General features: G+C 42.2%; 2 protein-coding genes across 2 annotated transcripts; both read left to right on the top strand.

Moving 5' to 3' along the window:
* The first annotated feature begins 6,293 nt into the window (after positions 1-6,293).
* LOC115332264 (cytochrome P450 4V2) lies at positions 6,294-21,913 on the top strand. Its single transcript, XM_042292568.1, has 6 exons — positions 6,294-6,428; positions 14,957-15,109; positions 17,012-17,185; positions 17,288-17,354; positions 18,444-18,617; positions 21,744-21,913. The coding sequence occupies exons 1-6, from the start codon at positions 6,294-6,296 to the stop codon at positions 21,911-21,913; spliced, it is 873 nt and encodes a 290-aa protein (XP_042148502.1).
* A 22,672-nt stretch (positions 21,914-44,585) lies between these two features.
* On the top strand, positions 44,586-58,847 carry LOC8038902 (cytochrome P450 4V2-like). Its single transcript, XM_042292567.1, has 8 exons — positions 44,586-44,672; positions 46,169-46,254; positions 53,527-53,653; positions 54,251-54,403; positions 55,218-55,391; positions 55,491-55,557; positions 56,854-57,027; positions 58,678-58,847. Exons 1-8 carry the CDS (start codon positions 44,586-44,588, stop codon positions 58,845-58,847), a joined length of 1,038 nt encoding a protein of 345 aa, XP_042148501.1.
* Positions 58,848-72,089: the final 13,242 nt, after the last annotated feature.

Genomic DNA, 72,089 nt, shown 5'->3' with positions numbered 1-72,089 from the left:
AATAATTACAAGTAATCCCGTTACTTGTACTGGATTACTTCCAAGTCTGGTGATTTGTACCTCGAGGGAACCCAACGGCCATAGCAGGCAGGCTTCCTTCTTCGGATGCCTCCTGTAAAACTACCGACGTGTTTTTTTTTAGTCTTTTATTTTCTTAAGGAGCTAGGTTGCCACAACCTTGAATATAAATGTCGAATCAAGCTAAGACGGCATGTATACTAGAGCTCAAGATAATTATTTGTTTTCCTCCTAAGGCAAGTGTGCGTCCTTTTCATCGCTCGGGGCCGCGAACCCTTAGCGTCACACAAGGTTGGCTGAAATGTTTTTTTAGTTAATGTTCACAGACCTCGACACCCCTTCTTCATATCACTCTCATTAAGACAATTGAAGAACTGCACAAAGTAAGCGCGGTTGGATGCTCGTTTTTTTAATTATTAAGATAATTAGGAATTACTACCTGTCATTTTTATGTTTAATAGTACATCTTATAGTAGCATTTGCAAAGTGAAACATAGAGATAAATTTGGCTTGCTTCTCTGTGACTGAAGACATGTGTGATTTGCCGCCATTTCTACCCCACGCCATTCAGTATCGTGACAGTCCTTGTCACGATAAAATTATGTGACTCAAGTAACTCATCCAAAGGACGCAATTTGAAACCTCGAAAATCAATTCACTCCATGGTCATTGACAACTTAAAAAACGCAAGACGTACACCGACCCTAGAGTCTTCTTATCACTACGCATCTAATGAAATTGCGTATTTAGCGGATAAAAATGTCGAAGATTGATTTACGAAGCAAGACGCATGAGCGTAATCAACAGCGCATCGCGTTTCATGAGCTTTCGGTGAGTGTAGCGCTGTGCGGCTGAAGTTTCGGCGCTTATTCGCCGCGCATACGCAGCGCCACTCCTCCCCCTGGCGAGGCGCTCCCATACTTGTTAGCAGTACGAGGATCCGACGACGCGGAATCCGTGTGCGCTTGTCGTGCTGGCCTCGCGCTTCGTAAACGAATGTACCGAATGCAGAACGGCAGGGCACCAGGTATTGTTGCGCACTCAAATGCCGCAGCATCGTATTAAACAGAAAGGTAAATATGCATCTCCTGAAAAACGTTTTGTTCGGTTCCTGGGAGGCAATTCAAGAAAGATGACTCGCCAGCAGTGCGGAGGACAGGGTCAATGATTGTTTCAATATCTTGTCGTGTGATTCAGTAGTGCAGCCACGCTTACTTTTCACGATGATAGGAACTTTTCTTAGATCATACGCAAGAGCATGCAAGAATTTTGCTTTGCTTGGGGGAGCCGTCACTTTGAGCGCGGACTGAGGTCTCGCCTCAGGGCCTGCTATCTGAAGCTGTGAAGCTGACGTTCTACGATAGATCACTGACGTAGTAGGTACGATGGTTTCTCGTGGCTCTCGACAAACGAAACCCGAATATGTACGAAAATAAGTTCAGAAAAAGGGGTACAAGGGGGTCAAAGGACAAACACAAACCTCCGAAACAGCTAAATGACTGGAGCACGCCCGAAAAAATCCGCCTGGTCCTGGTACCGAACCAGGGACCTCTCAAGTTCCAGTGAACCGCTCTACCAACTAAGCTAAAAAAGAGTTAGACGTCAGTCGAGAAAACATGTTTTATCAGCTGCCACCAATCTAAAACCAACAAGGGTAAATGTTTGTAGAGCGCTTCACTGGAAATGGAGAGGTCCCCGGTTCGATATAAGTACCAGGCGGATTTTTTCGGTCGCGTACCAGTACCCTAGCTGTGTTTGGAGATTTGAATTTGTCCTTTGTACCCCTTGTTCCTCTTATCCAGAAATTATTTTCGTCATTGTTGTCCAGCTTGCTTGCACCTTCGCATTAATTGCATTATTCGAAGATGCAGTCACCATTTTTTTAAACAACTTTAAATATGAGCACCAAGCTCACTTTGCTCGCCCGCCAATTTTGTTCTTCGATAGATGCTTACAAAAGAAAGCAAGTAAGCGGCAAAGTACTCCAGGTAAGATGAAGCAGAGAATCGCAGTTCCTAAGGCATTGACGGCTGTACTCTAGTGTTTTTATATATTATTAAAATTACGTAGGTATCCCCAAACACGTATAATTACCTTCCATGTAACTCTAAAATATAGACACTAGAACATTCTTGGGTCGACCAACAAGAGCGTGTTGGCAATGCTAGATCTCTAAAATGAAAGCAACATTTAGGGGACAAGGACAGGAGACCTCACAAAGGTAGAGCACTTAAAATGTATGGATGAAATCAATATTTAATTAATTTTTTCGCAGAAAGAAGAAAGTAATATCAACGATCCTTTTCTGGCGCAGGGTATTCTAGATATATAAATTATAGCTACGTCTAACCGGCAAACAAAAGACAAAAATCACGAAAAAAAAATGTATTTGTAGTCACCCGCAACTGTGTTCAAAACTATTATTCTGGCGTAACATAAGAAAGGTAAAAAAAAACCGACAATAACACTGGCGCGAATGTGAGTCGATTGGCGACCACTCTTTTTACTCAGAAAAGTAGGAGTGGGTTAGTTAAGCACGTGAAGTACGATTTTACCACTCTGACGGCAGCGTACTTGTGCGCAAGCACAACGAAGTGTCGCGGCGTGTATTAAAATATATAACGGTGTTGTTCGACCGGCTCAAAATGCCTGGAAACAGCACAGTTGAGCAGTGGCGCATTCACGTCCTTTTTCGGTTTTTCTATACAGCTTGACCCAGCGTTGCGTTCTGGCAGTGCATGCCTCGTCATTGACTTCATTCGCATAAATTCAAACAGCCGCGGCATGCCTCGAGCAGTCGGTAACTCCGACTTCCCAAGAGCACTTGCCCGAGTTCAAGCACTGTGTGCGACAGCGCTGCTGCGGCCAAAAGGCAAATTTAACAATTTAGCACCCTTATCTTTGTCCGAATAGCTCTGGCTTTCAAGAGCGAGCGAAGCCATAAAGAAAAAAACAACATTTATCTTGAGGCGGATCTTATGAGAAGAGTAAGTTCGTCTGCTTCTTGTTCAGGGGTTGCGATGATCTCAGAACACCGAGCTCTTATTGGCTGATTGAAAAATAGTGGGTAGACCTCAAGGCACCTAGCATTAAGGTCTACCCACTATCCTTTCAATTAAAGCCAATCGGGGCTCTGCGTCGTCCCGACGTCACCGGAACTTCTGCGCAAGCAGCAGACGGCTTGCCCTCTGCATAGGCGACGCTGTCTTGCACATGCGAGACGCACTTTGCTGTCGACAAATATTCTTATGGCAGGATTATTTCCTCCACCCCGAAGACCTGGCACACAGGCAACCTTTCTTTGCGGAGGTTCGACTACCTAAAAAAATAATCAGCTTTGTTTTTAAACAGACAGACACGATAATATTGCAACGCGGCCGCGGTAGAATTTGAAAGTGTTCATTGCCGTTGCCAACGGACCCGTACTGCTATGGAGGGCGGTTTTGCACCAGAGCGCGGCGCCACTAGTACTGCTCCGGCGCGCCCTCTGGGCAGCCGAACAGGACCATGGACGGGAAATGACGGGTAGCCCGCGTGGTCTACCTAAACCTGCAACAATTAAATGTGAAGGAAGTATCGCAACGTGTCGAAAGATGCATATGCATGGTACGGGAAGATAGGAGAAGCGACTTCTGCCGCCAGAGTGAGGCAAGTAAGTCGGCGAGCGGCGAGATCATCGGAAACCAGAGTTTGCTGCTCAGACAGAATTGCCCCTGGGTCGATGATCTCATATAGCCCCTTCCCCAGGCAAATGCCGAGCGCTCCGCGCTAGCGGTCGTCGAGCGGTCGGCCTCCGTGAGCGATCGGTCACGTGATCCTTCCCAGTGGCACGCGCTGCGGAGCAAATCCAGCGTAACGCTCCCAGCGCCACCGCTTCCAGAGCGTCTGCTCTCGCTTAGAACAGTTGCGGTTCCCATTGCTACCTTGCTGAAAGCATGAAGTTGTGATCGGAACTTTAGGCTTTGACAAAAAATTGATTGTTTACTACTTCATTAACGGTGACCCCGACGTTAAGACACAGTTTAGTTTTCCCTTACAGTTATATAAGCCCGATGAAGACAACTAGCAGTACTTGTGCGAGCCGTATGATTTAAGCAATACCAAACACGTATGCCGTAAAGCGATCGTCATCTCCGAAGGCGACTTTCATCTGCGGAGTATTTGGAGTGTTGTCTTCTAATTATTTCAATTACATTACAGAGACCGCAAGACGAATAAACAACATACCCAGCTCTTCATCCGAATAGGCGCGCACAGCGCCTTCGACGTAACGCGGTATCTTGGGCCTCTTTGCTGGTCAGCCAAACGACTCGGCAAACACTTCGCCGAGAACGGCTGCCTCGTCGTCACTCGAGCTGGAGCTAGGCTGGTATCTTCGTCGCTTTCACTGCGTTTTATTAGACCTCCTGAAATTAACTGCAACGATGTCATCGTCGCAGTATGCTCGGGCGAGTCGGTCGTGACGAGGGGAACGAAAACAAGCACACCAAGAGAGTCCACCCAGCAATCGAAACAAAAAAAGCCGCGAAACTCCTTCACACCCCCGCGGGAATGTCGATAACGAAACTGAAACGTTACGAGAGACGACTACAGATCGTACTCCTCTGAAAAAAGTATGCGCGGAGAACTACTCCGGACCGCTCGACGCGCTCCGCCACTTTTCCACGGAGCGGTTGGAGCTGCTCGGACGAGCGCCCCACTGGCTCCAGATCTACAAGCGGCACACGGAGATATTGCTCTCATCTCGCGAGGAAAACAAGAATCCGCTCGGCGAGCGCGCGCCGAGCGCTCGCTATTTGCCAGATGAAGGAGTTATAATACTTTCGTCGTCGAAGCGCACTGCCCTTCCTGAAGTCCCGGGAATATTCTCCTGTGGCCGCCTCAAAAGAGAGTGGAGGATGATGTATTGTCCGTTTTCATGTACCAATGTCTTTCCTCACTGTCCCTTAACCACAGTATGCGCGGATTTGCGAAACAGTTGCAAATTAATCGTAACAGTTTCATTACGATCGCTTGCCCTCGACGATTTACCATTTCTTCTGTTTGTACTCGACACGTTTTCCTGACTTGGCTGCCGCGACATCAGCCATCTTTAAGATCAGGATAAACTTATGAAATACTGAATGTGATCCTTAAAATGAAGGACATTTACACATCACCGAGGCCGCTTGCCGTCAGGGAACATAAGCCCGAATTCTAAAACGAGGGAGGGAAAAGGTGGTGAATACTTTCAATCGGTGGAAGCTCTGGGTATAGTCGAAACTTCGGCGAGTTAATTCTGCATTGTGAAATTAAAACCAGCGCAAAGACGGACGAAGGACGAATAGATGAACACAGACAAAGCGCTGACTTACACATGTTATTTTAAGAAAATAACAGTTGTAACACAGCGCTCTGTCTGTGTGCATCTACTCGTTCTTCGTCGGGGATGTTTTTAATTTCACCAGCTCTTGGTGGTTCTAATTACAGGTTCTACTGTTAGGGGAAAGTGTCCGGTTGTCGCTAAGTAAATGTTCTAACCATTACGCCCATGCCCTGTTAAGGGCGATCTTACTTCACCAGTTTACGCTCGAACTAAACATTTCATGGCCCAGTGCCTTTATTACTGTATGATAAGTATCTAAGCGTGTTGGATATTTCAATTTGCGATCACTCTTAGTGTAAGCGCTGTAGTCATATAGTTTTGAAGGATTAAAACAGAGCGAACAAGATGAAGGACAAGAGGTGACGTAGATAGACAGAACACTGACTCTCTACTGAACTTCACTGGAAAGCAACACAAAAAATCGCCGTGAATAAATAGGAGGCAATTTTATCATCTTGTCATGCACTCTGACTGTCATACACGTGCCCCCAAGAACGCGTTTTTTATCAAACGGGGAGATCGAGGGCACGCTTACGCACACGTCATTTCCGCGTTGAGATATGTGGTACGCCTCGGCAATTTCTTTGGTTGCTTGCTGTCTATAACTCCCCGGATGACAGTGCCTTCTAACATCGATTCGCACCCAGATCAGTCGCAATGAAATGAATAGCGAGATTGTCCGAGGGCGATGACCTCACCAAGAGCGCGTGTTCTGTTATCCTATCATTTATAGATCGGCCTGTCTGGCCGATGTATACTCTATTGCAGGACAAGGGTATCTGATAAACTAGAGGTAGCTAAAGAATTCAGAAATTGGCGTTACGTGGATTGGTATGGTATTCTCTAGAAAAATTTCAAGAATACCTAGAACCTATACGTCAGTCTTGAAATTTATTATAGTTTCAATAGGATGTCCCTGCTTATGCTTTCAGGATTCTTCAATTTTCTGAAGGCGTCTACGGCGACGTACAGAGAAAATGACCTGGTGGTTTTCTTCAATGGGCCCCAGGCTATAGTCGTAACGGTAACACCGGCAGCAGTCGAGGTAAGTAATAATATTCAACGCAAGTTTAATAGCAATAAGGTTAAAACTACCCCAGTCGTGATCGAGCTCAACAATAAAAATATTAACCACGCAGTGACATTGTGTGGACCAGCTGTAGCGCAGAAGTTTAATCACCAATCACTATTACGGCAGACATATACGCAATTTTCTAAATAACATTTCAGGTGTATTTTTGAGTTAGCGATACTGGCCCTTGAAGGAGCTGCCTACAATGGAAACTTCTATAGTTACTCACAAGGTAACGAACGGCAGGAAGGAGCTTCAGTTCGGCCATAGCCTCCTCTTTACTCACAAAGCCTGACAGTTCGACGACGGAGCCATAGAGTGCCCGGTCGCAGATTTGGAGAGTGAGGATCTGGTAGAGCAGGGCACCAAAGGGCCATTTCTCTAGGAACCCGGACGTCAGCGCGCAGCTTTTGCAGCGGCGAGGACCCGAAACACACTTGTTCGCTCGGGAGAAGTTTGTTTCGGCGTCTCACCGCAGCGAGGCGCCAGTCACGTGGCTCTCCTCTCATCCGTTGTCTTCCTCTCCTCCTTTTTCATTGCGGCGGCCGCTTCTCGTGGCGATCTGCCAGGCTTTTTCAGCATATAGGAGGCTATGGTTCGGCGCCTCGAGTGTCTCGAGGTGTCTGGGAGTGTCTCGAGGTGCACGATACTCTTCGGCGTCTCAGGGACCTCGACTGTGCGCGCGCAGCCGAACCACGGAGTAAGGCAGGGAGCGAGGGCTAAAAACCGGAAGTTTGAAAAACGCGCTCTGCACTTTTCTTGTTTCTCCAGTAATCCCAGTACTAAATTTGAAACACTTGCCAGACGAAGGGGTTGCATGACACGCGGCAATATTTAGGAGAAGTCAATTAACCAGGCAAATAAATAGCGAGGATACTCTACAGAACAGAGGCTCTCTCAAAATGCACACATCTACTGTAAAAAAAAACAAAAAACTTTTATTTTAGTAAAATAAAAAGTGTATCTGAGGGTGTCTGAGAAAACCAGGGTCAATCTAAAATCGGCCGTAAAAATCAGCGCATGCACGTAGAAATCTAAACTTTTTGTCGAAGGTGTATTTCAGAGGCCGGTTTTATAATGTAAAATTACGAAGCGTAGCTCCCTTTTTGTAAAAAATAGAGCCAGAGAACTTGCCGAAGTCAACGGCGGACAGCGACGCAGACGACCGAGTCGAGTGGCGAGGCCCGTTTGGCGCACGTATTGGTAGATGGCGCTACCTCCTTATCAATACTATCAAGACTGTTCGGAACGACCGTGGCCTATTAAAAAAAATATATTTTTGTAGTGTACCTTTGGTTAAAAAATAAACGAGGACAATGACAGCAAAACTTGAAGTTAAAAAAATAAAAGAAAACGCGGTTGCACAACGACGGCGCCGACAGCGCTCTTGTTGAGGACAAATTTCGTGAGCATGTCGTATGCTTTCTTTCGCTTGTCGGCTACACCTTCCGACGCTATTCTCGACGCCACCTATCAATACGTGCGCAAAACGCGCCCGTCACTCAACTCAGTCGCCTGTGTCGCCGTTGACCATGGCAAGTTGTTTGGCCCAATCGTTTTACAGAAAGGAAGCTACGCTTTGTAATTTCGCATGACAAAACTGACCTCTGCAATACACTTTTGACAAAACGTTTAGTATGCTAAGTGTAAGCGCCGATTTATACCGCCAATTCTAGATAGATCCTGGGTATGTTGGACACCCTAGCTAGCGTTGAAACCATAGCAGTAGTTCTTAAAGTGACCATGCAACAATTTTTTTTATTTTGGCTCATTAAATGGGGAGTTGACCTCTGTCTTTAATAGAATGAAGAAACACTATTTATAGTTACGTGCACAACAAAGTTTTATTTGAAAAAAAAAATAATGAAGCAAACGCTCCTAAGTAGTACCACGAACTACTGGACCTTGACCGTGGTCAGGGATATATAGACCCCCATGAATAATAATTCTGTGACATAAAAAGTTAAGAAGCAGTTATTTGAACATAACCCACATTACAAAAAAAAAATGTTGAGAATGGCTTAATGTTATTGAAAGCCACGGTTGTGCGCTCTTGATATGAATTTTGTCAAGACTTTCAGAAACGCAATATTACTATTTTTTTCTGAATAAACATTGTATCGTTTTAAACCTCCAGGCTCTGGTGAAAAGCAGCAACAACGTCAACAAGCCATTCATTTACCACTTCATGGAGCCTGCAATGGGGACGGGTTTGATAGTCAGGTAATAAACTCTTCCAGTATACCTCCAGTGAGATAGAATTAATGCGCGGTAAACTGACGCCATTCGATGTCATGTTTCTAAAGCTCATATACAAGAAATAATATATGTACACCTGACGACACGCACAGTGAAGGGAACTCTTAAGCTCAACGAGCACCCAGGACGTGCCAGAAAGCGTCGTACCACGTTCCATGTGGCGGCGTGTGCCTTCCAGAAGATCCTATATGCACACACACACACACACAGATATGTATATATATATATATATATATATATATATATACCCGTATAGAATACTCATATCTGGGGCATTTCTGGCCATGTCAAACATTTAATGATTACATACGGCCTATATACAGCCTTATCTGGCAAACCTACACCCTTGTCTGACGAATATAAAGCCTTATCTGGAATATACACAGCCTTATCTTAGGCATATACTTCGTTATCTGGTGTGTATACATCCTTTTATGTCGGCCGTTTTTCAATATATAGAAAAGTTAAAAAAACCAAGTTATAAAAAGTGCACTGTTAGCAAACTGCAAATGACTCATTGTTCAAGAGCTGAATATTAGGACAAATCATTCCAAAATTCAGTTTTGACAAACAGAGTTTATGATTATTTTACTTTTCACGAGGATTTCATTGTAGCCTAATTATTTTGAAGTGTTAACATTCGATCCTTTGCTAAATCCCCCAAGCGCACAGACCCGTATTCGAGGAATTATGGGAACTGTCATATCACCTGAATGAGCTGCAGGCATCCTTGTACAGCTTCAAACACGCTTATATTAAGTTAGAAACGCTAAAAATGCTAGAAACAGCCCCGTTGACTGCTAAATCCTGGTTTTTGTTATTGTGATTTTTCGGCTTTTTAAGCAATTTCTGCTAAAACAACAATTGCAACAATGATCATATTGTAAGAGATTTCTGCGGCTCCGTCAGGCTGAAAGGTGGATCGCATGCACAGTATCGTAAACGCTGGCATTGACGAGAAATTTTAAAAGTGATATGACAGGGCCTTGCGCTCTATAGGACGCTTGTTCAGGGTGACTACAAATTACGCTCATATCTTTGTAACCATGGAATTGGTTGCAACTGCCGATCACTAGGGAGCTGAAGGAACACCATTACACGATTCCTCGAATTCGGGTCGGGGCACGTGAGGGATTTAGCAAATGGTCTATTGTAGACAATAAAAAATATAAAGTGCTTATTTCAGGCGTGTGTGCTTGTTGTGACATGCCTGGCCAGATCTGGAATTTCCATACCGGTCCAGGGATGTCAGACTATATCTCGCAGATAAATCAAATCAGGTTATATCTGGCCAACTTTTGATATGTGCCCTATCTGAAATCTTCAGATCTGGCCAGATATACTTTTTTGGAAGGATATATATATATATATATATTGTAGCGGACAAGGAAAAGGAAGAAAAGGTCGAGTGGAGAACGGGGGATTGAATGCTGGGTTGCCCGTTTAGCCCATGAGCTGAGACTCCCGCAACAATATATATATATATATATATATAGAGAGAGAGAGAGAGAGAGAGAGACAGAGAGAGAGAGAGAGAAAAAGAAAGAGAGAGGGTGATGTTTTTTATGCGGAACACATTTAAAAAAAAGGTGGCTTTACTGCTACGTGAATGTCGTCCCCACTATATGCGTCTTAAACTCGGCGGACATTCGAGGGGCGAAATACCGTCACAGCTTGGTGATTAATTAAGTAAAAGTTGTTGTTGCAGGTAGAAGGCTAGAGGTTGCGTAACGCGGATGATTTCATTATCATGAAGTTCTGTAACCGCAAGCCTTGTACCTGCTCCACGAGTGGTAACTTCAGTGCACTACTACGCTTCTAACGCGCTCAAAGTCTTTCTGAAAATTTGTCATTTAGTGGTTTTAGATAACCTTCAGCAAGTTTATAATTGATACAATATGTCTATTTTTTATTTATTTGAAAGTTAATTAGCGAATTTTAATTAATTATCCGACGGATCGTTACGATTAGCCCTCTATATTATGTCAACCTGGCATATAACTCATCTGCACAAACCGCATAAGATTAACGTTAACGGCTTTTTTTAAACAAATTTCAAACCAACGTCAATTTCTGGTTTGAATTTTTTTACTCGCAAGTGCCTGTTTTCGCCCATGTCAGTTACTTTCTCACTCTCTCTCTCTCTCTATATATATATATATATCATTATAGACTTCATACTTATGTTGAATTGGACTGGTAAGTACGGTACTTTATGTGCCATCGGGAGTAAATGCCGGATTCTGTTTGAGGGACATTATCTGATAGAAAGAATTAAGCGCATGTTGCTGCTTTCTTGTTCTGACTCCAGCGAAAAGAATGTATGGAGACCAAGAAGAAAAACCATCAATCCAGCCTTCCATGCTCGCAACCTGGACTCTTATGTTCCCATTATGAGTCGAAGACTGGAACGTTTCACAAGAAAACTTGAAGTGATTAATGATTCTGCGTCGGGGTACTTCAATATTATGGCCCCGGTGAGGGCCGCAACATTTGGTGTCCTGATGGGTAAAACGCTTTTTCACGCATTCTAGAAAAACAATTTGAGAGCAATATGTTGCTAGCTCATTGAATTAATTTTTACTTTTAACGATGTCGAATTGAAACCTCTCAGCTGTCTTAAATCCTCACGCTAGAAAATAATAATGCTTAGGAGTAGTACCGACCAATCTCTTGCTTGGTCGGCACAAGTCAAACGCCTCAGAGCCAAAATCATTACTGTAGTTTTTATCACGATATTCAATCGTAGATCATACAGACGTTCCTCTGGTTCATTCTTTCGGAATATTATGCAATAAACGTTTTATAGGCCTTCTAGATTATAGCCACTGATCTATATGACAATATGATTGATCGCGTATAGGCGCGTGGTCGCTGCAGTGCGAATGCGGTCGCCAGAAGATACGCGTCGGCCATTTTATACACAACACAGAGTCGGCCGCGTGAAGCGTGTTAGAGACCGGGTGGCTGCGTGCTGAAGGGCGCGTTTCCAGTTTGATCGATGTTGCTCGTCGACAAAGTTTGTTTTCTGTTAATCATCTTAAGACGCATTTTGTTAAAACAATTTTTTATTATTTTCATTATCTGAGTGACCTTTTTATTTATATATTTATTAAATGTTCTGTTAATTTTTGTTTTATTCCCTCTGAGTACACTTTTTTTTCTATCCACTTTCCTCTTTCTTCAGCACGATGTACCCAACTAGCATTACTCAGTTCGGTTAACCTTTTCAATCAAACATGTTTTCTGTTATTAACACTTAAATTGGAGCCATAAAACGCGTGAATGTTAATAAACTTAACAATAAAGAGAAAGGCTGAGACAAAGGTGTAGGTACAGTTGGGGAGGTACAAGCAAGCTAAAAGGACCAGCTACAGCGGCAACACATACACAGAACATAAATACAACATTTATTGCGGGGCACAAGACATTATACATCATCCTATAGGAGAGCAGCATATTCAAAAGGAAAAATATATTGCATAAGCATAATTTCTTACGTAAAAATAAAGGATACATTTTTTATGATAAAGTAGTTTCATCTATGTTAAATAAATTAAAGCTATTAAGCAACCTTGAGAGATTAAATACGGTGAATTGGAGGGCCGTATATAAAACGAGGATTACCAACCAACTAAACCAACCCATGGGCAGTGTTTGTTTGCGTGAGGTGTACTTTTTACTCTCAGTGCAAGCAAAGAAATCACTCTCTGTATTTTCTCTACATTCTGCGACCATATTATAAGAATTCAGACTTACAGAGGTAGCCTTTCCGGAATACTTCAATTAGATTATCGCGAGAAAGGTCCCTATGGTGTTGGGTCTGATATTTTTTCATAAGTGAATATTCCACTATTAATCTGATGTTCCTTTTAGAGTTTTAACTTACCGTATCTCAACTAAAGAATGCATAGTAGTGCTTCGTAATATTTAATGACACAAATACCTTAATTCACAATAATGTTTTATATACGCGGATGAATGTATCATATGTGCACCATTGAGTATGCATAAGGGACGGTAAAAATTTAACCGACTTGTTTTCTTGTTAATCAGAAACGGTGTTTGGAATCTCTGACATAGAAGACGAGGAGTTTGAAAGTAAAGGGCACATAAAACGAATGCAAACGTAAGTAGTAGCAGCACCTTCCAATTTTTCGATTTCAAATTCACTACATGTACATCTATGCGTATAATTGGACGCATGCCTTTTTTTCTTTTTGTTTAGCTAATGTAGTGACTTTCCGTCATTTTACATTTGAATAAGTAAAATAACCGTATATGCCGTCTGATGAGCTCATTCCTACCGACGACTTTTTAAAGTGAGCTTATGTTTCACGGAAGATAATTATTTTGTCAACTGGATGGTAGTGGGGCATTGACGGCTTGTTCAGATTCCATAAACAAGTTAAGTTAAAGTAAAGGATCTACTGCGTTTACCCTTTTTTGTGTAATGCGTGTTCAGTAACAAGAAGCGTATGAACGCATTATGTATTATCTCTTCTAACAAACAATGTAATTGAATACACCGCAAGCCCCTTCCCTCCCCCCCCCCCCAAAAAAAAAACAAAGGAAAGAAGTTGTAAATTTTTCTTTCTGTTAATAAATATATGAATATGTCGGTTCTCTCGTAGACTGGCAATCATTATAAAATCACGAGGCCCACTGATGCTGTCAGGAATGCCACATGTCATGACATTTTTTTCCCAGTTTCTGCGACGGATTTATTTCCCGTATTTGTAACGTCGCTTACTGGTGGGACTTCATCTACGAATTCAGCAGCGAGGGCAAGAATCACCATAGAGTATCACGGATATTAAGAGACTATTGTCGCCAGGTACGTTTTGTATCTTTCGTGAACTCTTTCCTTCCATTTTCTTTGTTGATGACTACTCAGGACTTTGCTATGTAACACCCTTGCAACAGACTGGCTAACTAGAAAAGAAAGAAAGAAAACGGACAGACAAATCATATAAAAAAGACATAATGGGAAATATAAACTTCTACTGGTTTTCTTAAGGGCTTATCAAAAAGTCAGAACTTCTGCTTAAACAATTTTACATTTTAACAGCCACGCTCCCGATTATAAATACTTGCTGTGGTATATTGATATATTAGTGCAGGGGTGGCCAAACTACGGCTCGCGAGCCGCATGCCCCTCTTCGCGTGTTTAAGTGCGGCTCGCGGCTCCCTCCCCCTTCCCCCACCCCCCTCCCCCGCCTCCCTCCCGGTCACACGAGCACTGTCCCAAAAAGAGAAATAGAATGCGTCTTAAATCAGAAGACAGGTTGCGGTTTGGTAGTCTTCTGCTACTTCTACCTTACGCACAGTGGGACTGCTTTTGACTCGGATAGATGGAAAGTAGTTCCAGTTTCGTTTATTACTCTGGACAAAAGTTTGCACCCCCCCCCCCCCCCCCCAACTCGCGGCTTTTGGAAGCTTTGTGGTTTTGTTTGCAGCTCTTAGGCCGGACCAGCCTGGCCACCCCTGTCTTACTGTTTAAAGCAACTGAATCTTTTCCATCCCTATAACTAAAGAGTTTAAGCTGATCGAGGTATCCTTAAAAAAAATTATTATATAAGCCTTTTTTTATTACTTGTCGTGTTTGCAGGTGCTGCCTGGACATACACTGGACGTAGACTATTTTGTACCTGGTGTGCAGCTCTTGTACCTGTAAATACCAATGGAAGTTGCAATGTTAATTACCTAGCCGAATATCAAACCTCAATTGTTTTGGACCAGGTCAGTTCAAACAAGTCTTATAACCATAGATAGAAGAATCAGGGTGTACGTCTAGTATATGTCCATCTTGTTCCTTTTCTCCAGAAATTATTTTTGTCTTTTGTTGTCCAGCTCACTAGCACCTTTGCATTTAATTGCATCATTATCATAACCTTAAAATGCAAGCTTTCACCCTTGTTGGTGTTATCTGGTGGCAGCTGATAAAACCTGTTTGCTCTACCTCTACTGACGTCTAACCCCTGGTTAGCTCAGTTTTGTAGAGCGCTCCACTAGAAATGGAGAGGTCCCCGGTTCGATACCAGGGACAGGCGGTATGTTTCAGTCACGCAACAGTCACCTAGCTGTGTTTGGAGATTTGTGTTTGTCTTTTGTCCCTCTTGTTCCCCTTCTCCAGGGATTATATTCGTCGTTTTTGTCCAGCTCGCCTGCAGCTTTGCATTTAATTGCATTATTAACCGGGTGTACTTGTTTTTACATTTCATTTTTGCGTTGAAACCAAGATAATTACGGCGCGCAAAGAAGAACTGATGGACAAGAACCACGTGAGAAACTCCACGAGATCCTTCCTGGATATTCTTCTTCAAATGCACATGCAAGACGAAACGCTTACTGAGAGTGAAATCCTGGACGAAACCATCACAATACTCGGTGCTGTGAGTTTCCAATATCATCTATACACCATGGTTCAGCTTGATTAGCGTGACTCATTAAATTCTTAGATTATTGTCTCCCCTCCTTTAGCTTTGCATGATCTGCTATCTTTATGGCTAATACATCAAGGGGCCTGAGAAACAGACCATTCGACTATAAAGTGAAAGGGTCTGTTTAGCAGTTGAATATTTAGGTGTGTGTGTGTGTGTGGGTGGATTGTGACAAAAAATAAGTTTCAAGTTCTTTGAACCATGAACAATTGAATTACATTAATGCTTGTAAACGCAGCACTTAGGCATGGCGGAAAATACGCCTAAAAACATGGACAAAGAAAGAAGCAGACAGGACGAGGCGTAACTTGCAACTGAATTTTACTGAAGAAAACACATGAAAGAAGAATAAAACCCTACATGCGCAAAGATGATGGGCTTTCATTAACCCCATGAAAAGCCTGCCGTCACTGTCGAGTGACCAATAAAAACCCGCTCCTTATCGGATAAGGCAACAGAAGGAGCACTAATACACACATTCGTGCCATGGGCCCTTATCATAAATGCCTCGTGTATCTCACGTTCCAATTTGGATTTGAATTTTCCCATAATCTTGGTATTATTAAACTCAGCCTGACACTCACATCTATCACAATGTACAGCCAAGTGGCCAGAAGGGGATTTCCTGGTGGCGGCTGAGTGTTCTCTGATTCTATCACTAATGTTCCTCCCCGTCTGGCCAACATAAACTCTACCGCAAAGCAGGGGAACCTCATAAGTGACCCCTAAGGCACATTGTCGAAACTTGGTGGCATGATACTTTCAGCACGCCCCTTCCGCATCACCTGACACACCTGCATTATTTATTCTTTGGCAAAGCTTAGAAAGCTTGTTTGGGGCAGAAAAAACTACAGGAATGCGAAACTTATTTGCCACCTTTTTGAGGTTGTGAGACAGGATAACAGGTCTAACTTCAGACCTTGCCCTCTCAGCCTCCTCTCGCCCAGCTAGCCTCTACAGATCAGAAATAATGGGTTCTTCCATAAGCACATCATAACTCGTTCATCCAGCGTTTAAAATATTTCGAGCTTTTCTAGGTATAGCCTTGATAGGGAGTGATATTGTTTTCGTTAATCTTTAGTGCGCCGTCTTGTACTTAAATGGGCACTAAAGTCGATTCTGAGATCGTTCTTTTGTGGCGACAACTCAATTTAGACGCTCTAAGCGCCCCAACAAAACCCGAAATCACAATCGTGCGTAGCTTATTTTCTTGTCAAAAGCGTGTTCAAAATTGCGACACGCTCTTTTTCGAAAAGAATTTTCTTCCGAGTGAAGTGGTTGACGAAGGGCGCATGTCGGCGAGTTGCAAGTAATGGCTTCGCCCGCGGAGAAAAAGAGAAGTCTTATTTTAATGTGAACCTAGCAAACTCTCTACGAAACAAGTTATAATAAAGTCATTCGGAATCTGCGCGTATTCTAGCGCTTTCAGTGGTCTACACAATGTAGTCCGCAAGAAAAAAGAATCCACATGTTTTTCTATTGCCCTGAGATGAGTATGAGGTTTTGTAATATAGGTCTTCGTATAAGTGGGAACTAACACATTTTAAACAATATAAGATCAAAAACGACTTTTTTTCAAAAATGACTTAATTGCCCCCTTTAAGGTCTCACCAGCCTTATAATTTGTAACCTGTTTTATTGGAACGCTGACCTAGAAATCCTGACCTTAATATTTCGTCTTCCATTAGTTACTACTGGTGCAAATACTATTTTAAACGGAATAGACAAATAAATCAATTGTGTTTGGAGCAGAAATACATCAGTGCATATTATTTTACTTACTGTATATGCGCGCTTTATACCTTTACCGAATGGACTGCTGACTAGTCCACAACGTTTTGCTCTTCAATGCAGGGATTTGATACAACCGCTACGTCGGCGGCGTTTTGCTTGTACCTTCTCGGAAATCATTTGGAGGTCCAAAAAAAGTTACACGAAGAACTAGATAGGGTTTTTGGAGATGATGTTGACCGTCCAGTAACTTTGGATGACCTCAGGGATCTGCCGTACTTGGACTGCGTGATTAAGGTAATACATCGATGAACTTCGAATCACCTGATAAGCAGCTACACATCCAGATTTGGAAGAGTTTCAATCGCTTAATCTGTTACTCATCTGGATGCTTTATAGGAAACGTTGCGGCTTTATCCCTCTGTTCCGGTGGTGGCGCGGCACATTGACGAGGACATGAAAATAGGCAAGTGTCAAGTAAATGTGGAGCCTATACGGAGCGCAAGTTTGTCCGTTTTTATTGGTTTTATTGGCTAATGCCGAACTCGGATTCGCACCGGAGCCATTATGAGACGCTTGGAACTCGGCATGTCTGCTTTTCGTAAACTGTCACTGACTACGCGGAGCGCAAGTTCGTCTAATATTTTTGCAGGGGTTACGGTGACTTTAGAACACCGAGCTCTGATGGTGGAAGGATAGTGGGTACACATCAAGACAGCTTGCTTTGAGGTCTACTTACTGTGCTTCAACCAGAACCAATGAGAGCTCGGCGTTCTGACGTCACCCCAACCCCGGCAAAAAAAAGCAGACAAACTTGCGCTCCGAATAATCAGTGACAGCTAACGGAAAGCTGGCATGCCGAGTGCAAAGCATTTCATAATGGCTCTGGTGCAAATCCAACTCGGCATTAGCCAATTAGAGGGCTTTAGAACGAATCCCTAAGCAAGAAGCGTGAACATTATAAGTCCTGCCATGTGTTTCTCATCATGTCAGTGACTGGGGGCACCTCAGTAACCCATCGTTTATAATCTGCTACTATGGTACCTGGCGCGTGTCTCCCACTGGTGTGTTTAGCGTCCCATCTCGCCCATATATCGTAAAAGGTACTGTAGTGGCAACAAATGACGTCACAGAAGCCGGAGAGTCATCCTGTTGGATGTCGCGATCCTGGCGACTGATCGTAAAAGTGCTAGCAAAAATACCGAGCCAACGCGATTGCCGCTGTCGTCGCGGCGTCCCAACTTGTAGCTACCGAAGCTTCTGTGGACTGTCACAATGAGGAGCGACCTGCAGCAGAACAGACGTCTGCCACATCTACCACTGCTAGAGGGACACCGCCAGGATCGCGACCGGCGACAGCATGACACTCCTATGACGTTACTGGGTTGAAATCGAGAGACCATTTTTTTTTTTGGAGGCAGTAATCACAACGGTCGGAGACGCCTTCCAAGCAGCATACTAGTACCTTCCACCCTAATATGTGTGATGACATATGTATGTAATCATTATACTCCAGAAATAAAGAGCGCATAAGGATTCTACGTTGTGTTAACAGGTGAACAGCTTATTCCAAAGGGAACAGTAGTAGTGACGCTGATCTACTTCCTGCAAAGACACCAGAAGTTCTACGATGAGCCGAACACCTTCGTTCCTGAAAGATTCCAGGAAAACAATGGAAGACATCAATATGCCTTCATTCCTTTCTTCGGAGGGCAGAGGAACTGTATCGGTGAGTTGTGATGCGGTTATCATCCTCTACACTCTTTTCCAACTCAGATATATTTGAATTGATATCGCACGTTTTATGGCCTCTGTGTCTGAAATCGTTTTCACACGTGCCACCTGCCATAACATTTTCGGTACAACGTTGCACCTAGGAGTTTCTCAATATCATACTCAGTTTGTTAAATATTTTGTTGCAAGCAACTGCAAATCGGTAACGACACTCAGTAAAATCTATATAAGTTAATTTTCCTGGAGAGCATATTTAACGGCCACTCACTGCGAACAATGAATAATCGTTGTGAGTGAGATACGATTAGAAAACGAGCATGTTTCACTTTCTGCTAGTCCCTGCGCATATCACATTATCAAATCTAACCCTATCCTAAACTTCGTAATTGGTTTGATTATTTTCCTATTCCTCGTGATTGTCTATTTCCGTCTTCTGCAGGCAAATGAATTCAGACATTATTTTTAGAGTGTCGGTACTTTTTGTGAACCTACGGTACATACCAGTGTTGGAGGTAACGTGTTACTTGTAAAGACGTTACTTGTAACGCGTTACATTTTTCGTTAACGCAGTAACGTACTCGTTAGTTATCTGAATTACTAACGAGTAAAGTACTTTCGTTACTTTTTTACGGTATCGGCTATCAAATTACGTTACTCGTTACTTTTGACCAAAACGGGTGAAATACATTAGGTATTTGGGAAAAGGCCACGACGACTGATCTAACCTTTAGAATAGCAATCTTGTGCATAAAACTGGAGACGTTAGGGGAACTAAATTCAAGTCAGTAAGCTCAATGGAGGATCTAGCTTCTCTGCTCGAGGGGCAACTATTTGCGCTCGAGCACGCAATCCCCAGGCAATGCCGTATCTTGCTGCTAAGATTTCTGAACCTTCGATTTCCTAAAACGGTGGGTTTTCCACTTATCAGTTCATTTATTCAACCATCCATCTCAAAATCCTGACAAGCTTATCGCTGCAGGGAACCAGCATCCGTCCCAGTAAACATAAAAACACCGTTCGGATCAAGAAAGACATCCGTTAAAAGCCGACACTATCTCGATTCTCGAAGGCGAAAAAAACCTTCGGCAACAAGCTAATCCCGTTCGTCCTCCTTTTTTTTTTTTTTTTCATAGTGTCATTGCCCACGAGGTTTGAACGAACGACTGCGTTACAGCCACCCCCCCCTCTCCCTCCCTCCTCTTCCGCCTCTGCTTTGTGCAACAGAGGTGGACAGCGGGAAGGGGGGGGGGGGGGTGGAGACAACTAGTGGCGACTAGTGGCGAAGCGATTTGCTCGTTTCTAGCTACAAAAACAACGAAAAAAAAAAACGAAACACCCTTTGTGGAATGCTTTACCCTCGCTCTCCCTCTCGCTGCCTGGAAGTTCTTGACCCACTTTTGTACCCAGAAGAATCTTTCGCTTGGACCCTTGACCCCTAAGGTCATAATAAGAAAAACTAAAAAGTTTCAAACCTGGAGAGAAAACTAACAAACACGAAACCTTTTTTTTTTCTTTTCGCAAAAAAACTAAGAGTTACTGCTGGTAATAGGCAGCAAGTGATTATAACCAGTGGGCTGGTAACCGGTGTCCTGTTCCACATAGTGAAGTAAATCAGTCTCTGGTAATAGTATGAACCGGACTGTTACTAAAACCGGCGTAAAGGTGAGGGGTGTTGGTTTGCTGGTTGTGTTCCAGCAGTCCCCGTTCGCATGCTGCCAAACATATGTACTACAGTGCGCTGCAATATGAAAGACCCACGGTAGCGTAACGTAAAAGTAACGTAAAAGTAACGTTCGTTATTTTTGAAAAGTAACGGTAACGGTCTATCGTTACGTTTGTAAAAAAGAACGTAGTTACGTAACTTAACCTAACGCAATAATTTATACCAAACTAACGAGTAACGCTATTTCGTTACTTTTTTTCGGTAACGGGAACAACACTGGTACATACCTTGTTAGTTTTTTTTTTGTGGTAATTGTGAAATTCTAGATATAACTTGCTGTAAATATCTAACAACGAAAAGTTCATTTTCTTTCGAACTTTTCTGAATATCCAGTAAATGACGAAGAGCTCCGATCTAAACGAAAAAGAACTCTAGATGTTGAACTCAAACGACAGCCACAGTGGGCCAGACATATCCTAAAAAAGCGGTACATCCATTGCAAAGTGGAAAGTGTGAATGCAATTGTCTTTGGTATCGAATGTCTGGAACGATGCGTCTCATTGGAGAAGGCGCCACTAGCTATCAAATGAGAAATTTTAAAACATAAATAGTCCAGATTGCATTTTCTTATGTATAAATGAGTAGAGATGACAATTGTGGTTTTCATAGGTAAGAATACTAAGATTAAATTAAAACTGAATACATTACATCTTTAAATTAGTAAGCTGAAGACGGTATCTCACTTTACATTGTGATCGTCAATATGCGACAGTGCTTGCGGGTCCTTTAACATTGTGACGCGGTCATCTTCGTAGGGTAGAGCTTTTTCAGTTTCCATTTCTCAGGATTTTGAAGGCTGTGTTGCTCTGCCAGATAGTTGAAATGGAGAAACTTCTTTATTTTCCTACTACTCATCACCCCGCGTGAGTGAATGACTAGGCTTTCTTGCCTCCGTCTTTTGCTTGATTTGGTCAGAGAAGTTCTAGAGAACAAGTAACTAAACGAGATTATAACCATAAAGAAAAACAAGAAGGGGGACCTGTAACAAAAAAATATTTACACTTTTACAAGAAAAAACAATATATCAGGATCAATTAGACAGTCACTTTGTCTAACTCCACTAAATATGTTGAAGCAGCGATTTATTTAATCGGAATAATCTCGTTTGCCGGGTATGCTTGCCATGAATTCCATCATTTTCTAAATTATAATATTTGAATTGTTTTTTAACCTGCATTAATCTGAAAATGCATAAGTGTTAAAAGACAAAACAGGACAGTGAAACCTCGTTTGCATTGAATCTATTTACGGAGGTACTTTTAATATTTACTATTTTCAACTTCGTTCATTAAAGAATTCAGAGTTAGTATATCAAGCAATCAAAATACAATTTGCGTATCTTTTCAGTGTATGTAACAATGTAAAATGAAGCTTACGCGCATTTTATTTTGTTTACAGGTCAGCGGTTTGCGGTGCTAAAGGCCAAGGTGCTGGTCGCCCAGGTGATGAGGCGCTTTAAAATTGAATCGAAACTCCCGGAGAGTGAACTCCAGCTGGAGATAGGAATTGTTCTGAGGCCATCTCTGAATCTGGATGTGAAGCTCACTCGAAGGAACCGAACTTTGTGAAGAGAAGACGGACACAACAGTCTGATTTTCGTCAAACATGCAATCTTCTTCATTTTCCAATTCATCATATAAGAATAGAAAAATAACAGTGTTCTTTTCCAAGCATTCGTGGAAGGCCACTTTTCAAATGCAGACACTTTGCGTGTACGTCGAATATGTGCGGTGTAGTTCCCAGTGTAAGGTTATGTGTTCGGCGATTTCCGGACGTTATCTTTCAGTAAGTACCTGATCGCACTTAATGTAAATAATAACAAATAAAATGTGAAAATAAACCTTGAAGTACATGTTAAGTGTGTTTCATCAAGATTGTGTTTTCATCAGCTGTGCTTAGCAGCTGATACATATTAATTTATCATGTCAGTTAGAAAACCTATCAAACTTCCGTGTTAAAACAGCGCAAAGTATGGCCACACTAGTTTACGCTGAGGATGAGCAATATAGGTAGTGCGCCGTGACTGAATGCCTTCGGGTTTAAACCTGGGTCATGCGGTACTGATATACGACCGCTCGCCGGTAGCATGCTCACCCAGATCGTAACGGGCCGGGGTGAGGATTGAACTCAAGATTTCTGGGCAATGGGGTCACAAGGGGGGGGGGGGGGGGGGCGGGGCGAACAGCCTCGGGTGCAGCGCTAAGGGGGGTGTCGCGGCGGGCCACGAGAGCGAAGGGGGGGGGGGGGGGGAGGTCGCGGCGGGCTACCTCCCAGGGTGCCGCTGGCCCTCTTGACGCCGATGTTCCGGGCTTCTGCAGCTCAAACTTCCGCTCTACATTCTTGGAGTTGCGGTGCGTTAACGCTACAGCATTGAAGCCTGAATCTTGCACTTGCTTGGAAACTTATGCCGAAAGTTGTAACAAGATAACCAAACAACCACTAGTGAAGCTTAGTGAAGACCAAAAGTGACAGATGACAGCCAAACGATCAACAGTGGAGAAAAACTTTGGCACTTGTTTGGCGAATTAGGGTCAGGAAGATACCCAGTATCTGGCCAAATAAGTTCAATTTGGCTCGACCGTGGCTTTTCGGACTTTTGAGTCCCTAAATATTTTGATAAAAACCAAATCTCGACCAAAAGAACCATGCAACCGGGGTTCAACTTGCAAAAATAGCTTCTTTTAGTTGCTAGGTATGGCATACTTTTGTGAAATCATTTCTCTTCCGAAATTGTTCTAAAGACATTTGATGGCAAGAAAGTGCACAATTTTCTTTACACGTGCACTCCCCGAAAAACAAACGGAGAAGGGATTTAGCCTGTTGGAATTGACTTACATAAAAAGGTAATGCAGTGGTTAGGTGTTTACTGCGGAAAGCATCAAATAAGGTCTACAGGGCTGAAAGATTCAAGCATCAACGCAATGAACAATTATATATATATAACAATTATATATATATACATATATATATATATATATATATATAATATACAACGTGTTACCAAGGTTGAAAGTACCAAATTTATATTTATGGTTATCCCCGCAACCGCGGGACTACGCGCAGTCCCGCAGCTCCCCACACTTTTTGAATGAACCGGCTCCGAATTTCCGATGCGACATCTTCTTCCCTCGTACGGGCTCCGGTTAGGGTAAATTTACGTTGTGTGTGAGCTGCTGACTGTATGCAAAGGAACGCTGAGACATTTCAAACCCCCCCCCCCCCCCCAAAAAAAAAAAAGAAAAAAAAAAAAGAAAAGTCCAGTCATTGCCGCAGGAAGGGAGAGCACACGAGCAAGAGATGGGCAGACAATGTTAAACCTCTCGTCCCACACTGCTGCTGCTGCTCTCCTGTGTGTGTGTCTGTGTGGTTCTTTTGATCCTCCTACCCGTCGTTTTTTTTTGTCGTTACCGCAATCTCAGGTAGGTTTTTTTTTTTTTTTTTTTTTTTTTGCGTTCGTTTGATACTATGGCATTTATGTGGATTCGCGAAACAAGTCCTGTAGGGTTCGAGTGAGGTGTGTGGCTACCAGTCAACGATGACACTGGCCGATGACCTCTCCCTCGACAAAGAGAAACTTCTTGAAGTTCGCGTTCAAATGTTTCCGAGATGGATCTTGTCGGACGTATGGATACGATCGACAGGTGAGAAACAACTTATTTACGGGCTTTCTTGGTCATGTAAGACGCAACGAAATTGCTGCAGTCGATTTAATTTTTAAATATAGTGAAAGAATAGAATTTTCTTCATCGTCGTTATCCGTTTGCTATTGCGTCGACACATACGTGGTAATACTCTAGTTTTTACTGGAAGGTAAATAAAAAGTTTGTGTGATTATTGAAAGTGCGTTGTTTGTGCTTATGTGTTTATATATACTAATGTTATTTTGTTGCCTTTACCGCGTTTTTACTAGAATCTTAACTGTATTAAGGTAATGGTATTACTGTATACAAAATCGGCTATATTTTGTTCTTAGGCAGCTCGAGCCCATAGGGAGAAGCAAATTAGTTGACTGTAAATAGTAAGTTTAGTACCCCTGTCACACGGAAAAGTTAATATATTTTGATTAAATAATACGGGATTTCATCAGCTCGCTGTTTTGAGTGATTGTTCGAGCGTCTCAAGCTGATTTGTGGACCCCATATCGTCATTCGATCAAAATTACATTAATTTGAACTCAGTGAATGCACGCGATAACATCGCTTACAATTGACGCTTGTCGAGCCGTGTCAGCGTTGGCTACGTCTACCTAATATTTTACTGATCTGTATTGCTGCGTCCAATCACTGCGTGTCTTGCTATTTAGTCGAAGTATTTATGTATAAAATATGCAGTCCTACAGCAATAATTACGTGACTCAATATTTGCTACTTAAAACAATCACATTTTCCTATAGGCGCCTTCTACGCATACCTCGAGTCATTTCGTATCGATTATTTAGCGGTGTAATGTCTTGCCCGTGTAATAAAGTTTCTTAGACCCGTTGCAGTGTGCAGCTTTCATTTTAGCTAATAAGACACTCGTATATGACGAAAAGCACGTTACGACGGTCGATCTACGCGCGTTGCCTTCGCTTCGACGCGTGCCCCTGATGGCCTTCCTTTGCGACGTCACGGGAAGAGTGCTACGGCCTTATTTCTAGGAGGTGCTGAGAAGGAGGAGAATAAGGAAAGAAAGAGGAGGAGGAGGGGAGAAAAGGAGGGGTGGAAGGGGAGCAGAGAAGGACGGGAGGACGAGGGGAGGAGGAGAGGGTACGGAGGAGGAGGAGGGGCATTTCCTCCCCTCCTACTCCTGAAGAGCTGCGCTCTAATTTCGTGTTACAGAGACTTCTAAACGTCTTCAATTTTTTACTAGTTGATCTTTTTAAGTGCCTTGCGGCATGTTTACACTATAATAAACAAAACACCTGTGAATGTCTCATGATGGGTTTATATTCCTACCAACGACTTTTCTGAAGTCCGTGTAGATTATTAAATGGGCCAGTAGTAGTGCCCACTAGATATTCATATGGCATTCGCGGCTTGCGCAGACTATACGCGCATAAATATGTTAAACAGTAATAAAGGAGTCGCTGCTTTTTTCCGTCTTCTTCTTATACGGTCGGCGTTCAATACCCGGAAACGTATCAACAAAATATTCACTATGCTAGCAAAAAAAAAAAAAAAGTTCTAGCAAATAACTTGCGTGGCTACAACACGAAGAACGGTTGCAACTGTAGCTGTCCCTGGTCTGAAAAAAAACAAAAAAAAAACAGAAGAAAACAATAAGTATGTCAGTTTGAAAGTAACTCGTAAGGATTATAAAATAACGATACCTACGGATATTGTTAGAAATAACTACGTGTCTATGCGTTTCATTTCTCAGATTTTGCGACGGATTTATTTCATGGATTTGCAACGTCGTTTACTGATGGGACACTCCTACGAGTTCAGCTGCGAGAGCAAGAATTTCTACAATATTTCGCAGATAATGAGAGACTACTGACGCCAGGTACATACTGCATCTTCAGGAAGCTCGTTCCATCCCTCTACTGCTAACGATTATTTAATAGTGCTATGCTGCACTCTTGCAACAGATTGCTGCTAGCTAAGACAACTGATGTAAAATTGATTTAAAAATGGCGCAGTAAAAAAAAGCTGGCAATTTTCGTTTTTTTTCTCAAGGGCTTTTTAGACATCAGCAAATATCCACTGAAGCAATTTTGCATTTGAATAGTCTTACTCCCAGTGATAATTATAAGTGAATATGTCTAGATCTTGGTATTTCAAAGTAACTGGAATCCGTTCCATCGCTTAACTTACGCTCTAAAAAATGCCTGCGCATCTACTTGCCTGCAAAATATTCAAAAATTTAATCCCTGCTTTCTACAAAGTCAGCTCAGCGGATGCTAAGGCGGAACATCAGTTTAGACCTATAAATGAAGTCTGAGCTGTGTACTGCGCAATGCAAAGCGTCATGCTTGCATTGCGTGATCCCACAGCGCAAACTTAATTTTGAGGTCTAAACAGATGTTCCACCTCATCATTAGCTGAGCTGATTTTGTAGATCGCAGAGATTGGTTCTTCGGGTGTTTTACGGGTAAGTAGACGCTCAGCTATTTTTTAAGAGAGTAGGTACTATGGACGTTAGGCTCGGCGGTGTCCTCTCAACACAATCTCGTTCGCACGCAGTACCCGGCGGCTGTCAAATTTTACCGGCTTTTTACTCGCGAATTTATCAGTCCCACACAAACTGACATTGTTGACGTGTTTGTCGATGGGGTCACCGAGCGGGTCACAATACCACAGGTATAGTTTACCCATTATTCATGGTAAGAGTGCAACCAGACAATAGCCACACCTCGGTGTTGTCGTAATGCCTCACAATTCTTTTTACGAAGTTCGTAACTTTTGGGCGCTCCTTGCCACCGCAGCATTCACCGGTAATCGCCGAGATGGCAAGAAGCTCGTCGTCTTTGTTGTCAGAAGGGCTGGGAAATTCATGGAGTGCCGCTGTGAGGCGTGTTCGTTTTCATAAAGTCACCACCTACTATTACCGCCACCTCCTCGATTCCCGGTCCTGGCCGCAACGTCTGATAATGCTGCACCTCGGTGCACTGTCGATTATTTTTTTGGTGCGCTTTAAGGCAACGAAAACCCGCACCGGCAGGGTGCGCTCCGTTTATCGGCTATGTCTGATGCGCACGGGTGCACTTGATCGAAGACGACAAGGCGCAACTCAGCGCCCCCGTGCACACCGGTGCGGATGATCCAGGAAGCTCTGAATGTTTAAATTGTCTTTTGCTCGTAAATCTATGAACCCCCTAAGTTCAGGTACAACGCGTTTATTTATTCTGTTACCTCGCATTACTTTCAACCTTTCGTACATATAAAAAAAGAAGAACCATTTGGGTACCCAACTCAAATAGAAAATAATCAACGCGTTAAAAACTATTCAGTTCTGCTGGGTTCCCAGCCACATTGGAATATGTGGAAATGAGGACGCAGCCCGACCCGCAAGTACCTGCGTAAAGAGGGTGATCGATGTCAGCATAATTTTTGGTCACCGATTGTAGAAGAACTTAATAAAATAATGATACAAATTACACGGACTTGACAAACCACAAATAACAATTTAATCAGACGTTTCGTCTCCCATATGGGAGACATCATCAGTGAATCCAAAAGTCAGCAATGCTGCATCTTGTCTTGTAGTTTCTCTCAAATTGCATCGTGATTTTTTGAGGGGGGAGGGGTCGTTTTATTGGTCTTCATTAGGTGCACAAGGTCTGTCCTGGTGTCAGATGTTATTGTATATAGGTCAGCTATAGTCGGTGGCAGGTAAAGAGATCAGGGGAAGCTTTTCTCATCTCTTTCCACTTGAGCAGGGCGAACGATGAAGAGGAGGCCACCTCCTCTCCGACTTTCGCTCTCATAAAGTGGAGAGACGTTGGAGGAGCTTCCCCTGAACACTCAACTCGAAACTGACTATGAGGGGTTTTCTAGTCGGCGTATTCCGGTATTGTCGTCTTTTCCCCAAATGTTTTTTTAGGGCATTTCGTTAATCATTGTGGGAGAAATTGTCTCAGTGTCATAGCCATTGTGAGAAAGGTTGTACAGCTTAGATGAATCTCTCTACGAGTATTTAGGTATAGCAATTAAGATGTCTTTCGGTTGTTGTATCCACAAAGAGTGTATCTGTGAAGAGGTCGGTGACGTCAGAATCGGGTGTATATAAGGGACGAGAAAAATAAACAAAATTAGCTGCGTTTAAAACGGTCCCTATGGTTGTCTTTGCCTTGAACATGTAAGTTTCTGATATTACATTATAATTATTGATTTTGAGCATCAAGAAGGCTGAGGTGTTCTTACTAAACGTAACTTGTTTATAGGAGCTCTGGCTGGCGCGGCTGGCCAGCATATGATTGCACCTGGACCTGTTCCTTTTGATAAAGTTCGGGGCACTTTTTTTTTGTTGTATATGTATATTTATCTCGTGTACGCTCTATCCGCTCAGTCCGTGTCAGCTTACGTCCGAGCGCAGCCAAGGCTGGGGGACGGTTCACAACTTTGAAAAAGGCGTTCCAACGCATCCCAAAGTAGTCCGCAAAAGTAAAACCCTTGAAATATTTTGATTGTGTGTGCAGAAATGCACTCGACTCCTGTAATTTCTTGCAATAAAGTAATTAACAAAAAATACATGAAATAACTGACTGCACAGCGTGATAATAATACTTTTCATGAGTAGTGCTCAACAAAACATGAATAATTGCTGGCAAACGGCGGCTGGCAATATACCAAGAAACCCTGGTAGTAACGAGTCCCCGCAAATCCAGACAGCATAAGAGAGCATCAATGGACCTTCGGCCGTCCTTCAAAGGTGCCGATACACATCAGAATTATACTGAAATTGTTAATTTCAGACCACGCCAGACCGCTTTAGCGCTAAAAGTAAACGGGCCGGCTACTTTTAGCAATGATGATGGTTGTGTTGACTTCGTAGTAATCGAGTTCGCATCAGTCGATTGAGGCGATTAGCGCGGCCTCGACATTCTGGCCCCTGTAAATCGTAATAGCGTCGACATTTCACTGCACAGAAACTATCCTCAGACAAGCGTTGGCGGAACGGCAGCCTGCGCTTTCTGTTATTCAAAATCCACGTGTACCGAACCATGCTCAGCTCTCCGATTGGCTGTTTGTGTTGCCGCAGACTCTGTCGCCATTGCAACAGCCCGCTGTCGCGTACGAGATCGTCGCTTTCCTCCTCATCTCACTGAAGAACGCGTTCGTGAATACCGATTCTTAGCTAAGTTGCGGTTGCATAACAAGCTCTTCGTGAATCTGGACTTTGATTATTGCTTCATAGTCAATGAGATAAGAGCAGCAGACTGCTTGCTGTCCAAGGCGGACAGCAAGCAGTCTGCTTTTTGCGCAAGGGCTGCGGTGACGTCAGTACGACACCGAGCTCAGATTGGCATTGATTGAAAGGATAGTGGGTAGTCCTCAACGTTAGATGTCTTGAGGTCTACCCACTATTCTTTTCAATCAGCCGACAAGAGCTCGCCATGCTGACATAACATAGCAGACGAACTTCCGGTCCGCATAAGAATGCCGAAGAACGAACCACAAGGCGAGAAATGTGGAGACAATAGGGAACGCGCTGCGTTTCTTGAACTGTCGCTAACTATGGTTAACTCTTAGCCAAGGTAACTTTCCATAAATTAAGCTGGCGAATTGCCACGACTTAATAATTCGGAAGTTTGGTTGTGACCTTCAAGTCTTCGATACAAAGTCGTCTATCATCACAAACAACCTACAAAAAAAAAAAAATTAAAAAAGGGGCATGCCTAATTATGTTTATGCTTCTTGATTCACGATTCGCTCTTGGACATTCTTCTCGGTAAATTCGGCAATGTGATTGCCTGCGGAGAAATAAAGGAACGCCGAGGACTCGGCACGTGCTACTTTTCTTTGTGCTATCCGTGGCTACAGATAAGCCCAAGATTGCTAGCGACAAAACGACGGTTGTATTGAATGAAGGCTTTTTGCACGTTCGCCTGTCACTAGGGTTGCATAACGTCTAGACCTTGAGATTTGTGAATGCTCTTCTTTTCAACTACGGAATGTTTTTACACGAAAAGGAAAGGTCAGAACATACTCGCTCATCTTGATATATGAATAATGGCATTACATTTCCAAATATAGGGTTGCATGCAAACACTACTATTACTGCCAAATAATCGCGTTATTTTGTATTATGGCGGTAAAACAATATAAATTATTTAAGAGAAAGATTCAAATATTAATGTGTGATTGATCATTTAGAGTGCAACCAGAACTAGGCAGTAAAACAACATCTGTTGTGAGCTGTGAATGCAAAAGCATGCAAGCCGCTCGTCCGCTCCCTTTTTCGTCTGCTGCGTACTTTTTGTCGCCGGTCAGCGCGTGTGTTCCCCTGGGCACGGTCTCCTTTGACGCTTGGTGCCCAGGGGAAAACGGCGCGCTGATGGACACGCAGCGCCATGGCGTGAGCGGTCGTGGAAACTGACGAGCGCAGCGGCCAATGGGAGCCCCGTCGACGCGCGCCAGCCAATGGAACCGAAGGAAACTAGGTGCCGTTTTTGCGCTTCAAACTGATGACGTCAGCTCGCACCATGAGACAGTTAGTGCTTTCGCATTAACAGTTGGTAACCATTACCTGAAATATTTTATCCACAGTTTGAAAAAAGAAATCCAGGATGAACAATAGTTGGAACACGTCAACGTGAGCCCAGGTATCAGTAAATTCCATAACAAATAAATTGTATCAATCATTATGTGTAAGTGATATATGTCAGCTTTGTATTTGCATACTAATGGTTACACTCTTCGGCCACTACTACAGAAGGTTTCATGTAAAGGTTGTATTTAACTAGATATGATTGTTCACAAAGTTGAACAAATATGTTTCAGTGAGGCCATTAAGACTTTGCTTTTTATTCTTTTAACGTGTCAAACAAATGGCTTGTGTGAAACAAAATTATTTACATTGAAACCTATGAGATACAAGAATATATATAACTGCACACAATTTCAAGTTGGCTTCATTGAGAGACGATCATAACTATCACGTGCATGTCACTTAGTACCATTCACGCACCAAGAAAATAAAGAATAACCGTGCATTTCATCAAATGGTAATGCATTAAGCGTCAGTTAAGTTGAATGGTTTTTTTTCTAAGGTCTACGAAACAGAAACTAAAATTTAGAATAACAAACAATTGAATGGAAGAACAAACATTAAGACATTCATAAGCGTGCCCTTTCAAAGTTGACGAGCATCAGTGAGAGCAACAAAAACAAAGTAAAATATCACGATAAACATGAAGTACCTGGGTTAATTTTGTTATTAGAAAGTCAGCTTCGGTTGACCATGAACTTGTTTTTTCCGTGAGCTGCATATGTTTATATAATATGCATTCTCCCATGATGATTATGCAAGAGCATCTATATATACCACCCCAGCACAAACTGGGAAATCCTGTGATACAATCACTTTCCATCCCCACCTAGCTGGTACCACGGCATCATCAAAATAAATATGCAGTAGTGACGTTACCTAGGAGAAAATATTTATCCAGACAACAACCAGAGAAGATCATAATCACAGGAGGCTCTTTCACGAATCCGACAACATGTTCTTAAAACTTTCTCGCTCGCGTACATTTTTTTTTTGTGACGTCTGCTCTGACGCACGCAATGAGTGGTGCTGTGGAGATAGGGCAGCTGAACTCAGAAATTTCGAGGGGCGCTTCGGGCAGGTTTTGTTTGAAGGAGGTTTGACCGGTATATATACATTCAAGGCTGTTCTCAGCGTTCAGTTGCGACAGTGCCTCGGGAACCCCAGTTTAGTTTCTCTGCGATCTAAGTTGGATGCTTTTTTAGGCAATGTAGTGCAGATCGGTTAACACAGCATAAATTAGCGTATATACCCTGAGATAGTGCACTCACCAAGGAACTCCTCGATAATTATCGTAAGTACGCTCTTCTTTTTTTTTGGTCATATCTTGGGAGTTGGCAGTCACTGGAACGACCTCACTAATTTTACTGAACCTTCTAATGAATTTCCGTGTGGCTCGGGTGAAAGCTCCACAGTGATGCTTCGTCGATATGTATACACCTCCGCTCAACCACAAAATCATCCGTAATGTGAGTTGCCCATAATAACGAGATAAAAATGGATATACTTACCCAGTTTGCCCTCAAAGAAGTTTGTCTATATAGCGGATTATTCATATTAAAGGGGTCTATGTTAAACAGACGTGACTTTGTAATGATAACGCCTTCGCCTCTTTGTTCGCAGGTACCCAACAAAGCCGAGACATGGATTCTGCGAAAGTCTCAGACACGCTTAAGACAGTCCTTCGGCCAACCGTGGCCACGACCGTAGTGGCGTGGCTGGTCGTCGGGACAGTTTCCCTGGGGCTTCTCCTTCCAGTCGTGAGGCTCTTGGCTCGCTGGATACGCATGTACTGGATCCTACGGCACATGAAGCGACCGACGAGAGTGTGCCCAGGATACTGGTTTGTGCCGGAATTGATTGTGGTCCGCTACTGGATTGACACCCATTTGAGCATGGCTGCGAGTATGTATTTATTTTCTTTATCTCTCTAACAGTTTGTGGGAAGGCCACTAGAAGAGCAAATACACAAATGAAAGCATCTAAAAATTATTTTTGGAGTATTTTAACTGAAGAATGTAATCTTATATTTGTATAAACGTTATTCTACTAATCATAATGTAGCAGCTCTAACTGTGATGTAGAAAAATCTAAAAATATTTAAGTCGAATAAGGAAATAGAACGTTTTCCTACTGTTTTTTTTTACTTAATTTTTTTTTCTTTTTTGCATTATAGTTTTAGGTGTTACATTATGATTAAATATCAGAAGCTCGCCGCCGCACTCACTGTCATTTCACTATCATACTACTCGATATCAAAGGGCAATATGCTCGATGAACTTCAGTCATAGTGACAAACTGATTTTCTGCCGCATACTTGTTGAGTGTAGCTACTACATTTGAATTCCATTTACATTTTTTTAAATACAAGCAATATATATATATATATATATATATATATATATATATATATATATATATATATATATATATATATATATATATATATATATATTTATATATATATATATACATATATATATATATATATACACATATATATATATATATATTATGTATGTTTACTGCTGGCAATCCTTGACATATCTCTAAAAAAACTAGGTGTGATTTGTACCTTGTGAGAAGCCAACTGGCACAGCGCGCAGGCTGCCTTCTTCCGATGCCCATTGTAAAATTACCGACGTGTTTTTTTTTTCTTGTTTTTTTGTCTAATAATTTTTTAGGAGCTATGTAGTCACAACCTTGAATATAAATGTTGAATCAAGCTTAAACGTCGTGTATATTAGTGCTCAAGATAATTTATCTTTTTCTCTCCTGAGGCATGTGTGCGCCATTTTTATCACCTGGGGCAGCAAGATCTCAGCATCACAGAAGGTTGGTTAAGATTTTTTTTAAGTTAATGTTCAAAGCCCCACGACACCCCCTCTTCATCGCTCTCATTAGGACGATTGCATTACTGCACAAAGTAAGCGCGGTTCGATGCTCGTTTTTTTTTAATTCTTAAGATAATTAGGAATTACTACCCGTTAGTTTTATGTTTAATAGTACATCTTATAGTAGCGCTTACAGTGTGAGACGTAGAGATAAATTTGGTAAGCTTCTCTGTGACTGAAGACATCTATGATTAGCCCTCATTTCTACCTCACACCTTTCGGTATCGTAATAACGACGTTCAAAATTACGGAACTCGAATAACTCACCCAGATGAGGCAATTTGGATCCCTGAATATAAATTTACTTTATGGCCATTGACAACTTCAAAAACACAGGGCGTGGTCAGACCCTAGCGACTTATTATCACTAGGCACCTAAGGATTGTCGAAGATTGATTTACGAATCATGACTCATGAGCGGAATCAGCCGCGCATCGCGTTTCATGAGCTTTCGGTGAGTATCCAGAGAGCAAGTCGTCTGCTTTTCCCCCAGGAGTTGCGGTTACGTCAGAACGACGCCGAGTTCTTATTGGCCGATTGAAATAAATTAGTGGGTAGACCTCAAAGCATCTAGCATTGCGATCTACCCACTATTTGTTTCAGTCAACCAATCAGAGCTCGGTGTCGTTCTGACGTCATCGCAACCCCTACGCAAGAAGCAGACTACTTGCTCTCCGCATAGGGCTGTGCGACTGAAGTTTCGCCGCGCATACGCAGCGCCACTTTTTCCCCTGGCGAGGCGCAACCATACTTGTTAGCAGTACGAGGATCAGACGACGCGGGATGCGTGTGCGCTTGTCGTGCTGGCCTCGCGCTTTGTAATTGAATGTACCGAATGCAGAAGAGCAGGGCACCAGGTATTGTTGTGTACTCACATGCCACAGCGTGGTATTAAAGAGAAAGGCAAATATGTGTCCCCCGAAAAAGTTTTATTCGGTTCCTGGGAGGTAATTCAAGAAATATTGCCAGAACCATGAATCGCCAGCTGTGCGGAGGACAGGGTTAGTGATAGTTTCAATATCTTGTCGCATGATTCAGTAACACGACCACGCTTACTTGTCGTGTTGACAGGTATTTTTCGTATATCACAAAGCAAGAGCATGCAAGTATTTTGCGTTGCCTGGGGGAGCCGTCACTTTGAGCGCGGACTGAGGTCGCGCCCTCGGGTCTGCTATCTGAAGCTGACGTTCTATGATAAATCACTAATGTAGTAGATGCGATGGTTCCCCATCGCTGTCGACAAAGGAACCCGAGTTTGCACGAAATTAATTTCAGAAGGAGGAGAACAAGGGAGACAAAGAACAAAAATAAGTCTCCAAACACTGCTAGGTGATGGGTGCGCGACCGAAAAAATCCGCCTGCTCCTGGTATCGAACCAGGGACCTCTCCATTTCCAGTGGATCGCTCTACCAACTCAGTTAACCAGGAGTTAGGCGTCAGTAGAGCAAATGGGTTTTTTCAACTGCCACCAGTCTAACACCAACAAGGGTAGACCGCTCCACTGGAAATGGAGAGGTTCCTGGCTCGATACCAGGTGCAGGCGGAATGTTTCGGTTGCGCACCAGGCACCTAGCTGTGTTTGGAGATTTGAATTTGTCCTTTGTCCACCTTTCTCCCCTTCTGCAGGAATTATTTTCGTCATTGTCGTCCAGCTCGCTTGCACCTTCGGATTAATTGCATTATCCGAAGGTACAGTCATCATTTTTAAAACAAATTTAAATAAGAGAACCAAGCTCACTTTGCTTACCCGCCAATTGTTTTCACAGATGCTTACAAGAGAAAGCAAGTAAGCGGAAAAAGACTTGAGATAAAATGAGGTAGAGAATCGTAGCCCCTATTGCGCACGGACTTGAACGCTTAATTGTAAAGAAATTGACGGCTTTACTCTACTTCTTTTATGAATTATAAATATTATGTAGTTCGCCCACAACACGTATAATGACTTTCCAAATAACTCTAAGAATTAGTCACTGGATCATTCTTAGGTTGGCCAATTCGAGCGTATTGCCGATGTTAGGTGTAAAAATGAAAGAAATGTTAAGGGGACAAGGACAGTACACCTCATAGAGATAAAGAACTGAAAATGTATGACTGAAAATCAAAATTGATTACATTTCTCGCAAAGAGAAAAATTATTGACGATCATTTTCTGGCGCAGGGTGTTCTAGATATTTAAATTATAACTTAGTCTAATTAGCCATAAAAAAAACATATCACGCAAAAACCTTTTCTGTAGTCACCCACAACTGTCTTAAAAATTATCATTCTGGCGTCACATAAAAAAAGGTAAAAAAAAAAGACAACAATACTGGCGCAAAAGTGAGTCGATTGGCGACCACTCTTCTTACTCGGAAAAGTACGAGTGGATTACTGTCGCACGTCGCGAATTACGATTTTACCGTTTTGACGACGGCGGACTTGTTTGTGCGCAAGCACAACGAAAGGTCGCGGCGTGCAGTAATATATGGAATTTTGTTGCTCCATCGGTTCGAAATACCTGGGAACAGAAGAGATGAGCTGTGGACGTATTCGCGTCCCGCTTTGGTTTTTCTATACAACTTGACCTAGTGTTGCGGCCTGGCAGTGCAAGCCTCATCATTGTCTTCATTGGCATGAGCTGAAACAGCCGCGGCATGCTTCCAGCAGTCGGCAACTCTGACTTTCTAAGAGCACTTTCCCGAGGTCAAGCACCATGTGCGATAGCGCCGCTGTTTGCGAAAATACAATTTGAACAATATACCATCCTCATCTTTGTCCGAATATCTCTACGTTTCAAGAGCGAGCGAAACCATAAAGAAAAACAGCATTTATCATGAGGCGGATCTTATGACAAGAGCAAGTTCGTCTGCTTCTTGCTCAGGGGTTGGAATGGGGTCATTGCTTGTCAAATGTCCCAGACGTTGCGCTCGACCCTTTCTGATTTCTAAAAAAAAAAAAAAAAAAGAATTCACGGCCTTTTGCGGCAATGTTCGTTGCTATGCCCTAAAATATTTTGCCCAAAAATTTGTTTTTGAAGACGTGAGCACAGTTTTAACTTTTTAAAAACAGCGTGAAACTAGGCATCACTCAATAATTTCTGAAAAGTCTGCTTTTAAGTGAAACACCCAACAATACTGTTTCTTAATTTTGCACGGCTTTCGACTTACAATGTGGTTGAACTTGTAAAGTTTTGTTTATTTTAAATATTAAAAAAAAACTAAATACTTTGACAAATTTATTATATTTGTTATTTTATAAAAATTATCTAATTGCCCCCGGGACTTAATAGAACTTTTTACCGGCTGCCCTGCAGGTATATAATTTATAAAAAATGTTTAAAACCGCTCACTTAAATATCTCACAGTAAACAAAATCCTGAAGTTGCAAAAAACTGCGTTTTGATTCATAAACATCCGTTTATTGTGTTTTAAGTGCGTTTTAACTCATGAACAGCCCTGAGGTGGTCCAAGTAAAAATACCAAATATGGTGGGTTTGAAAGTAACAATCGATAATCTTTTGATTCTGAAAGTTTAATCAAAGTAATTTTTGTTTAAAGCGAGAAAACAATTTTTGAAGTTGAACAATCGCACCCCAATCCGGCGTCGCTTCTTACCGCCTCTTCGCCGCACGGCACACCACCTGCGACGATAGCTGACAGGATTAGGTCCAAAGAAAGAAGGGAGTTTTCTGCCGCTTCCCCTTGTCCGTCTTTGCGGCTGCAAGGAAAGAAACGGTGGGTTTTGTGTAATAATCGGAGTTGCCGCCAGCGCGTAGCAATAGCAGGCCCGTTGTGCCCTTTGTACCCGAGGGCGGCTCGAAACGCGATGCCTAATCCGGGCAGCATCAGTTGACGTGGACTTCTCCTAAAAGGGAAACGCGATGAAATCGATCATACCGCGGTGGGAAGCGAAACTATTCAGCGACGCCAGAATTTGCCGTTTCAAAGCAGATTTAAACTTAAACGAAACGTGAGCTGCGCGCAGTCGTTAACACCACATCGCCTCGTCATTTGAGATCGCCCGTTCATGGGGCTTTTGTGTTGCTGTCTACATCTGTCCTGACGTCGAGAAGAGAGAGTGATTGCGATGTGTACGTAAGAAACAGCTAGCTTACTAGAGGATGCTCTTACCTGGCAGCGCTAAGCATTTGCTGATATCAAGACAGTGGAAGTCCATAGGAGGACACAGCCCCGCAAAACGGTCAAAATAGGAAAAGCCATAAAGCAACAAGAGTAGAAAAAAGCCTCTTCCCACCAAGATGTATCCGAAACTCGAGGTCCTGCTTTCTATCTGCGTGCACACACTGTGACACCGCCGCACGCTTTGCCGGGCTCGACGGTGGCGTGCTGTGCAGAGAAGAGGCGCAAGGAACGACGCCAGGTTGCGGTGCGACAGCTCAACTTCAAAATGTTTTTTCCTCTTTAGAACAAAATTACTTTAATTACACTTTCAAGAACAAAAGAAAATAAACTCTTTTGTAGAAGTCAGCATGTTACGTTTTTTTTTATTGTTTTTTTTTTTTTTTTGGGGGGGGGGGGGGCACCTTAAGGCAGAATTGACGGCTCTTTAAACGGAAAAACGCAATTTTGCAAAACCTTTTTTCTGCAAGATATTTATTTGTACGGCCTGAAACCTTTTTTGTGTACAGTATACCTGCAGTGCTGTCAATGAGAGTATTTACAGTCGCATGCAACAAAGCCATAGTTTGTAACAAAACTAAAAATGTGCTAAAATGCTCATATATTCCTTTTTTTTAAAACTGCTTCGACCATACCAAATTCCAGGACCATGATCCTTATTACATAGCAATCCAAATACCGTAGGGTTTTTAGGCAGAAATATTCCAGTGTTCCGTAAAAAAATCTTACGTTTCATCAATTATGGAATGACTCGTAGTTCCACCCCCCTTTTACTAGTTCAAACCGCCATCACCCCATGAAATTTGTTTTTCGTCAAAAAAATATGTTAGAGAGGCACCAGAAACGTTACGGTGAAGAGCCATCAATTTTATTTTAAAAATCAGCAGTGGCCGTAGGAGCTTTGGCATGTCATGGAGAAGTCCTGGTCACTTGATGCCGCCCGTCGTTTAGTCATCGCGTATCGAGCCGCCCTCCGGTACAAAGGGCACTACGGGCCTGCTATTGCTACGCGCTGGCTGCACCTCCGATTATTACACGATACGCGGCCGTTCCTTCTTTTGTAGCCGGAAAGTCGGACAAGGGGAAGCGGCAGAAAACTCAGTTCTTTCTTTGGACCTAATCGTGTCAGCTATCGTCGCAGATGGCGTGCTGTGCGGCGAAGAGGCGTTAAAGGGATACTTCATCAATATTTGAAATATTTCCGTCGTGTTCAAAAATAGGTTGAATATGATCCACAATATCCGTAAATGACAATCGCACGTTTGTATTTTGAGCCTGGTGGCTGTATTTTTTGTTATAAACGGCCGACTCTGGCAAGCGCTCAGAGAAGGCCCAGCGGAGACCATGTGACATCCAACGCAATCGTGAGGTAGGTCGTCTCAAGACGAGCAAAGCTACGGCAAGGCTGATGTCGAGAGGATGGCCTAGTCGTTTCAGCCACCGAAGCGGCTGCTTTTGTACGAATTTTGAGTGACGGGTTAATCTTCTATAATCTTGTAGGGGGACAATAGCGACTTCTGCGACACACAAAAGGCATTCTCGGGAAGAGGGGAGTTCCTCCTGCCCCTCTTCTCTCGTCGTGGCCGGAGGCGAGACCACCTCCGTCACTAGCTGCCAAGGTTGCTAGACGGGCATTACAAGCGAGGCGTTAGCGACATCCACCAGGTGCTCTTTGCCAATCGGTTAATTCGTTTTAAAATTTCTTTTCGTGACTTTTTAACAATATATTGGTATGTTGCTCCTTTGAACACATATAGACCAAAATATGAGCGCCGAAATTTCGTTGTAGTATCCCTTTAAGAAGCGACGCCGGGTTGTGGTGCGACAGTTAAACTTCAAAAATTGTTTCCTCGCTTTAAACAAAAATTACTTTGATTAAACTTTCACAATCAAAGGATTATAGGCTGTTCTTCCAAACCCAACATATTTTGTATTTTTACTTTGACCACCTCAGGGTGCAATAGACGGCTGTTTATGCGTCAAAACTCACTTTTTTGCAACTTCCGGATTTTTGTTTAAAGCGAGATATTTTATTGAGCGGTTTTAAACATTTTTTAGAGATTATATACCTGGAAGGTAGTCGGTAAAAAGTTTTATTAAGTGACGGGAGCAATAAGATATTTTTTTAATAAAATAACAAAAATGTTAAAATTTTCAATTGTTTAGTTGCTTAAAAAATTATTTAAATTAAACAAAACTTTCACAAGACCAACCATATTGTAAATCAAAAGCCGTACAAATTTAAGAAGACATATTCTTAGGTGTTTCACTAAAAAGCTAATTTTTCATAAATTATTGAGTGATGCCTAGTTTCAGGCTATTTTTAAAAGTTAAATCCGCGCTCACGTCATCAAAAAGCTTTTTTCGCAAAACATATTTCAGGGCATGGCTGCAGACATTGGGGCAAAAGGCCATGAATTTCTTTTGAGAAATCGGAAGCAGTCGAGCGCAACGTCTGGGACATTTGACGTGGAATGACCCAATGATGTCAGAACGCCGAGCTCTTATTGGCTGATTGAATACTAGTAGGTAGACCTCAAGGCATCTAGCATTGAGGTCTACCCACCATCCCGTCAATCAAAGCCCATCATTGCTCAGCGTCGTTCCGATGTCACCGGAACTCCTGCGCAAAAAGCAGACGGCTTGCCCTCTGCATAGGCGGCGCTGTCTTGTACATGCGAGACGCACTTTGCTGTCGACATGTGTTCTTATGCCAGGATTGTCTCCTCCACCCCGAAGACCTGGCACACAGGCAACTTTCTTTGCCGTGGTTTGCCTCCGTAAAGAAATAATTCCCGTTGTTTTTCAAAAGACAGACAGCCACTATTAGCCCCGAGAAGTTCGCCTGGCGCCCCCTTACGGCGAACCGGGGTGACGTCACGGCGAGGAGAGAATTTTTCCCCGACTCGCCCCGCTCGCCCTGTGGACGCTGTGACGACGCTAGCTGTCGGCGCGCTCGTTTCTATTTAATTTTTTTTGGCGTGCTTTTCGTAGGAAGTGTAAATTTTTATATACGCCTTTATTGAGGTATGGCCTGTAGCTACAGGCGAAACTTCAACGAACATTTTAAGCATGGCTGACAGGCCAGGCAACGCATGAACCGCAGCTGGTATGTGAAAATAAACAAATATGGCCACAATTGCAGGGGCATCACTACAGATTTACATCTCGCACAATAAACGCTGCTGATGGTCCGAATGAATTGGCAGGTTATGTATACTATTTTTTTGTATCTCTGTCTTTAAACAAGATCGCCGCAGCAGAAAAGCTGCACGCTGCTCGAGCAACGTGCTAAATACCGTCTCGGCCATGGGGAGAGAATCACAAGTAAGACAGCCCAAGTGCAGGGGCAAAGCAAAAAAAACAAACAAGGAACATGTATTATATACATTGCTCGCACTTGACCTTTGCTGGATTCGGATAGTATTTCAATGGACTACACGGGTGGTATCTGTGGACTTGTTTATATCAATCCTCAAGTAATATATAACAAACGTAAGTTAAGGTGTCTAGCTCGTTATTAGTCCGTTAAGCCCTAAAATTGAGATTTTACTTAAATCGAATTGTCCTGAAGCTAAAGTACCAGAAGCTTTTCTCACGCAGACTGTCGCCCTTCACAGGTTCCAAATTTTCTGCTACCAGTGCTGCATCTACCACTGGACAGACGTTCGAATGCTTGCTTTTACTCCTGTTTTCCTCTGTTGTCAGAGAGTCCAGTTGCAGGGAGTTTGGAGGCCGAGGAAGCTTTTGGGGACCTGCGGCAGTGACTCTTAAATGGAAATGACAATTCAGACTTAACGGTGTATTTTCCGAATACCAAAGGCTGGAATAAAGAATGTCAGAAAAAAGTATAAACATTCCAAATTACGGCACTATTGCTGTGCATATTTTGGTCAGTTTACTGCATATCATAGAGGCAACTGGGGAAATTCGGCCGTTTTTGCTGCTACCATACAAACTAATTTCCAGTAATTGTGAATCCTCTAAGACATATGCCTGCATACGCGTATAAACTATATAATTAATTCAGGAAGAAGCTACATTCATGTAAAACAACCCTGTTTCATGAGCACTTCAAGGATCATCAGACGCAGGGCCTTTAAAACATCTGCAAACCAGCGCATGCAGAGTGGCAGCGCAGAGTCGGGGTCGCGAGCTAATTTGCCGACCACCGAAAGGCCCATGATATAAAGGCCGCTTCAGATGCCTTGAAAGCGGGATGTAATATCGTCCTAAATCATGAACATGCAAGGAACAGAATTCCAGCGTCTGAAACACTTGCGTCACCGCTTCACCGACCCCTCTCAAGATTGCCTTGCGTCGTGTGGACGGACGGGGAGGTTCATCGGCGTAATTGCCTCCGCCAATAGTTTTCGGGATTTGTAACCCAATTTTAAAGGTAAAAGGGACAAGCAGGCTTATAAAATGTACAGAAGCACGTTAATATCGGCCTAACTCAACGTCTTGTACACGGGGTAAACGAAGTCCGGCTCCTCGAAGAGCTTGCGGCACACAACGCCAAACCAGGAAACCGGTGCTGGGAAGCGACCCGATGCGAGATCGCGGAGCGGGGTACTCGGCCTGACGTCACGGTACACCTCACCCAATCAGGGCGCGGCGACCGCAGCGACGCTTGTGTTCGCTCTTGGGGCTAATAATATTGCATTGTAACCGGGGTAGAATTTGAAAGTGTTCATTGCCATTGCAACCGGACCCGTACTGCTATGGAGGGCGGTTTCGCGCTAGAGCGCGGCGCCACTAGTACTGCTCGGGCGCCCTCTGGGCAGCCGAACACGACCCTAGACGGGATATGACGGGTAGCCGCGTTGTCTACCTAAACCTGCAACAATTAAATGTGAAGGAAGTATCGAAAAGCTTCTAAAGATAAACCTACAGGGTAAGGAAAGAGGGAAATATGTCGGCGAGATGTGAGATTATCGGAAACCAGAGTGTGAAGCTCAGGCAGAATTATCCCTGAGTCGGTGATCGTATATAGTTTCGTCGACGTCGCGCACTGTCCTTCGTGAAGTGTCGGGGAACTCCCACCTGCGGCCGCCTGAAAAGATTGTGGAGCATGATGCATTGTCCGTTTTCTTGCACCAATATCTCTCCTTACTTTCCCTTGAAGGGGTACGGAAACGAAATTCCAGTGCTTATATTTGTAGCTTTAATGTGTTGCATGTTGCGGCATAACGTCAAAAATACGTCTTTTTTTCTGAAAGGCACAAGAAAACTAATTTTAAAGCTAATTAAACGATCTTTTAATGTGCACCTGGTGGATGCATGTGGAGCCTATTTGGGAGGTGATCTAGCAACATTGGAGAACTTTCTGCGTAGTCATGACGTAACAAGTTCCATTGGAGCAGCGCCGCCCTTTGGAATTCAACATTTTCGTTCATAGCTTTCCCCCTCACAGTTCAAGAAGACGTAAAGCTGGGTCTCTGCTCTTTCTTGGACCCTCGTTTCTGTACCCGGACACAGCCATTCTCCCCCTAGAAGATTAGTCCGTCACTCAAAATTGGGCAAAAGTTGCTTTTCCCATCCCGTTCACCCCTTAGTTGACAGTGTTGTTGAAGCTAGACTTCGTTTCAGCTTCGGTCCAGACGCAGCCAGAGCTACAAGCGCGAGCTCCGGGCTTTCAGCATCCCTGCCAAACACGCGCGCTCGTGCAGTGCAAGCACTGTTCTGGGCCACATGCTCGCGCTTGTAGTATCAGCTGCGTCTGGACCGAAGCTGAAACGAAGTATACGTGCTCCTTCGGCCATTCAAATGCTCGTCATCCACTGGCACTTCGAACGGCTCGGTTGTAACGCGTTGACGCTTTTGACACCATCACAACGCTGACGACGCCACCAACGGCAGAGCTCATAACCACGCCAGCCTTGCTACGTCACGAATGCGAGGAATCTTTTTTTGTTTTTGTTTTTGTTTGCGCGGGATATCCCATGACGCATCGCGGTCTTATATCGCTTCTTTTTGAGCGCTTGCTCATGTGCACCGTTTGGAACGAAACATGTAGCCAGTCGCTCAAAATACAAACGTGCGATTATAATTTACGGTTATTGTTTGTCATGGTCGACTCATTTCCAAAGGAAATCAAATATTTAAATTTTCGTTTCCCTTAAGCCGAGTACGCGCGGATATGCAAAACAGTTGCAAATTAAACGTGCCAATTTCTTTACGATCGCTTGCCCTCGACGATTTACCGTTCCTTCTGTTTGTACTCGAAAGGCTTTCCTGACTTGCTTGACGCCACAGCAGCCATTTTCGAGCTCAGGATAAAGTTATATATTACTAAATGTGATCCTTAATAAATTTTTTTTTCATTTGCACACCAGGTTTTCTCCTGCTGGGAACATAAGCCTGAATTCCGTAACGAGAGAGTGAAATGGGGAGGGGGGGGGGGATACTCTCAGTGGGCGCAAGCTCTGGGTATCGTTGAAACATGAGCGAGTTGGTTGTGAATTGTGAAATTAAAAACAGCACAAAGACGGACGAAGGGCGAGCAGATGAACACAGACTGAGCGCTGACTTACAAATGTTATTCCAATGAAATAACCTAACTTTTGCAAGTCTGTCTCCATCTGCACGTCCTTCGTCAGTCTTCGAACCGTATTTAATTTCACAAGCTGTGACTGTTGCTAATTACAAGTTATAACTAGCAGGCATCTACTGTTAGTGTCAAGTGGCCGGTCGTTGCTAAGTAAATGTTCTAACCAATACGCCCATGCTGTTGGGGACAATCTTACTTCGCCAGTCTACGCTCGTGGTGAACATTTGCTGGCCCAGCGGCTTAATTATTGCATGATTAGTATATCAGCGTATTGGATATTTCAATTTGCAATCACTCTTAGTGTAAACGCCGTGGTTACATCAACTAGAGGTAACTAAAGAATTGAAAAATCATCGTTATGTGGTATGGTTTTGAAGTTTGAAGAAAACCTAGAACCTACGTCAGCCTTAAAATTTATTATAGTTACCATAGGATGTTTCTGCTTATGCTTTAAGGATTCTTCAATTTTCTGGAGGCGTCTATGGCGACTCACGGAGAAGATGACCTGGTGGTTTTCTTCAATGGGCCCCAGGCTATAGTCGTAACGGTAACACCGGCAGCAGTTGAGGTGAGTAATAATATCCACCGCACGTTTAATAGCAATCAGGTTAAAAGTATACACTAGTCGTGATCGAGCTCGAGTCTGAGCAATAAAAATATTAACCACTCAGTGATATTTTGTGGACCAGCTGTAGAGCAAAATTATAATCATAATTCACTATTAATGCAGTAATATAATCACTACTACGCAATTTTTTAAATGCAATTTCAGGTGTATTCTTGATGTAGCGCTACCGGCACTTGAAGGAGCCGCCTAAAATGGAAACTTTTATAGTTACTGACAAGGTGAGAACGGCAGGAAGGAGCTTCAGTTCAACACCTCGACTGTCTCGAAGTGTCTCGAGGTGTCTCGAGGTGTCTCGAGGTGTCTCGAGGTGTCTCGAAGTGTCTCGAGGTGTCTCGAAGTGTCTCTTGGTGCACGGGACACTTCGGCGACTCAGGACCTCGAGTGTGCGCGCGCAGCCCGCGCAGCCGGTCCTTAGCGCGGGCTGAGGACCGGGGGTTGGACAAACACGCCCTGCCCTTTTTTTTGGTTGTGTAACCCAAGTTGTAAATTTGGAACACCTGCCGGACGAAGCAGTTTGTAAAAAGCGGCAATATTTGGAAGCGAATTAACTAGTGAAATCAATAGTTAGCGCACGCTACAAAACAGAGACTCTCGCAAAATGTGCACATAGTGTAAAAAAAAAAAAAAGAGCTTCCATTGCAGTAAAAAAAAAAAGGTTTATTTGAGGGTGTCTGAAATAGCCAGACTCGATATAGCGCTCTTGGTGCGGACGGGTTTCGTCAGCCTGTCGTATACATTCTTCCGCTTTTCGGCTACATCTTCCAACGCTGCTCCCGGCGCCACCTATCAATACGTGCGGAAAAAGCGCCCGCCACACGACTCAGTCGTCTGCGTCGCCGTTGACCATGGCAAGTTGTTTGGTCCAATATTTTTACAGAAAGGGAGCTACGCTTCGTAATTTCGCATGATAAAGCTGACCTCTGGAATACACTTTTGACGAAACTTGTAGATTGCGAAGTGTAAGCGCCGATTTATACCGCCAATTCTAGATAGATCCTTGGTATTTTGGACACCCTAGCTAGCGTTGAAACCATAGCAGGAGTTCTTAAAGTGACCTTGCAACTATTTTCGGATTTTGGCTCATTAATTGGGGAGTTGACCTCTGTCTGAACGAAGAAAACACCATTCACAGTTACGTGCACAAAGTTTTTTTTTTTTTTTAAAAAGAATGAACACTCCCAAAGTAGAACCACGAAAAACTGGACATTGACCATGGTCAAACGTATATAGACCCCCATGAATAATACTTTCGTGACACAAAAAAGTTAAGAAACAGTTATTTGTACATAATCCACATATAAAAGAACTGCTCCGGATGGCTTAATGTTACGGAATGGCACGGTTGTGCGCGATTGATATGAATTTCGTCAAAAATTTCAGAAACGCAATGTAAATATCTTTTTCTGAATAAACAATGTCTCGTTTTAAACCTCCAGGCTCTCGTGAACAGCAGCAACAACATCAACAAGCCATTCATTTACCACTTCATGGAGCCTGCAATGGGGAAGGGTTTGATAGTCAGGTAAAATACTCTTCCAGTATACCTCCATTGAGTTAGAATTAATGCACGCTAAACTGCCACCATTTAATGTCACGTTTCTAGAGCTCACAGACAAGAAATAATACATGTACACGTGACGAGACAAACAGTGGGAGGAATTCTGGAGCATAACGAGCACGTACCACGTTCCATGCGGCGGCGTGTGCTTCATCCGCGTTCCGCAACTTCTAGCCTTGTACCTGTTCTACGAGTGGTGACTTTAGTGCACTGCTACGCTTCTCACGCGCTCAAAGTCTTTCTGAAGTTTACTGATATAGTAGTTTTCGAGGTCGCTTAGCAAGTTTCTAATTGGAACCATATGTCTATTTTCATTATTTAGAAATTTAATTAACGAATTTTAATTAATTAACTGACTCGTCTCTACGACTAGCCCCCTATACTATGCCACCCTGGCCGTAGAAATCACCTGCACAAACCGTATAAGTGTAGCTTTCATGACTTTTTTTTAAAACAAACCTGCAAGTATAAAAAAAAATCTATATATACATATATAGGCAGAAGGAAGTTGCGCAGACACAGCAGCCGTAGGACGATAAAAAATAAAAATATCATTCAATGGGGAAAAAAGTCGCACAAGAAATGTGGAAAGTGCCGAAAAAAGTTGTATTACTTAACAAGAATAATCAAGGCTAGGCACAAGAACGCTAGTTACGCGGGGAAAAAAAAAACTGGAAAAAGGACGGAAGAAAAGTCAAAGTTAAAAAAACAAGAACTTACAAAAATAAATTCTGAAATGGAAAAAAAAATAAAAAGGTAAGAAAGGGGCTTGACGCCTGTCTTCGTCAGAACGGGCCACAGTGCCACTGTCGACACGTCGACGGACGTCTAGCCCCTTTCTTATTTTTATTAATTTTTTTATTCTTGATTTTTTTTTTCTGTTTAACAATTTATTTTTGTAAGTTCTTGTGCTTAACTTTGACTTTTATTCCGTCGTTTTTTAAGTTTTTGTTTTCCCCCGCGTAACCAGCGGTCTTGTGGCTAGCTAGCCTTAATTATTCTTGTAAACTACTACAACTTTTTTTCGGCACTTCCCACTTTTCTTGTGTGACTTTATATACATATTGTTGCTGTTACACTTCATTAAGATAAGGATGGCGCGACGGCCTGGAGGGTACGGTTTACAGGGGGGGGGGGGGGGGTTAAAGAAACGATAATTAAGGTTATATATTTATATATATGTATATAGTATATATAATATAGTATAGTATATATAATTAAAAAACGACTTCTTTAGTGCTACGCGAATCCCGTCTTCACTAAATGTTTCTTGAGCTTGGCGGACAATCGAGGGGTGAAACATCGTCACAGTCTGGCGATTAATTTAGTAAGAGTTGTTGATTAACTTTTCAATGAGTGAAAATAGACATATATGGTTCCAATTAGAAACGTAGTAAGCGTACTCCAAAACCACTGAATAATTTTTGTTAGAAATACTTTGAAAAACATGAGAAGCGTATAGTGGTACAAATGCTTCCGTTGATATATAGGCAAAAGTAAGGTGCGCAGGCACAGCAGCCATGGGATGATAAAAATAAAAAAAAACCAAGTTAATGGCGAATAAAAAAAAGTCACACAAAAAATAGGTATAAGTTGCCAAAAAAACGTTGTATTAGTTAAATAGAAGAAGTAAAGCTAGACACAAGACCACTAGATACGCGGAGACTACACTCAAAATGACAGAATGAAAGTAAAAGTTAAACACTAGAGCTTACAAAATTAAGTTGTTAAATATAAAATAGAATAAATAATAAAAAATAAAAATAAAAATAAGAAAGGGGCCCGACGGCTGTTTTGCTTCGACAGTGGCACTGTCTTCTTCAGGTCTTAAGCGCACATGGCGCAGTCGGTTGGTTTTATAGAACAACTGATGTTTACAAACAAACCGGAGCGCCCCTAGCGGACGCCACCGGCGCCGTGCATGCGCGATGTCGGCAAGAGGCTCGCCGTCGTTCACGAACAAACCAGTGGAATGAGATACTGTGGCTGTCGACGTGTCCCAGTGCTCTTTTTCGCGCTGGAATTGTTGACTCAACGATTTCCTCGCAATGTCTCACTACTTTAGCGTCCTCAGCGAAATTAACGAGGCTCGTTACTCCCCATACCGCGTAAATAATGCGATATGCGGCGATTCATTCCGCGCGGACGCCGCAGAATGGACGCTAAAGCCTGATCCGAATGATGAGATTCTGCTCACCATGTTCAGTCACGACGCCGCTCGTACTGCTTGAAATTGAAATCAAACTTGGAATTTCCCTTGGCGGTAAAAAGTCCTCTGGGGTGACCGAGGAAAAAGTCGGAAACGTTTCGAGACCTTCTCGAGACGCTTCCGGTTTTTTCCTCAATCGCTACACAAGACTTTTTACCACCAACGGCAGTCCCTGGTTTGAATTTGTTTACTCAGAAGTGCTTGTTTTCAGAGATGTAAGTTTCTCTTTCACTCTCTCTTATATATACATAATTATAGACTTCATGCTTATATTGCATTCTAATGGTAACTACGTTAATGTACATGCCATCGGGTGTAAATGCCGGGTGCTGTTTGTAGGACATTATCTGTTAGAAAGAGTTAAGCGCATGTTGCTGCTTTCTTATTCCCACTCCAGCGAAAAGAATGTGTGGAAACCAAGAAGAAAAACCATCAATCCAGCCTTCCATGCTCGCAACCTGGACTCTTATGTTCCCATTATGAGTCGAAGACTGGAACGTTTCGCAAGAAAACTTGAAGGGATTAATGATTCTGCTTCCGGCTACTTCAATATTATGGCCCCGGTGAGGGCCGCAACATTTGGTGTCCTGATGGGTGAGATACTTTTTCACGCTTTCTAGAAGAACATTTTGAGAGCTTTTGAAGGAAAGAATGTCTAAAAGGGAACGCGACCGAACAGCACACGACAAAACAGCACCCGACAAAACAGCACGATCAAAACAGCAAGCGTCAAAACAGCACAGCGTCAAAACAGCACGGCGACAAAACAGCACGCATGAAAATAGCACGCGACAAAACAGCACGGCGTAAAAAACGGCACACCGACAGAGGAGCTCGTGCCAAAACAGCACGGCGTCAAAACAGCACAACGAAAAAACAGCACGCATGTAAAAAGGCTGTAATAGGTACCGTTTTATGAAAACAAAACAGAACGTAAAGAAAAAGGGTTGGTCATTGCATGGCATTATTTAACAGCTAGTGGGAAAAAAAACAAAAAAAAAAACGTACGCTGGCGGCGACGGGATTGCACGTGCATTTTTTTTTACTTCAAACGCTATATTTAGGGTTCAGCGTATTCGGGTTAAAGCGAATATAACCGGTAAAAGTACGCCGAATTAATTTTTCTACATTCAGGCTTAACTGAAAAAGTTCAGAATTTTCCAGAGCGTTTGGAGTTGTATGTGTGTTTGTGTGTGTGTGGGGGGGGGGGGGGGGGGAGGTGTGACTCATAACTACGTTTTTGTGTTTTCGGATAAATTCGAAAAACACCCGCCGGTAAAAGTTTTGCCTTTTCGGATGTATCTGACAAACTCTGAATTTGGATATGCCAATCCCTCCACCCGCCCCTTCCCCCCACACACTCACACACACACACACACAAATATATTTTACAATTAATGGTTTAATCAGCGCGTAGAGTAAATGTCCTGGGAAAATGCCACCACACATATCTTTCGAATTTCGGTCACGACAACAGGTCAATGTACTATCGGCTCAAGACAAAAATTACTGTTTATGTTTCTGGTTTGGGTCATACTATTTGTACCTGAGGGGAAGAAGAGGTTTTGTTTTTGTAACCGCGAAAGCTATGGACCATAGAAATTATATAATGTGAAAAAGAGGACAGTTAAAAACTTCTCTATTACATTCTTTTCCACCCTATCTCTTGCGGCCGCGCCGTAGGTTGATGGAATAGCATGGAATAAATACAGGCTTCCCAGCGACTACCTCCAGTAGGTTATTGATTTTAAAATATCGACGTTTATCGAAATAACACTTGTGTGCCACTTTTGTTCTAGGGCAAATTAGTATTGCCAGTAGTAATGGCAGCAACGCCAAATCCACCTGAAGAAAATATTATTTAATACAATCGCGTTTTTTTTGTTTTTTTTTGTCCAGCATACGTTTACATTTGGATATTGTTTGTTTATTTTTAATAAGAAACACTGCGAATTTGAGCTCCAAATTTCGGAGAATTTGGAATAAAAAATAAAAAAAAACTCCGATAAACTTCGAATTTTCGGCGAAAAATAAACTCTGAAAGCACCTTCCGAACTTGACGAAAACTAAACTCTGAAAACACAGCACCCTACTCATTACTGACCATATGACAACTTCCTTTCGCAGTTTTCAGTTTGTCTGCGAGATCGATTCAACTTTCAACATAAGCTTCGGGGGCGCAGGGGTCCTCAGGACGAAATCTGGGTTTTTCACCTGATAGAGGTTTGTGCCGAATTTTTCGTTAAAAGAAGAGAGTTTAATCGTGAAATCAAACAGCGAAAATCAAGAGCGTCCGTAAACGCCGCGCATTGTTTAACACCCCTAGCTTCCGTCTACTAGAGGAGAACATAAATACGAGTGTTTTATTGTCATTTCTGCCGTCAACGCAAATTTATCACCTCTCGCAGTCGTGAAAAGGGGGGAAAACGCACAGAGTACAATGCTTGCTAATTTCTCCATTTTGATATTTGCCTCTCCGACCGAAGTGGTACTGAAGCTCAGGCTCGTCCTGTGTACAAATACGAGCACACGACGATAATGTCAGATACGATAAGGCCCCAGTGCATTTTACAGGATAGGTCGCGTCGGCTGCCAAAGACGGCAACAAATAAGAAGACCAGTACGTGGTACTGAATATACATTTTACACAAGCGATTTTAATTATTGAATTTTCGCTAGTATACCGGTTTTCGTCAATAAACCTAATATAACTGAGAAGTTTCTGAGTCTACAAATATTCACCGCAACAAACCGAAAACTTTTGTTTGGAATAGAACCCGAAAAAAGTGCGCGGAATTTCAAATAATACAAACCGAAAACGCCGAACCCTAGTTATATTGTCAATGTCATGTTTTGACGCTGTGCTGTTTTATTGCTGGGCTGTTCTGACGCTGTGCTGTTTTGACGCCATGCTGTTTTGGCACGTGCCCTTCTGTCGCTGTGCCGTTTTGACGCTGTGCTGTTTTGTCGCGTGCTATTTTGACGCGTGCTGTTTTGTCGCCGTACTGTTTTGACGCTGTGCTGTTTTGACGCGTGCTGTTTTTACCGTGCTGTTTTCTCGGGTGCTGTTATGCCGTGTGTTGTTCTGTCATGGTGCCGGTATAAAAGAGTCCGCTTTTCTTTTCAAAGTTCAATAGCGAAAAGTTTTTTTTTTGGGGGCTCTCAGTTTTTTTGTTTGTTGGTTTGGTTTTCTTTTTACACATTTTACGACGTGCGGTGGATTCAATTCGATTTCAAAATCTTTTCATGGTCCCTTCAGTAACCTTGGGAGATTTAATATGGTGATTTGAAGGTCATATATAAAACGAGGATTACGAACCAACCAAACCAACCGATGTGCAGTGTTTGGTTGCATGAGGTGTAGTTCTTTTTACTTTCAGTGCAACCAAAGGAATCAAGCACTCTGTATTTTCTCTACACTCTGCGAACATATTATATCTACAAATTCAGACTCACATATATAGGCTATCCGGCACGCTTCAGTCAAATTATCGAGAGAAAGGTTCCTATGGTATGGGGTCTGATATATGCTATCATAATTGAAAATTTCATTATTATTCGGATGCTCTTCTAGAGTTATTTACCGCAGTTTAACTGAAGGGCGCATAGTAGTGTTTCATAATATGTCATGACATATGTAACTTAATTGCCAATAAGATTGAATATTTGCGGATTATTATATAATATATGAACCAATGCGGGCGGTAAAAAATTAACCCACTTGTTTTCTTGTTAATCAGAAACGGTGTTTGGAATCTCCGACATTGAAGACGAGGAGTTTGAAAAGAAAGGGCACATAAAACGAATGCAAATGTAAGTAGTAGCAGCACCTTCCCCATTCTTCGACATTAAATTCACTACATTACCATCTATGCGCATAATTGGGCGCATGCCTTGTTTCTATTTGTTTAGCTGATATAGCGACCACCGTCATTTCTTATTTGAATAACTAAAATAACCGTCTGATAACTCACTCCTACCGACAATTTCTTAAGGGGGGACACTGCCTACAAATTTATCTTTTGAACTACTCAAGTGACCGGAATGAAAATTTCAGGGGAAATTTAACCTCAGATGTAGGTGTACTGTGCCAACTTTGAGCTCTCTAGGACAAATTTGATATGCAAGAGAAGCTATTAGGCACCATTCTGGCTGCTAAAATAAAGTGTGGAATGTAGGACTTCGGGCTATCTAATTTTTATATCTCAAGTGTAAATATTTCATGAGGTTTTATTACTTCAAAATATGAGATGCACATCTGTCTTATGTAAAGTTTTGAAAACATAGTTTTTTTAATGAGGACTTCAATTTAAAATAAAATAAAGTAGATAGCGTGATTCCCCAGTAAATTTCAGTTCAGAAACATCTTGATTGTGGTATCAGAATAATTTTACGTTTAAACAAAATATTCCTTCGTATGAAATTTGGTTAAAAACTTGGAACTGAGACATTTGCATTCAAACCTTAAACTGATTTACTTTGTTACTGTCTCACAATGGGTTGAAAATATTTTATATCAACCGAACTGTTTGGCGTATACATATCACATTTAGAGGAAGGGTGTATAAATAGTTTCTGAAACCGAAAACCTCATAATAAAAAAAATATATTAAATTTTTTTTATTCAATTTAAGTTGACGTTTTTTCTTAAAGGTAATTTATGTTTTACATAAGATAATTATTCTGTCGGCTAGATTGTAGTGGGGCATTCACGGCTTGTACAAACTTCATAAATAAGTTAAGTAAAGGATGCGCTGCGTTTACTCCTTTTTGTATAATGCGTGTTCAGTCACTAGAAGCGTATAAACGAATTAATTTTAATGTGTCCTAACAAACAATGCGATCGAATACATCCCACGCCTCCCCTCCCTCCCCTCCCCCCAAAAAAAAAGAGTGGTTGTAAATTCCACTACCTCTTACAAAATATTTGAATATGTTTTTTTTTCATAGACTGGAAATGATTATAAAATAATGAGGCCCGCTGATGCTGTCAGAAATTACCACATCTCCTGACATTTTTTTCCCAGTTTCTGTGACGGATTTGTTTCCCGGATTTGCAACGTCGCTTACTGGTGGGACTTCATCTACGAACTAAGCAGCGAGGGCAAGAATCACCATAGAGTATCACGGATATTAAGAGACTATTGTCGCCAGGTACGTATTGAATCTTTGGTAAACACTTTCCTTCCATTTTTTGTTGATGATTACTATGGACGTTGCTATGTTGCACTCTTGCAACAGACAGGCTAATTAGAAAGAACGGACAGACAAATCACATAAAAAGACTTAACCTGGGAAATATAACCTTTTATTGGTTTTCTTAAGCGCTTATTGAAAAGTCAGAACCTCTGCTGGAACAATTTTATACTTGAACAGTCATGCTCCCGATTATAAATACTTGCTTTGATATTTTGAAATTTTAGTGTTTAAAGGCAACTGAATCTTTTCCATCACTAGAAGTAAACGGTTTAAGATATCGATGTATCTTTTACAAAGCGTTAATATATAAATCTATTTTAGTACTTGTATTTGCAGGTGCTGCCTGAGACATATACTGAACCTAGACTATTTTGAACCAAGTGTACAGCTTTTGTACGTATAAATACTCATGGAAGATCCATAGTTACTTACAAGCCAAAAAATAAACCTCAATCGTTTTTGACCATGTAATTTCAATCATGTCTCATAACCATAATCAGAAAAAATAAGGGAGTACTTATTTTTACATTTCATTTTTGCGTTGGGACCCAGGTAATTACGGCGCGCAAAGAAGAACTGATGGACAAGGGCCATGTCAGAAACTCCATGAGATCCTTCCTGGACATTCTTCTTCAAATGCACATGCAAGACGGAACGCTTACTGAGAGTGACATTCTGGACGAAACCGTTACAATAATTGGTGCTGTGAGTCTCCAATATCATCTATACACCTTGGTTCAGCTTGATTACCGTGACTCATTGAATTCTTAGATATTTGTCACCCTCTCCTTTAGCCTTACATGATCTGCTCTCTTTAGGGCCAATACATTAAGTGGTCTAAAAAGAGATCATTCGACTATAACGTGAAAAGGTCTGTTTCTCAGTTGAGTATTTCCGTGTGTTTGTGTGTGGTTGGGGGCTGGGGATTGTGATAATAAACAAGTTTCAAGTTCTTTGGACTATGAGTAAGTATATTACATAAATGCTTATAAACGCAGCACTTAAGGTATCAGAAATAATGTGTTGTTCCATAAATACATCATAACTCGTTCATCCAGCATTTAAAAAATATTTCCAGCCTTTTTAGGTATAGCCTTAATAGGGAATAATAATGTTTTATTAAACTTTAGTGTGCCACCTTGTACTTAAGTTTTTCCCAGCCTTATAATCCGGAATCTTTTTTATTGGAACGCTGACTTAGAAATCGAGACTTTAATATTTTGTCTTCCAATGGGTACTGCTGACGCAAATATTATTTCAAACATAACAGAAAAATAAATCAATTGTGTTTGGAGCGGAAACGAAATAGTGCATATTACCTCTAGTGCAATTACTTAAATAAAAAAAATATTGTAAAGACCCCCCAAAATTATTGTGCCCAAACTTATTCTTACCATGTCGGGCCTATTGACATATCCTCAACGGAAACTGAATGTTGATACTTACTATGCATGCCGCACTTCATACCTCCACCGAATGAACTGCTGACTAGTCCACAATGTTTTGCTCTTCAATGCAGGGATTTGACACAACCGCCTCGGCGGCCGCGTTTTGCCTGTACCTTCTCGGAAATCACCTGGAAGTTCAAGAAAAGTTGCACGAAGAACTAGATAGGGTTTTTGGAGATGATGTTGACCGTCCAGTAACATTGGATGACCTCAGGGATCTGCCGTACTTGGACTGCGTGATTAAGGTAATACGTCTATGAACTTCGAATCGCCTGAAAAGCTACATATGCACATTTGGAAGCATTTCAACTACCTAATATGTTACTCTTCTGGATGCTTTACAGGAAACGTTGCGGCTTTATCCCTCTGTTCCGGTCGTGGCGCGCTACATTGACGAGGACATGAAAATAGGCAAGTTTCAAGTAAATGTGGAGCCTATACGAAGCGCAAGTTTGCCCGGTTTTTTTCTCTCCATGGGTTGTGTTGACGTCAAAACTCCGAGCTCTCATTTGTTCTGAATCAAGGATAGTGGGTAGACCTCAGAGAAAGCTGCCTTGAGGTCTACTCACTATCCTTTCATCAAAGCCAATCAGAGCTCGGCGTTCTGACGTCACCCGAACCCCTGCAAAAATACAGACGAACTTGCGCTCCGCATAGTCAGTGATAGTGCCACTAAATAATCTACGCTTCAGAGTAACGACACTTGGAAATATAATGGCTTAAAATTATGGCTGCCAGTTATCTGAAGCTCTATCTGAAATCACAGGAAACACTTTTCCGTCCTCCACAAATGTTTAAACAGTTCGTAACAGAGCAAATCAATATTACATGAGCTTCCTAACACCAAATATAATGCTGAGGAAGTCACACTTTAGAATCAAGACGATCGGCAGTTGCGTCTGCTCTGCACAAGCCCCAAAATGGCGGCGCCCACAACAATGTCGGGGAACGGAGTGCCAATACTCTAAGCGCAGCTCATTTAGTGGCTCTACTCAGCGACAGCTTACAAAAAGCAGGCATGCCGAGTTCCAAGCATCTCATAATAGCTCCGGTTCTAATCCGACTTCGGCATTAGCCAATAAGAACGCTTTAGGTTCAATACTGAAGCGAGAAGCGCGAAAATGAGAAGTCAAACCTTGAGTTTGCTAAGCTGTAAGTGACTGCAGACACCACAGGCACTAATCGTTAATAATCTAGTACTACGGTGCCTGGAGCGTATCTCCCACTGGTGTGTTAATTAGCCCCCATATCTCGCCCATTCATTGAACGGAGTCCCGAAGTGGCAACAAATGACGTCACAGTAGCCGGAGAGTCATCTTGTCAGATGTCGCAATCCTGGCGACTGATCGTAGAAGTGCTGGCAAAAATACCGAGCGAACGCGAATGCCGCTGTCGTCGCGGCGTCCCGACTTCTAACTGCTGAAGCGTCTGTGGACTGTCACAATGGAGAGTGACGTGCGGCAGAACAGACGTCTGCCAGATCCACCACTGCTGCTGGGACACCGCCAGGATCGCGACCGGCGACAGCATGACACTCCTATGACGTCACCAGGTGGAAATCGAGAGACCACTTTTTTGGACGCTGTAATCACAACGGTCGTAGACGCCTTCCAAGCACTTTTCGCCTTCGTATGTGTGATGACATATGTATGTAATTATTATACTCCAGAAATTAGTGCGCATAATGATTCCACGTCGTGTTACCAGGTGAACAGCTTATTCCCAAGGGAACTACAGTAACGACGATGATCTACTTTCTGCAACGACACCAGAAGCTCTACGATGACCCGAACAGCTTCGTTCCTGAAAGATTCCAGGAAAACAATGGAAGACATCAATACGCCTTCATTCCGTTCTTTGGAGGGCAGAGGAACTGTATCGGTGAGTTGTGATGCCGTTATCATCATCTCCACTCTTTTCAAACTCAGATATTTTCAAATTGAAATCTCATGTTTCATGGACTCTGAAATTATTTTCACGCGTGCCACCAGCCCTAAAATTTTCGGTTCAAAGTTGCGCCTAGGAGTTTCTCAATATCAGACTCAGGTTCGTTAAATATTTTGTTACGAGCAAGTGCAAAGCCGTAAAAACACCCTCTAAAAAGTATGTTAAGTTCACGTATTTAACGGCTAATCACTGCGACCAATGGATTAATCGTTGTGAATGACGTACGATTAGAAAACGAGCATGATGTTTCACTTTCTGCTAGTCGCTAACCATATCACATTTTCAAATCTAATCAAATTCTAAACTTCGTAATTTACTTGATTCGTTTTCTATTCCTCGTGGTTGCCTATCTCCGTATTCTGCAGGAAAGTGAATTCAGACATTATTTTTTTTAGTGTCGGTACTTCTTGTGCACCTGCGGTACATACCTAGTTAGTTTTTTTATAATGTGGTAATTAAAAATTCTAGATATATCTTGCTATAAATATATAACTACGAAAAATGAATTTTCTTCACAACTTTTTTGAATATCCAGTAAATGACGAAGGGCTCCTATCTGAACAAAAAACCTCTAAACGTTGAAATCATGTGATAGCACGGTGTTCCAGATACATCCTGACAAACGGTACATCCATAGCAAAGCGGAAAGTGGGAAAACAATAATCTTTGGTATCGAATGTCTGGCTATCGAATGGGAAATTTTGAAACATGCAAAGTTCGGAGTGTATTTTCTTATGCATACATGAGTAGAGTTTACGATTGTGGTTTTCGAGGTCAGAAGGCTTTCAAATTTAATTAAAACTAAATACATTGCATGCTTGGTGATTACATCCTTAAATTAGTAAGCTGAAGACGGTATCTCACTTTACCTTGTGACCGTCGATATGCCACAATGCTTGTGGGTCTTTTAAAATCGTGGCGCGGTCATCTTCGTAGGGTAGATCTTTTTCAGTTTCGGTTTCTCAGCATTTTGAAGAATGTGGCGCTCTGCCAGTAGTTGAAATGCAGAAAATTCTTTATTTTCCTATTCCTCATCACCCAGCGTGAGGGAATGACTAGCCTTTCTTACCTCTGTCTTTTGCTTGATTTGGACAGAGAAGTGCTAGAGAACAAGTAACTAAAACGAGATTATAACCATAAAGAGAAAACAAGAAAGGGTACCTGTAGCAAACAAAAAATATTTACACTTTTAAAAGAAAAAAACAATCTGGCAAGGTCAATTAGGCAGTCACTTGCTTTAACCCCAGTAAATATTTTGAAGCAGCGATTTATTTAATCAGAATAATCTCGTTTGCCGGGTATGCTTGCCATGTATCCAATCCTTTTCTATATTTTAATATTTATATTTTTATTAACCTGCTTTAATTTGAAGATGCATAAGTGTTAAAAGACAAAACGGGACAGTGAAACCACTTTATGCATTGAATCTATTTACGGAGGTACTTTTAAGATTTACTATCTTCAACATCGTTCATTAAACAATTCAGAGTTTACATCTCAAGCAGTCAAAATACAATTTGCGTATATTTCCGGTGTATTTAACAATGTAAACTGAAACTTACGCGCATTTTATTTTGTTTACAGGTCAGAGGTTTGCGGTGCTAAAGGCAAAGGTGCTGGTCGCCCAGGTGATGAGGCGCTTCAAAATCGAATCGAAACTCCCGGAGAGTGAACTCCAGCTGGAGATTGGAATTGTTCTAAGGCCATCTCAGAATCTGGATGTGAAGCTCACTCGAAGGAACCGAACTTTGTGAAGAGAAGACGGACACCACAGTCAGATTTTGTTCGAAGATGAAATCTTTTTAATTTCCCAGTTCATCAAATAGGAATATAAAAAGAATTATGTTCTTTTTTTTTTTAGTTTTCGTGAGTAAGGAGCAGAAAAGAAGGCCGCTTTTCAAATGCAAAAACTTTTCTTGTACATAGAATTTTTAGGTTTTAGCTGCCACTGCAAGGAGATGTGTTTGGTTATTTACGACGTTATCTTTGAGTAAGTACTTGATCGCAGTTAGTGTAAATAAGAATAAATAAATTGTCAAAAGAAACTTTGAAATAGATGTTAAGCGTGTTTCATCAAGGTTGTGTTGTCAACAGCTGTGCGTAGCCTTTGGCTCTTATTTATTTACCCTGTGATTTAGAAAAACTATTAAACTTTTGTGTTAAGGCAGCGCAAAGTATGACCACACTAGTTTACGTTGAGGATGACTCACATAAACAGTGCGGCGCGACTGAATGCTTCCGGGTTTTAACGTGAATCATGGAGTACGGATATACGACCGCACGCCGGTACCATGCTCACCCTGATCGCAACGGGCCGGGGGTGAGGATTGAGCTCAGGATTTTTGTGTTCCGCTGCTCAAACTTCCGCTCCACGTGCTTCGAGCCGTGGTGCGTTAACGCTATATCATTGAAGCATAAATCTTGCACTTGCTTGGCAACTTATGCTGAAAGTTGCAACATGATAGCCGAACAACCATTAGTGAAGAATAGTGAAGACCAAAAGTGACAAAGGACAGCCAAACGATCAGCAGTGGAGCCTAACTTTGACACTTGTTTGACAAATTGGGGTGAAGAAGATACCCAGTCTCTAAACAAATAACTTCAATTCGACACTACCGTGGCTTCTTCGGGCTTTTTGAGTCCCTAAATTTATTGATTTAAGCCAAATCTCGATCAAAAGAACAATGCTACCATGGGCCACTTTTCCAAAAAGTTATTCTTTTAGTTGTTACATTTGGCATATATTTGTTTACTTATTTCTGTTCCGCAATGGTTCTAAAGGCATTTGATATGGCAAGAAATTGTAAAGTTTTCTTTATATCTGTACTCGCCAAAAACAAACAGAGAATGGTTTTAGGGTATAGCAATTTACGTACATAAAAAAAGGTCATGCAGTGGTAAGATGTTTACTGTAGAGAGCATCAAAGAAGGACTCCAACGCTGCATCATTAAAGCATCAACACGATGAGCAATAAGAACATAAATTATATTTGTTTGCGTGGGTTTAGTTGTGTTTTTTTTACTATCTACGTATATGTTTTCCCAGCCTATGATGGACGATAGACCAAGCTATAAACTGTCAGATCCAATCAGGAGTGGATTAGTATAGACGTGTTCGGCTGCCCTGAGCAGGGATTTTCCCAGGTTGAAATTAGGGGGGGGGGGGGTCCAAATTTAGGGGGGGGGGGCAGTGACAGCTACCCACTGCGGCTCAGGGAGAGCCGCAGAAACGTAGCAAGTGGAGACTTCCGAGCACCGGATTATTGCTTTATACTCAACGAGATTAGAGTAATTTACAATACTAACGCCGACGATCGAACCACAATTGGCGAGAAGCGCGAACGTAATAGAGAACGCCATGCGCTTTTTGAGCTGCCACATGCCAAAGTCAATAATAGCTTTTTTTAAGCTATTATTGACTTTGGTATGTGGCAGCTCAAAAAGCGCATGGCGTTGTCTATTAGGGTATCTCGCAGAGTATCGCGAGTTTCAAATATCTTAATTAATACCGTTCTCAAACCAACTGAACTGCGGCATTAACCAATAAGACCGTCGATGAACGAACCAGAAAGCGAGAAGTGTTAGAAGCGTAAACCGTGCCCAGCATTTTTTAAGTTTCCTGACTTTAGTCAACGCGTAACTGTGGCAAGCAATCATGACTGAACGTGGCAAGTTGCCACGAATCAGCAATCGGAGAAAAGGTTTCTTTCCGTACACGGGAGCAAGAACCACTTATAATCACAAACAGCAAAAAAAGAAAAAAAGAGAGGGGCGTCTTTTTTTATGTTTATGATTCTTTTATCGGTGTTCTCATTGGTGCGGAGTAATAATTAAAAAAAAAAAGCGCCGAGGGCTCAAAGCACGTGGCGTTTATTAAGGTGTCCGTGCACTATATCGATAAGCAGCCACGATTGCTAACGACACAAAAAGAGTTCTTGTGGAGAAGGCCTTTTCACACGTTTGATTTCTTGTCAGTGGGTTCACATTACATTCGCGGCTGCAAGTTGTGAATTACCCTGTTTTCTGCTATACGGAATCTTTATTACACACACAAAAAAGGAGGTAAGGAAAACCTCGCTAATTTTTACCTACGAATTGTGGAATGACGTTTCTGACGATCGGGTTGAATGCAAACAGCACTATATTGTCACCGACAGCGATAAGAACACCGATGAAGAAACCACGAAGCAAGAATTGTGAAGATATAATGATCGTCGTTTTCCTTTATCTATAAAAACAATGACAATTCTTGGAAAGAAAGTTACCAATGATATTATGTTTTCGATCTTAGGGTATCAAAAAACAAAAGTTTGTATAATCATTGCCAGGATTATATTATTATTTCGAGTTTTGAAAAAGGAAGTCCTGTATGAATAGCCGTTTGAACTTCCGAACGCGTGAGAAACTGTTGATAAGCGTTATAAAAGTAATTGTATTAATAAACCGTGTATGACAGCTGTTAACTTTGTTGTTCTATACTCATAATTACACCCTTTAGCCGATGCTATATACGAGGTTTCTCTTCAAAGTTGCATTTACCTAAACATAAATGTGCGCAAAGTTACAAAAAGAGTTTCCAAAGACACCGGTTTTCAGTTTCGTCGAAAATGTTGAAATGATTGCTCATAAATTTGTAACCCAATTATTCTAAGCAAGACAGAGCAGATATAAAAATATAAAACTGCAAATGTCAAGTTTTGCTTGAATGAGAGGCAACCAGAATTAGGCGCAAGAATCTTGCGCCGCGTGAACTGCTTTCCATTTCACAGTATGTGAAAATTTGCCAGAGTGTCGAATGGTTCGTCCCAATTTCAAGACACAAAAATCCTAGAGTGCAAAACGATTGAATAGAGCAACAAACATTCGGGCATCCATAATTGTGCCCTTTCACGTGTAACGAGAATCACTCACAGCAAAAAGACATACTAAAAAAAGCACAAGAAAACCGAAGTTCATGAGGGCACTTCTAATATTAGCGAATGACTTTCGTCCGACCTTGAACCTGTTTTCTCGGTAGGCTGCATATGTTTATCACATCAGCGTTCTCCCAACAAGATTATTCAAGGGCATCTATTTACGACGCCCCATCCCAAAGTGGGGAATCCCAGAGACGCGACAGGGCCGCATTACTTTCTAGCGGAGGCGACAGCATCGCCAATAGAAATGCTGGAAGGATGCTAGCAAAACTAGCGAGACAGAAAATATTTACTCAAAAAAGTAACTAGACGAGATTATAATCACAGGAGGCCCTCGAAGTTGCCTGCAGGTTCTTCAACTTTTCTCTCGCTTATGCTTTTCTTTTTTGCGTGTGTGTGATACGCTTTGATTTTCGCTCTGCTTGGTGCTGTGAAGATGGGCGCTCTTGACCAAATGCGGGGGTTTCAGAGGGCGCTTCTGGGCAGACTTTGTTGGAAGGCGGCTAGACAGGTATATATACATTCAAAGCAGTTGTCACCCTTCAGTCGCGAATGGACGTTCTGCATACTACTTTAGCTTCTCAGTGATTTAAACTAGGTGCTTTGTTATTTTTAGGCGATGCGGTGAACATCGATTGGCAGTAGTTACATTAGTGCAGATACTCAGAGACTCGGAAATTCATCTTATGATTCACCTAGAGTGATGTCTTCCCTTTTGGGTCAAATCTCTAGACCAGGCAGCTATTGAAACGAACTCGTCATCTTACTGAGCGTTCGAATGAATATCTCTGTAATTAAGTGGAAAGTCAGATAAGAATTTTTCCTCCGCCTTTGTGCTGACAGAAAGTCGTTAAACAAAAACGAGGCATGGATTCTGCGAAGATGTCAGCTTCACTTGACGCGGTACTCCGGCCAACCGTCGCGACATCGGTAGTGGCATGGCTGGTCGTGGGAACTGTTTCCCTGGTGCTCCTTCTTCCTGTTTTGAGGCTTTTGGCTCACTGGATACGCATGTACTGGGTCCTACGGCACATGAAGCGGCCGACGAGAGTGTGTCCAGGATACTGGTTTGTGCCGGAACTGATCGTGGTGCGATTCTGGATGGACACTCACTTGAGTATGGCTGCGAGTATGTATCCATTTACTCTCTCTTCCTCTCTCTAGCAGTTTGTGAGAAAGTAGGTATTCAACTAAATGCTCACACTGTGGTAAATTAGCGAAGCAAATGTGACCCACAAGTTGTTGCCTCAATATTTAGGTTGATTTCGTCAGATTGATGTTTGTTTATTTCGTGTTCCAGATATCGTTTTCTGCTTAAGTCAGAATACGTTCAGAAGTTTTCTTTTTTTTTTTTCGTAACACTTCGACAGAAGTATTTATTGCACGTTTGTATAAACACTATTCAGCTATTTATAATCAAAGAAAGATGCTTAACGAATGCAGACGGTTTTTGCGAAAGCATTTTTTTCAACCCACCACTCGAATCTAGGTACATTTGAATTGCATACCGATATGGAACGGCGTCGTTTTCCAACATTATTTGTTACACACGGGAAGCCACCAAGATGAGTGTATGAATTGCTGGCAGCTTTTAATGCAGATTTTTCGGGGCAAAAAACTAAGTTTGATTTGCAGTGTCTGGTAACCCTAAATCCAAATCAATCAGGACGTTGTATTCGGATGCTAACTCTGAAGTTCCCGCTACGTTTTCTAGCCTTTCGGTTTCTTGGGCGGCTGGGCGCCCGCAGCCTTAAATAATAGCGCTGAATCAAACCCAAAAGGGGAGTGCACTGGAGCTTAAGCTAACTAAGATTTTTCCTCCTGGAGTAATTATGTGCCATTTTCACCCCCTGCTGTCGCAGACGCTCACTTTCACATGACGCAGGTTGAGTGTGGTAGGTGTTCAAAGGCCCCGAGACGTCCTTTTCATCACTTTCATTAGGTCGATTGCATTACTACACAACATAAGGGGTAAGATGTTAAAAGTTATTCGAAAGAATAAAAGATACTACCCGTTGGTTTTACGTTTCATTGTATACTTCATTAGAGCGCATGTAATGTCAAGCGCAGGAATAAACTGATATAGGTTATCTCACACTGAACCATACGGGAGTTGCCCTTTCTACGTCGCCCTATTCAGTATCGTCACATTGGCGTTCAAACTTCCGGGGCTTGAATGACGCACTCAGAGAACCAATCCAATCCGCTAAAAACAAATCAATATTTAAGAATAATGACCGAGAGGCCCGACCAACATAAACATGCACCACTTAAAAATAGAAAAAATTGCCGCCACGGCATAAATATCAATTTGGGCGAGTGGAGCAGAAGTAGGACCAGTGGTTACAGACAACAGAACACGGTAAACGAGTCGGCGTGCCGCGAAATCATCGGAAACCGAATGTTCCATGGAAAGAGAGAATTATTCCAGGGTTGGTATTCATACTCGTAGAAATGGAGTGTGCTGGTAAAGTTAGTGCGTTAAAGGAGAATTACATAACTGACGAGGACAGGGCGACACACAGACGGGAAATGTGTGCTCGTCATTAATGTAACTCTCCTCTAACACCTCGTGTTCATAGCTTTGTCGTCGGCGCGTACCAACGTTACTAAAACCCTCCGTTGGGAAACTCACCGTTGAAACATGAGCCGCTGGCGTCCACCAAGACCGAGCTAACTACGACAACAGCGCCACCCTTTATCATTTGTCTTTACTGTGGTCACCTTGAACTTTCAGACGCATGTTTTTGCGTAGAAACCAACGGGAAAAAACTCTTTTTGTAGTAACTTTTATTGGAGTTTAGTACAAAACAAAGGCTCATGATGTTTTCTAAAATCCTTAGTTTGCAAGGTTTTGCGGCACACTTAATATTGTTTTTAGACAACCATGCCCCAGCGGTGATTTCAGGTATCGCGTACCGACCTAGGTGCTTCTTAGCTTCGGTAGTAATTCGCGGCGCATCCGCTGCGGAGACGGTGGTGGCGCCCCTGTAACCTCTTCTACCGTGTCTGTTTCGGCTCCGTAATGGCCGATTAAAGCCAAAATAGAAGTCACGTGCAGTTCCTGAAGTGGCCGCTGCGGGAAAAATGGCGGCGTTGTGATCGCCATTAGCTCGGTTCCGGAGGACGGGTCGGTGTCACTTTTTCAGAGCAGTCTCTATGGCAGTTTCCCAACCGAGTAATTTAGTAACGTTGGCGCGTACTTTCCTTCTTGAAGTCCCGGGATTTTCTTGTCCGATGGCCGTCGCGGAGAAGGGCGTGGCGTTTGTTTTTATCTTACTCAAATGTCCCGCTTCACTGACCTTTCGACAGAGTGCCCGCGGTTAAGCCAGGCAATCAGAGAGATCAATCATGGACGTGTTCTTTACGATCCTTGATTTCGACGCAATAGATTACTTGTGTTTCCACTTAAAATCTTTGGAGACTTTTCTGTCGCTACATAAACAATTTTAAGCCCAGAAGAAAATAAAAAAAATAATACGGAATTTGCTACTTACAATTTCTTTATGTGCACATCCCATGCACTCCTTGCTTACCGAGAACGCAAGTCTTTATAGTGTGAGCCGTGAGTGAAATGTCTAGGAATACTATCAATGGGTGCCAACTCGGGTTGTTGCGAACTAATGGTTTCTAACTAGCAGGCATTTAGCTTTACTAAAACATGAGCGGTTGTTTCTAACGAAATATTGCAAGTAATCATCCCTTGTTTTTAGGGACAAACATATTCACCATGCTACGCTTGAAGTGGACGTTTCGTGGCCCAGCGTTCTTTTATCGCGTATAAGGTACTTAAGCTTATTTGAAAATTTTACTTTACGATCACTTTTAGTGTAAACGAACATGGTTATATTAACTAGAGGCAACTACATAATTCTAGACAAAAGCCCGAGACTGGGTAAAAGATGAAGGACAACACAACACAGAAAGTCCGAAGCTTAAGACTTTGTGTGCTGAGTTGTCCTTCGTCTTTTGCCCAGTTTCGGGCTTTTGTTTGAAAATAATATTAAACCTTCACTAGTTCGTTGGCGCCCTAACTTTTTGTAGACAACTACAGAGCGGATTGATCAGCATTACCTATGATGGTTTGGCTTGGTAATAAAACGAATAAAACCTAGAAGCTAGATCCGCATTGTTTATTATTTAGTAGCTAAATGATATCCCTACCTATTATTGCAGGGTTCTTCAATTTCCTAGAAGCTTCTATGGCGACTCACGGAGAAGATGACTTGGTGGCCTTCTTTCATGGGCCCCAGGCCGTAGTCGTGACGGTAACACCGGCAGCAGTCGAGGTGAGTTATACTCGTAATATACAGCACAAGTTTAGTAAAAATTTCGTTGGAAGTACACTAATTGTAATTGAGGTGACGTCTGAGCAAAAAAAAAAGTATGAATTACAGTAATTTTTTTTTGTGAGAAATCTGTAGAACAGCAATATAATCAAAACGTGTTGTCTTGGATTACATGCTTTTTAACTAATCGTTCTCAGTTCGCTCATGCTAAGAACGTAAATTCTTTTATGAAACCTGTTACTTCTCGTGTACAGCAAGGGTCTGTTTGGGGCCCCTGTTGTTTTTAATTTACGTAAATGACTTACCACTGTGTGTATCATCATCTATTAGCTTGATTGGTGCGATTTGTGGCAATTTTTCCTTAATACTGACAAATGAAAGGCGATAAAAATCTCCCTTCGAATTACTATATCCTCCATTTACTTAATTTTTGAAATTCCTCTTGAAACTGTACCATGCTACAAGTACCTTCGGGTGCAAATCACTTCTGACATGTCATGGCAAACGTATACTGACCACATGATCGCCAACACTAACTCCATGCTTGGTTATCTAAAGAGATACTTTAGGTTAGCACCAGTTTCCCTTAAACTACTCATGTATAAAACACTTGTCTGTTTTAAACTAGACTATACCGCAGCAATAAGGAATTCAGGTCTCTCAACTCTCGTGGCTGATCTTGAAGCCCTACAGAATGGCGTTTCCCGTTTTATATTTACTAACTATCATCGCACATCTAGTGCCTCACCTAGTAAAACTAATTTATCACTTTATGCTCTTTCATTGGACCGAAAAATATCTCGTTTATGTATTTTCTATAAACATTATTATTCTATTACTTCACTAAAAACAAACTATAGTTAAATTCTGTTTTTATCTCGCCGCGCGTAGATCATCAATTTAAAGTCGTAATTCCGCATTGCATTGCGTCAGCCTATTATAACACTTTTATTCCCTTCATCAACATCTTCAGGCATGGAATCGCCTTCCCGCGCAATTGGTGAACATACCGTCCTTGGACTTGTTTAAAAGTGCGGTGACTGCTTATTTATGTTAATAATTTTGTTTGTTTGTTTGCCTTGCTATGTAATGTCTAAACTTGTTTACATTTTTTTAAACATTTTTAGTGCGTGGCACCAAGTGTTTGTATATTATTTTTATTCTAAATTTGTCTTGTACGACTCTCCTATGCAATGCCCAAGGGCCTTGAGGGTACTAATATAAATAAATAAATAAATAAATACAAACTTAAACTATTAGTCAAATGTTTTGAATAACATTATAGGTGAATTTATTGTTGCGCAATAGGCACTTAAAGGAGCCGTCTAATCTTGAACGTTCTAGGCGTAAATTTGGGACATCTACTAGCAGAAGAAGTTGTCTCAAAGGCGGTGGTATTTGGGAATGGGAATGAAGTACTCATTAGTCAGTGTATGTCACAAAACAAAGGGCTCTCAAAATTCATCCATACAGTTTGTGTAGAAACCTTAACAGCAGTATAGGGTGTCTCAAGAGGACCTTCCGCTATAAAACAAACAGGGAAATATTGTCGCCTGCACATTCAAAGCTCAATCTCTCCCCCTATATCCACCGAGAAGGTCAGTGTTTCTGTGTAATATTTCAAGGCGTAGTTCTCTTCCGGCAAAAATGAGAACAAAATCTTGCCAGAGTCCTTGTTAGGCCCGTTTTGAGACAACCGAGTTACCGGGGTTTTTGAACTTATGGCACCATCTCCCGATAGGTCCAGCGAGCAGTGTCTATCGGGAGATGACCCCAAACTTTAATGACTTTTGTATCTCGGTCGTCTGCTAAGGAGGCTAACGTCGACTTTGTCAAATTTTTTACTCTAATTTTTTACACAAAGAGAACTACACTTGACATTTCACACGGTAAGACTGATTTGCTTAAAGCATATTCGAGGAAAGTTGCACCTTTCCATATGCAGACGTCGATTCTTCCGGTTCGTTCTGGAATGGAAGTTTCGCTCAAGACATCCCATAGAAAAAAGGGTTGCGCAACGATTTGCGGATTTGGGCCCATTAATTGGGGTACTTCACCTCAGTGTTTAATAGAATGCAGAACAGAAAACCATTATTGCCTAGGTTCGCTTTTTTGTTTTCTAAGAAATGAAACAAAAATAGGTTTGTGATACCACCTTAATGTTCACACCGTGTTCCGAGTCACGTGTACAGTGACGATGATCATGGGGAACAGAGAACGGAAGCCATCTATTGACAGCCGATTCACGTGACTCCAAGATGGTAGCAGGCTCACTAAGACGCTTGAAATGGACTAAAATTTTCTTCAGTGATGGCTCCACTATTCCGGAGCATGAAATAAATCGACTACTCAGAAACCCCAAAACACTTAGCAGAGTTTTCTTTTTTTTTTTTCACGGTTCATTTTAGCTTTGCGAAGCTTTTTGGAGAATCGCCATGTGTTAATTGAGCGGAAGAATCCGTCTCAGTTTAGGAGTGGTTTTGTTTATTAAGCGTCGCAATTCGGGTAGCAAAGGGTTGGAGCGTGTAAGTTTTCGACTTACAAGCTCCAACCCTCGAGTTTTCTTTAGGTTTCGCATTTCTGTCAGAGTGCATCTTTGCGCCAGCGGTCTTTCTCCCCTCTCCCTACCCACGCTCCCCTCCCCCTCCCAACGCAGGGCCGCTCTTGCAAAGATCCGCTTCAACAGAAAACTGAAACATATTAACGCGACTACAATTCAGCGTATTTTAAAGCGCAGCTCTTAGGGGCCCATTTCCGGCTTGAGCGGCGTCGGCGTAGCCGCAAGGTCACGTGACCCCCCTGGTCACGTGACCCCCCCCCCCGAGGTAACGTGACCCCGGGAAGGAGGAGGTGGAGGGAAAAGCGGGGAGGAGCAGGAGGGAGGAGGGGAGGAGGGGTAGCAGGCACTGTCATCTGAAATGGGTCAGGCTAAAAGGGCCTGATTTTTAATTTTGACTAAAAAAATGTATATTTTGGGGGCATTTCTGAAATGAAGGAGGGCGCCTACCGCAAGGTGCCCAGATTTTTTGTTCTCGAGTTACGAAGCGTAGAAGCCGCAATGGCAGAAACTAGTATTTTTGCCTGCCGTCGCAGGTCGCGTGTTTGACAGCCTCTGATACCGCTACTCTTTTTTCTAGATCATCTTAACTTTTTCTCCACATTTAATGGGTACTATGAATATACCTTGATGCATTCAAACAGTTTTAGAAATTTGAGTTTTCTGTAAAAAAAAAGTCAGACTTGATGTTTAGGTCGATTTTCGGTCAATTTTGACAGGTCCTTACTTTGTACTTAAGGGAAATTGTTGTTCTTTAACTCTATAATAAGTTCAAAACATGCCCATTATAGACAATAATACCATTATGATCTGTCGAAGAGCCGCTCCGCCACCTTTACGTAAACATTGTGAGAAATAACAAATGTTAAAATTTTGAAATCGATTTTCTCAAAAACCCCATTTTTGCAAATGTTTTTTTTTTTTTTAATTCTTTCAGATATAATAGTTGACTACAAGAAAACACAATCGAGAGATGTAATATTTTGGTTATATGTTCTCTATTTTAGCCGCAACCGTGTGAAATATGTGCTAATTTGACTAAAATACAGGAACCATACCGGCATTGTGCGCCTCTACGATTTCAAAGATACGTTTTTATTTTTGTTTACGTTTTTAAAAAGCAACGTAAATTAGGCGAACTTGAGATATTTATTGAAATTTAAAACTTTAACTAAGCGAGAAGCCAGATAAGCACACTACAAAACAATGAGTAACAAGAATATACAAATCAAAAGGTCATGCAACATGTCAAAAATTGTTTCTATATAGAACGGTTCAATTTTACAAAAAAGGGTGGCAACTCATTATCCAGCCTATTACAATTAAATGATAAATTCTCACACCATTACAATCTTGTACATAAGCCTTTTGGTAACATGCACCGGGTTTTGTTCTCACATCTTGCAGTTAACTGACGGTGTACTGCACAGTTCTTGCACCTCATTTATGAAGAAACGCGCGCACAGAACCAGTAAGAAACACAAAAAACATCGATGTCACATTTTCTGAAGGCAGTACACTTTTTTACTAGTTCGACGGAATTGTGAATCAGTTTTCGCGCTGTATAGGAACCACGCAGTCCATGGTTGTTGTATTGAACATGCCGCCACGCACTCACTAATGATCTTTTAAATTTCGGGACACGAAGCGTTACGTGCATGCCTTGATACGCACATGTAGCTGCTCTGGGATCTCGCAAGTTTTTACTAGGCCAACGCTCAAGGCGCCTTCCTCCAGTGTCTTCCTCCACACATGTGAGGATCGGATGACTCTTGGCAGGTTTACCTTGTCCCATTCTTTTTTTCTTTAGCTCCCGGACACGCGTGAGCTTTTCTTTGGCAATTAAGAGTAGAACGATTCCTTAGAGTTTCGGTCTGACTGCCTCAACGAAGCTTTACGCGTCCGTTAAGGATTGCATTACTGTAGTTGTCAAGCTATATACCTTTTCTGCTTACTCTCGCCCCCGACCGCCAAGCAGACATATCCGGTATGGGCGACGACAAACTATTAAAACCTGCAAATAGTAAAAAAATACAGGGGAGACAAAACGAGAATGGGTGACGGTTACGCTTATCTCCTAAACACATTCTATTGGCGTGGCGACGGCAAAACAATGTTTTCGACCATTGGCGATAAGCGCGAAGGGTATACCATCGACGGAAATAAGAGGAATGGAAGAACTTTAATTTCGGCGGTGTTGGCAGTGTTGCTTTGAGAGCGCAATGATTTGAGGCTTCCGCCATGCTATTTACAAACACCATCGAACTTGTTGTTCGCAAGGTAATGACGTCACAAGGGGGAACCATAGGAGGGCGCCACCAAAACATCTCGCCGCTAATGCTGCAAGTAACGATATTTCAAGATGGCTGCACCCTTGTGAAAAAGGTCTATGCATGGATGCCTGGTGCTTGAGCACGCCGCCCACTCCATCATATGAGCTTTTCCCGTGTCCTGATGGAGAGAATATTCACTTGGAAAACGATATTATTTTTCTTGAATTCCAACACCTGGGGTCTGATTTTGGAGGGAAACGTCAGAATTATAAATGAGTTGCGTGAAAATAGGCAATACTTCCTCCAGCCGGCCATCGACAACGTTGGGCGTAAAGAGCGCGAGGGTTACGTTGTGGACGATGGCGTCGCTGACTACGCCGAAAATTAAACTTTCCTGTTCAGTCGTAGCCATGTAGGTAAAAATGGAAACCATCTTGCTCTTCCAGTGATGTCCTTGCTCCGAGCGCTGGATCACGACACTCCAGCTTTCAGCAAAATCGAAGTGCAAGATGATAGCACACGACTTAACATGCGCTTTCTCGAGCCATGTGGCACTTCGCTGGGCGCGTCTGATGAAGACGTGAAGAATGTATTTTTTTTTAGCCACTTCTGAAACTTGTTAAAAAAAAAACAAAAAAACGTAATATCCATTTTTTTTTTATACCAACTGACAACCGCACTTTTACAAGTCATGCTCCCGTACGTCTTCGTGCTTGAGTCCTAGCTTAGCCAGCGATGTGTCATTCCTCTTCAAATAAACTTCACATTCTAGAAAGAAGCTGTCTTACGAAGGGGTCTTTTTCAAAAACGTAAACAAAAATAAAAATATATTTTCGAAATCGTAGAGGCAAACAATGCCGGTAAGGTTTCTGTTTATCTCAGTGAAATGAGCACATGATCCACACGATCGCGGCTCAGATAGAGGACTTAAAACTAAGATATTACATTCCTAGATTGTTTT

Source organism: Ixodes scapularis, unplaced genomic scaffold (genome assembly GCF_016920785.2).
Source record: "Ixodes scapularis isolate PalLabHiFi unplaced genomic scaffold, ASM1692078v2 PGA_scaffold3__209_contigs__length_174095766, whole genome shotgun sequence".
Lineage (NCBI taxonomy): Eukaryota > Metazoa > Arthropoda > Arachnida > Ixodida > Ixodidae > Ixodes > Ixodes scapularis.
The sequence above is the reverse complement of the archived record's forward strand: the minus strand, read 5'-3'. Positions and strand labels throughout refer to the sequence as shown.

What these genes read in the sequence shown, in the direction of transcription:
- LOC115332264 (XM_042292568.1), top strand. Translation starts at nt 6,294, where the DNA reads ATGTCCCTGCTTATGCTTTCAGGATTCTTCAATTTTCTGAAGGCGTCT. An exon ending in CCATCACAATACTCGGTGCT is followed by an intron (nt 15,110 to 17,011) that starts GTGAGTTTCCAA and finishes TCTTCAATGCAG; the next exon opens with GGATTTGATACAACCGCTAC. An exon ending in TGACGAGGACATGAAAATAG is followed by an intron (nt 17,355 to 18,443) that starts GCAAGTGTCAAG and finishes TTGTGTTAACAG; the next exon opens with GTGAACAGCTTATTCCAAAG.
- LOC8038902 (XM_042292567.1), top strand. Translation starts at nt 44,586, where the DNA reads ATGGCGACTCACGGAGAAGATGACCTGGTGGTTTTCTTCAATGGGCCC. An exon ending in GGGAAGGGTTTGATAGTCAG is followed by an intron (nt 46,255 to 53,526) that starts GTAAAATACTCT and finishes TTTTTTTCCCAG; the next exon opens with TTTCTGTGACGGATTTGTTT. An exon ending in TGACGAGGACATGAAAATAG is followed by an intron (nt 55,558 to 56,853) that starts GCAAGTTTCAAG and finishes TCGTGTTACCAG; the next exon opens with GTGAACAGCTTATTCCCAAG.